The 71,859-nt window shown below is 34.8% G+C and overlaps 7 protein-coding genes, 1 non-coding gene and 1 pseudogene across 9 annotated transcripts; 3 read left to right on the plus strand and 6 right to left on the minus strand.

The window, feature by feature from the left end:
- Positions 1–3,466: 3,466 nt before the first annotated feature.
- LOC114755531 (G-type lectin S-receptor-like serine/threonine-protein kinase At4g27290) lies at positions 3,467–6,619 on the minus strand (annotated as a pseudogene).
- Positions 6,620–9,369: 2,750 nt separating this feature from the next.
- Positions 9,370–13,127, minus strand: LOC114755522 (G-type lectin S-receptor-like serine/threonine-protein kinase At4g27290). Of its 2 annotated transcripts, XM_028944415.1 has the most exons (8): positions 12,910–12,921; positions 11,477–12,760; positions 11,259–11,381; positions 10,946–11,103; positions 10,636–10,846; positions 10,302–10,542; positions 10,069–10,219; positions 9,370–9,990 (listed from the first exon to the last, which is right to left on the minus strand). In XM_028944415.1, the coding sequence occupies exons 2-8, from the start codon at positions 12,756–12,758 to the stop codon at positions 9,685–9,687; spliced, it is 2,472 nt and encodes an 823-aa protein (XP_028800248.1). In that variant the 5' UTR covers positions 12,759–12,760; positions 12,910–12,921; the 3' UTR covers positions 9,370–9,684. The 2 variants fall into 2 exon arrangements, with proteins under 2 accessions (XP_028800248.1, XP_028800244.1); XM_028944411.1 differs by having other exon boundaries at positions 11,477–13,127.
- Positions 13,128–14,208: 1,081 nt separating this feature from the next.
- LOC114755587 (calcium-binding protein KRP1-like) lies at positions 14,209–14,964 on the minus strand. The gene has a single exon (XM_028944474.1). It carries the CDS (start codon positions 14,780–14,782, stop codon positions 14,426–14,428), a length of 357 nt encoding a protein of 118 aa, XP_028800307.1. The 5' UTR covers positions 14,783–14,964; the 3' UTR covers positions 14,209–14,425.
- Positions 14,965–17,803: 2,839 nt separating this feature from the next.
- Positions 17,804–33,197, minus strand: LOC114755537 (uncharacterized). Its single transcript, XM_028944437.1, is given in 22 exon segments — positions 17,804–18,179; positions 18,625–18,775; positions 18,862–19,099; positions 19,178–19,388; positions 19,465–19,577; positions 19,670–19,810; positions 20,122–20,220; positions 20,223–21,417; positions 25,577–25,672; positions 25,757–25,864; positions 26,452–26,518; positions 26,611–26,778; positions 26,966–27,073; positions 29,668–29,972; positions 30,397–30,541; positions 30,628–30,865; positions 30,945–31,155; positions 31,233–31,345; positions 31,427–31,567; positions 31,888–32,217; positions 32,220–32,452; positions 32,454–33,197. Coding segments are annotated over 22 exon segments (5,442 nt in total). The 5' UTR covers positions 33,176–33,197; the 3' UTR covers positions 17,804–17,870.
- A 1,057-nt stretch (positions 33,198–34,254) lies between these two features.
- Positions 34,255–37,205, minus strand: LOC114755569 (50S ribosomal protein L19-2, chloroplastic-like). Its single transcript, XM_028944460.1, has 5 exons — positions 36,978–37,205; positions 35,260–35,511; positions 35,092–35,178; positions 34,860–34,993; positions 34,255–34,758 (listed from the first exon to the last, which is right to left on the minus strand). The coding sequence occupies exons 1-5, from the start codon at positions 37,104–37,106 to the stop codon at positions 34,653–34,655; spliced, it is 708 nt and encodes a 235-aa protein (XP_028800293.1). The 5' UTR covers positions 37,107–37,205; the 3' UTR covers positions 34,255–34,652.
- Positions 37,206–48,990: 11,785 nt separating this feature from the next.
- Positions 48,991–49,927, plus strand: LOC114755577 (calcium-binding protein KRP1-like). Its single transcript, XM_028944468.1, has 2 exons — positions 48,991–49,437; positions 49,711–49,927. Exons 1-2 carry the CDS (start codon positions 49,064–49,066, stop codon positions 49,712–49,714), a joined length of 378 nt encoding a protein of 125 aa, XP_028800301.1. The 5' UTR covers positions 48,991–49,063; the 3' UTR covers positions 49,715–49,927.
- Positions 49,928–59,035: 9,108 nt separating this feature from the next.
- LOC114755558 (zinc finger protein CONSTANS-LIKE 9-like) lies at positions 59,036–60,383 on the plus strand. Its single transcript, XM_028944453.1, has 2 exons — positions 59,036–59,653; positions 59,783–60,383. Exons 1-2 carry the CDS (start codon positions 59,051–59,053, stop codon positions 59,900–59,902), a joined length of 723 nt encoding a protein of 240 aa, XP_028800286.1. The 5' UTR covers positions 59,036–59,050; the 3' UTR covers positions 59,903–60,383.
- A 2,178-nt stretch (positions 60,384–62,561) lies between these two features.
- On the minus strand, positions 62,562–66,519 carry LOC114755548 (universal stress protein PHOS32-like). Its single transcript, XM_028944444.1, has 3 exons — positions 65,692–66,519; positions 62,755–62,797; positions 62,562–62,586 (listed from the first exon to the last, which is right to left on the minus strand). Exons 1-2 carry the CDS (start codon positions 66,455–66,457, stop codon positions 62,790–62,792), a joined length of 774 nt encoding a protein of 257 aa, XP_028800277.1. The 5' UTR covers positions 66,458–66,519; the 3' UTR covers positions 62,562–62,586; positions 62,755–62,789.
- Positions 66,520–70,318: 3,799 nt separating this feature from the next.
- On the plus strand, positions 70,319–70,400 carry TRNAS-AGA (transfer RNA serine (anticodon AGA)). Its single transcript has one exon. It is a non-coding gene; the product is annotated as a tRNA-Ser (tRNA).
- Positions 70,401–71,859: the final 1,459 nt, after the last annotated feature.

Genomic DNA, 71,859 nt, shown 5'->3' on the forward strand with positions numbered 1-71,859 from the left:
TTATTATAATTTTTGTTGATGATCGATTACTGATCGCAACCTCCAATTCAAATAATTCATTATTAATTTTAGCATTATCCAAACAGATCACAGTCGAAGATTTCAAATTAAAATTATTATGTGCCTAGCCATATAGCCTAGAATAAGACAGGCTTAAACAGAACCAATTAATGCTATATTATACTTTGTTGGTCCTATTTATAAGATACTTTCAGTATGTTTCACACAAACTAAGAAAAACTTTAAACTTCATTAGCTCTCATTTAAAATTTAATAATTTTTCAACTTTATCCCTATTTAATATTTTTATATCTCATGTAAATAAAGTCAACAAAATAAATAAGGGGTAAACTTATATATCCATACAAAAATTTCTCTCAGTACCTTATAATATGACCAAAAAATATCTTCTTTCTCTGCACTATAAATAAGACCAGAGAAGTACATACACAAAAAAAGGTGTATAATGGACAGGCTAGACCAGACCAAAGTCCAATCTAAAGTCTAGTCTAATTTTTGATTGGGCTAGATTTGGTAGCCCATGGTCTCGTCCAGTCCAGTAGTGACTTAAGGTTGGGCTGGACTGGACTTAATTCAACAGACTACGTAGACTAATCCAAGTAATCTAGAACCTCAATTTTTTTTTTAAAAAAAATTTTGTATATGAAATCAAGATTTCATATTAGTAAACACAATTAGAACAATTAAAAAAACTATAATGATATAATAATCATCCCAAACATTAATACTTAATCATATATTCATAAGAATTTCTAACAATATTAAATAACAATAAAAATAACATTCTAAATTACTAAATTTTTTTTAAAAAAACCACCTAGTCTAGACTGGACTAGTGTAGGTGGTCCAACTATTTAGTCTTGAATCTAGTTTAACCGACCAATTAGATTAGTCCTGGTCTGTTTTTATCATATTGTTTATTTGGATTAAACTGAACTAAGCCGAACCACCTCAGGTTAGACTGGACTAAGCCGGATCACCAGGTTTTTACACACCTTTTTATACACACCTAAGAAATGAGTACAAGTAATTTTGCAAGTGGCTATCACCATATGATCACAATTGGACACCTAATGCTCCCATTAGTGCTAGATAATAATGACGCTCGTGATTCTGAGAAACCAGGTATATATGCTTTTTCTTGCAGACAATGATGTGCACTTAGCTCAATAATTCAATCGCGAGTAGAGGCATACGCAAACAACAGTTCATCCACTGAGAATTTTTGGGTACCAGATTATTCCAACATAGAGATTTGTGCAACTGACTTCCCGGGCTGAAACCTGAAAGAAAGAACCCACTTCAAATGTTCCATATCTTTGGACACCAACGTGGTCTTGAAGGGGTTGGGAATGTGTGAAAAAATATTTTTTATGTTTAGTACTTCCAACCAGTGTAAAAAAAACGGACCAGACCGGCCGGTTCAACGGTGAACCGGTCAGTGGTCCGGTCCGGTTCATAAGCTAAAACCGGGGACCGGTTCAGACCGTATTGAAACGGTCAAACCGGTGTGAACCGGTCAAAACCGGTAATGAACCGGTTTAAATAAATATATTGATATTTATCCTATTTTTCTCATTTAACTTCTAATATCTCAATTATTATAGATTTAAATGAATTTTGATGATGAGTTTGGCATCAATAACTATTAATTTTAGTTATTGAAAAAATTATAAAGATCAAAATTCTCAATATTGTTGTACTTTATTATTATTACAATCAAATTCTTATTGTATTTCTTTATATTTGTTATTAGTAATTATTAGTATTGTTATATTTTGTCATTTTTAATTAAATTATATTATTTTAATATGACCGGTTTGATCCCGAGTTGACCCCGGTCTGACTCATTAACCCTTGAACCACTACCTCAACCGGTTTAGTGTCCGGTCCGGTTTTTTGTTCCTTGCTTCCAACCATTAAGGAAGCAGATTCATAGAGATTAGAAGTTTGTGGGTACGAATATAGCATGCATTGTATTACGTTCGCGAGTCATATGATTAAGATGTATAGTGTGATAATAACAATAACAAGTCTTATCTTATCAGTTAAAAATAATACTACCACAGCACTAGTAAGAGATGAAAATCATCTCCGCAACAACCATCAATTCATAAAAACAGAAAAATAGCACGCTTTTCCTCCTAATTATCTTTCCCAAGCAAAAATCTATAAAGACATAATGAACACCCCTATCTCCGGCCTTAAAAAATATCATAATTACTCTACCCGCTTAGCAAAAGCATCATAGTTAATTAGTTTTTTCTTTCCTTTCTTTCGACTCATTTTTTTTTCTCTCACTACAATATGGTAAGTACTGAATAAAACTAGGATCGCCGAATATGAGAGCTAGAAATGGAAGCCGCAACATCAGCAGTAGTTGCAGCTGCTTCATCTGTTGAAGAACATATGCAGGAACAATAAAACAATCAAAGCCTTGTAATTCATGAGAGGTACCTATAGTCTAATAGCAATGTGCTATCTCCTGTTCAAAATTTAAGATCTAGTTTGTAGTTTAAGAAATGATTTCTACTTTGCTACTTCATCTTTCTTTTCTTTTACTGACTTCTCAATAGTGGTTTTCTATAAGCAAACACAAAATATCCATCTTTGTGCTTTACAGTTTTTAACTATATTTATACTGGTGGATCAAAGAAAACTTTAACCTTTAAGGGTGAAGGTCGAGGAAGAAGAACAACCTAATGGAATTAATTGATGGTTGTTGGGGATATGCTTTCAATTTATGACTAGTACTGTTGTAGTATGTGTTGCTTTCTTTCTGACATTTGACTGCAACTAGATACCTTAAATGACAGGCCAAACATGGCCTTAATAATTGTGATGCTAAGCACCGAAAATTCTTTACTTGATCAGTCCCTTATGCAGGTCGAGTAATTCATTGTTCTTGCACATGTAGGTTAAGTAAATATATATAATGTCCTAAATGTATCGCTTTGCAAAGCAATATGCCGAAAAAGCTTACATAATTATAACTTATGCAGAACAATGTTTATTGGCCAATTTACTATTTCTCGTTATTTATCATGCCTATTAATGTGGTGAAGAATTACATACAATCTAATGTTCGTGTATATGTGATTGTAGAAGAGCAATGTCAAAGAAACAGGACATTTATATGAACTTGTTAAAATATGCATATATTATTCTGAATATAACGTACGGCTTCTAACTTAATAGCTAATGTCTGTTTCACCATTTGAGTTGAATTTCTGGGAAAGATTAGGAAACAAGAATCTCTCTCGTGCTTAACTATAAGCAAATGATTCTCAGACATTCTCAATTGTCACCTAATCTCAACATTGCAAAAACAAAGGCCTCCAAAAACTGCAATTTATGGCTTCCAGAGCTGAAATTTAAACCTGTTCGTCATTTCATACATAAACACTTGCGGCAACTGATATTAGTCAATCAAAAACAGTACAAGAACACTATATACAGCAGCACAAAGTTGCTTGCAAAATTTGAAGAGAGTTTAATTGATAATCATCTGCGCCATCTGGCTTTTGTATAAAGTATAAAATTCACCTGCAAGATAGAAACTGAGTAGAAAAAGAAGTCCTTTAATTTATCTGGCCTCTAACTCAGTAAGGGATGTTTCATTGATTGAAGAAGTCACAATAGTTGAACTTTCTCCCATAATTGAAGTCTTGTTTAAAAGGAATTCAGGTTCTTTAGGTTGAGGCAAGGTGACTTCACTACTCAACATCACAACCACAGAAGCCATATCTGGCCTATCTCCAGGATGATGTTGTACACAAAGAAGGCCAATATGGATGCATCGCAATACTTCTGATGCAATACAAAATTCCCTCAAATTTGCATCAATCAACTTTAGTGGGATGCCATCTTTCCACAACCACCATGCCTGCAACAACTCAAAATCTTTAAATTTCTAGTTTATTCAAGTTAAACATGAGGGTAGGTTATTAGTTACTCACATGTCCAATGAGATTAAGACTCTGGTTTGGGTGGGAGAGCCCTCTATTTTTCATTCCACTCACTATTTCCAATAGTAATATTCCAAAACTAAATACGTCAGATTTGGTAGAGAATAAACCATCAATAGCATATTCGGGTGCCATATAACCACTGAAAGAAATCACAAATTTGTGGTCATCAAGTTTAATAAAAGTAGGAATATCAAAAGTGATCACAGTATAAAGGAATACTCACTATGTTCCAATCATTCTATTTGTATTCTCTTCAACTTGATCTCCTCCAAAGATTTTGCTAAGCCAAAATCCGATATTTTTGGATTCAATTCATTGTCTAATAATATATTACTGCTTTAATATCCCATGAATAATCCTCAATCTGGAATCTTGATGAAGATACATAAACCCACGAGCAATTCCACATATAATATAAAAGCGCTTGGACCAATCTAATAGTTTACTTTGAGTAATAGAACCTGTAAAGTTAATTTGACAGTCAACTTTATGTAAGGCACATATAGTGAAACCATAAATATGATAACAAATGCTTTTACAGTGACACAAACCAAAAATTAACGAATCTAAGCTCTTATTGGGCATGTATTCATATATGAGCATTTTCTCTCCTTGTTGGATACAACAACCAAGAACCTTAACGAGATTTGGTGTTGAAGTTTGGCACACAATATAACTTCATTCTGAAATTCTTTAATTCCTTGATTAGAACTCCGTGAAAGTCGCTTGACAGCAATCTCTTGCCCATTAGGCAAGATACCCTGAAAATTTACATTGTTTGGATGATTGTCAAACTAGCTGGGATATCATTTTTCAGAACAATACTGCATGCTTTCTTGCAATTAACTAACTGGTTATTTCTTTCTCTTTTTTTCCTGAATTGTTATTATATTTTTGGTTGCATGTTTACCTTGTACACAGGTCCAAAACCACCTTGGCCAAGCTTGTTGTCAATGGAGAAGTTATTAGTAGCACTAACTATTACAGCAAAGTCAAAGAAAGGAAGCTCTATATCTCCTTCAGAGACATCAACATGATTTCCTGCTAACAAATGTCTTCTCCTTTTTTGGCTCCACAAAATAAGATAAGGGGAGAAAAAAGTAAAGGCAACAGAGTGAGAGTGTTTACCTTTAAACTTGGTTCTGCTGTTGTAAATATAGAAGGAAGCAAAAGAAAACACCACAGCCATTAAAATAGTACTTGTCATAACAATCACCATCATCTTGTTTCTGTGTACATCTTCCTGTTCAGCTTCAGAACGAAATGAACTTGCAATTAGTATAAACAAAAAATGAGGTTCCCTGAAATAGTTCAAATTATTATTGATAAAAGGTTATACCTGTTTCTGGAGCAGCAAGGCGAATATAAATAACTTGATCAGGATCTGAAATACGTTTCATGTCAATTAGATCTCCAAACCAGATGGCACACCCACTACCTCCTCCGCTGATATCTGAATTAGCATAAGCTGTACAAGAACAATTTTCCCAGCATTTGGCTTTGCACTCTTCAAGTGTCATACTTGCGTTAACCCAAGAATGTGTTGTATCTGGCAATTTCAGCCCACTAAATTTGAGAAAATTGTCTCTTTTTTTAACCTTACAACTCCATGATTCACTACGAATACATCCTTGGGTCCAATCCATTACTTCCCAATTTCTTGGTGATTTTGGCTTGAACCCTTTCAAGCACTGACAAACTGGCGTCTCATCAATGATGCAATTTCCATATGGACCGCAACCATTATATCTATCACAGCTATCCATTGGCAGATAAACGGAAGTGCTCCAACTTTTTTCATTTTCAATCCATATATAGGTCTCAACTGAGTATGTCGTCTGGTTCAAGACCCGCCTTAAAATCAGTGAATCATTTCTAGGAGCATATGTGAAATACACCTCATCCTTGTTAGAGACAAACTTCAAATCATCAATCCAATTTTTCTTCGTTCTAGGGGCACCACTAAATCCAAGACCATTCCAAGGGCCAATTCTAAAATACTCTTTTTGACCCCACCAATAAACTATTTCAGGATAACTGTGAACTACAAGCTCTGCCGTGAAATCTCCAAGTGAGGGGTCATCCCAACTCTTCCATGCAGTGAAACGTCGATTAAGACCAGTTTTCACATCCCAACCTAACTTCATTCCTGGTAAAAGAGTATCAGAAGGATAGTCAAAGCTTTGCCACAAGTAGTTTTGGGGACTCTGGTCTTTCTCATTTCTCATTACTAAGTTTCCTGAGTCTAAAAGCTGTACAATTGGACTCAAGGCCTTTCTTGTTGAATTTGCCAACCAAATAATATTTTCATTTTGGCTAAGAAGCACAAGGTTTCCCTCTGTGTTTAAGCTCAACATTCCTGAATTGTCTCTGATTGGTTTTTCTCGATTGGCTACCCAAACAATAGTTCTACGACGGATTCTTTTGAACCAAATTCCAACATAACGGTTTGTGGAACTACCTGGACTGAAGAAACCCAATTCAAAGATTCCGTCTTTAGACATCAAAGTGGTTGTTCCATCATCAGGAAGTGGCTGAGAACGTGTAATGATGTCAGTTGCAGAGACCAATACAGAGATTGATAGAAGCATATTGGCAAGAACAGGCATAGAAGGAAGGATGGCCATTGCTTTAATGAATGTGATGGCAAATTAAACATATATATTCAAATGATGCAGAAACAATAAGATCTAACAATGACAGAAGAAGCACGTTGGTTGCCCCGATCCCATGTGTCTCGCGCCATAATCTCTTAAATGTCATAGTAAGAAATGGTCTTTTCTTAGGATAATTTCAGGACCATCACATATACGTGCAGTTCGGGGACCACCTCAGCTGAACAAACCCAGTTCAAAGCAAAGCTTCCATCTTTATAAACCTAACTTGCTTTCGGTGCCAATTGCATTAGAGGGAGAGAGAGGGAAACATAATGGATAAGAACTGAGAGTGTTCAGTCACATATGGCCATTGCTTTAAGAATTGTATTTTACAACACATGCATCCACTATTAATTAATTTGACGCAGTTATGTGGGCACCGGCCAGAAGCCAAGGTTGACTTAGTAGGTATCCCATAGCCCTGTAACTATACATTTTAGAGCCTGTTTGGTTTGAGGGGAGGGAAGGGAAGGGAGGGGAGGGAGGGGTAAGGAAGGGGAGGGAAGGTTTTATCCTCACCTTGTTTGGTTTGATTAAAAAGGAGGGGAGGGGAGGGTATTTAATGATCCCTTGTTTGGTTCAAGGAGGGGAGGGGAGGGATAGTAATAATCAATTTACCATTTTACCCTTACATATTAGTTTATGTTTTTTATTGATATATTATATAAATTAATTTACATCTTAATTTAAATTATATAATTTAATAAAAATTCAGTCTTATCATGTTAATATGTGTATTAAAAAATTGTTATAGTAATTTTTTATTCTAATTAATATAATAATATATTTAAAATAATCAAATTAACAAATTTTATATGCTCTAAGAAAAATGAAATTTTATTTTCTTTAGGCTATCTTTTTTTCAGCTTTAAAATATATTTAATTAAATAATATATTTATAAAAAACAATTAATTTTATATATTATAATTTTTTATTTAAAATAATTTTTATAATATATTTTTAATTATAATAATGTATATTTTTTTTTTTTTTACTTAGGATAATATATTTTTTATTGAAATAAATATTATAATAATATATTTTATGGATAGAAGTGAAATATTAAAAAAACCATAAAGGCATAATGGTCCAAAATTTTGGCTCCCCTCCAAAAACCCCCAATTTGAAGAGGAGCCAAAATGGGAGGGAGAGGGGAGGGGAGGGAACATTTTAGCTCCTCTCCCCTCTAAAATTTTTAACCAAATGAGGGGAGGGGCTCATTTTCCCTCCCCTCCCCTGTCTTCCAACCGAACACACCCTTAAGGATCTTCCTTTGTTGTGACAGTGATTGACAGAAATGAACATTAATGCATTAAGGCAAGGCCTTCATTCTGACAATTATCGTTGATTCGTTATCATCATCATCTACCATCATTTTGTCTGATTCTCCTTACGCAAGAGAAATGGGCTTCATAGAGCTAAAAGGAACTAGTAAAGTTTATACCTGAAGTTCATAACCATATGGCCTTTAATTAACCATTCCTCTTCTTCACATTTTGTTCTTAATTTCAACGTAAGAACCAATAATTTTGGGCGCCAACAGGCACAAGATCAGAAGCAGAGATTCCTCAAGGCCGTCGATAGTGATGACTTACTTTATTGGTAAAGGTTGACGTGTCAACCCTTCCCCCCCCCCCCCGGCCCAAGTTAAATGTGGGCTTCAATCCAGCTTTATTCTTTCGGAAAGTACCACTTAATATTTACCACTTCAAGCAATAAATCTCAATCTTAGGATTTTGTTATATAAGTTCAAAGTCTTTTAACATGCTGACTAAGGATTGGCACCCTACCATTTAATTTGTATTTTCGCCAAGCGAAAACGAACACTTGCAACTGGCACAGCATTTTTTTCCCCTCTCCTTGTTAAACCATATTGAGCCAGGTTTGAGTATTATAAAACTTAAATAGGGACAGCTCTCCCAATTTAATTTCCTTCTAAAATTTTGGAGGTATCGTTCGGGACAACGAAGGAAAAAAAAAATGGATTATCAGTTTCATAGGCTTCATAGGGCATAAATTATCTTGTTCGTTAAACTTGCTGCTAGTAGACATGGCTGTGTAGTTGGAATCCCAGGCCACCCGATTCTAATTGGTTCGGAACGGGCCTTCTTCATATTTACATATGAATTAGCATTTACTTGAGTAAATTATGTACTTCTAGTTTTTAACTTATCAACTAATTTTGTCCAGCCACCTTGTTCTAATCAAGAAAGCTCTCAAATTTCACACCATATGAATTACTTTTCTGTGGGGATAGAACCTAAATGGATGAATAATCAGACAAACATAATTAACACATTTCCCCCTTCTTTGTTCGTCTTCCAACTAACATTCTTTTCTGCAGTATGGTTGACAAACCAATCGCAATTAACTAAAATAATTTGGTAAAGACCACATACCAAATTCTGTAATGCAAGAGATGATAAATTATACAATATGTTTAATTTTTCTTTTATATTCCTATGCATTCTCTCTAATTGAACAAATATCAAAAATTTAAATCCCAGCTGACTAAGAGCTACGCAGATTGGCTTACTCTTAAATATTGTGAAAGCAGAAGATAACCCGAGAGGCCTAACGTTTTTATATCTTTGGAGGTGTTGTGTTTGGGGTGGGGGTGGGGACCAACCTCCTTCCAACTAACTTTCCTCCCATGTGGATGGTCGAAAAAAATAGTAATAACTAATAGCTGATGGAACTTGGAAGAAAAAGAATCAAATTTTGGGAAAGCAAGATAAAAGGCTTCAAATACAGCAAGAACATTACTACATGCCAAAACAAAAAAATTTCAGACTCCTGGCCAAGAACACTTTCCTCATTTTGTCATGTAAAAGCAAAAACAAAATGTCATGCACAGGTCACATTTCTTTTGTTCAGGTGTGGAAAAGATCACTGGAATAGCACATAGCAGCATAAAAATGGTAAGCAAGCAACAAGCTAAGTTGAAATCAAACATCCGATTTAAGAGAGTTCTAGTCTATAAAGTAACTGATCCGTTTTCAATAGAAGAAAAAAGGAAAGTTAAAATCTTTCTCTATCTGGCCTCCGGCAGGGTAATAGATAATTCGTTGGTGGAACAAGTGATAAGATCGCCAGATGAGGAAGTTGCTTTGACTGAGATGTTCTTCATTAGGAAACCTGGCTCCTTTGGCCAAGGTAAAGCAATCTCACTGCTCAACATCAATACAATAGATGCCATGTCTGGTCTATCATCAGGATGGTGTTGCACACAAAGAAGACCAATATTGATGCAGCGCAATGCTTCTGACTCAACAACAGAATGCCGCAAGTTTATATCAATCAATTCCAGTGGAATTTCTTCCTTCCACAACCTCCATGCCTTCAAAAATTCAGAACATCCGTCAAATGCCAGTTCATCTTAAAGGTAAAAAATAAAGTTAGACTATTTGCAACTCACATGCCCGATAAGATTAATATTCTCGTTTGGCAAAGACAGCCTTCTGTTTTTTATTCCGCTTACTATCTCCAATACCAATATGCCAAAGCTAAATACATCGGATTTGACGGAAAATAGCCCATCAAAGGCATATTCAGGTGCCATATAACCACTAAAAAGAGTCACAAATGAGTTAATTACATCTTTAATAATGTGTAGATATGCAAGCCAAAATAAAATTAAAAGACACTCACAATGTGCCAGCCACTCTCCTTGTATTTCCTTCGACTTGATCTCCTCCAAATATTCTTGCCATGCCGAAATCAGAAATTTTTGGAGTTAACTCATTGTCCAATAATACATTACTTGCTTTGAGATCCCTGTGGATAATTCTTAATCTAGAATCCTGATGAAGATAAAGAATCCCCCGAGCTATTCCACATATAATGTTATAGCGCTTGGGCCAATCTAGCAATTCACTTTGAGCAGTAGAACCTGAGTTTCAAAGTTATAAAACTCATTGTTATCCAAGATGAAGTTAGGGAAATAGACAAATATGCGGACTAAGAGTTTGGCAAGGACACTAACGAAAAATGAATGAATCTAAGCTCTTATTGGGCATGTATTCATATATGAGCATCTTCTCTTCCCCTTGAATGCAACAACCAAGAACTTTAACAAGATTTCGATGCTGAAGTTTTGCACACAAAACAACTTCGTTCTTAAATTCTTTCAATCCTTGTCCGGATCTTTGTGAAAGCCGCTTGACAGCAATCTCTTGTCCATTTGCCAGTATACCCTAGGAGTTTATATTTTTAATATATCATCAATCGTGATAAACAAGAAGCATAGCACGAAATGTTTTTGCTTTTGTTTAACATGAATATTGCATGTCTACCTTATATACAGGTCCAAAACCACCTTCTCCAAGCTTATTGTCAGTTGAGAAGTCATTAGTAGCACTGGCTACTACAGACAGGTCATAGAAAGGAAGTTCCATGTCGTCTTCTGCGCCTTCATCATTATCTTCTGTTGGCAAAGTTTTTTGTATTTCCACTGGAGTAAACTTGATGAAATTAGGAGCATAAATAAGAAATTTGTTAAATCTTTTGACCAAATAGTCATATGCTAATTAATCATGTCCGGTTCAAACTTACCTTCATTATGAAAAGGAAAAGGAGAAGGCATTTGCACTGAAAAAAAATGCTTACCTTCAGACTTTCTTTGGTTCTTACAAATGAAAAATAAAGTGAAAAACATCACAAGAGCCAAGAAAATGGCAACTGGTATCACAATCACCCTTATCTTCTTTCCATCTGCATCTTCACGGTCAGCTTCACAAATGATTGAACTAATAGTCAGTACACAGAAAAAAGAGGTAGTTATGCTGTCAAAAGATAATGATCATGTGATCTACAAAAGGTTATACCTGTTTCAGGAACAGCAGACCGAATATATAGATCTTGCCCAGCACCTGAAACCTGTCTTATATCATTTAGATCACCAAACCAGATGATGCAACCGCTACCCCCTCTGCTGATATCTGAGTTACCATAAGCAGTACAGGAACAATTTTCCAAGCATTTGGCTTTGCACTCCTCAAGTGTCATAGTTCCATCAACCCAAGAATTTGTGGCATCTGGCAATTTAATCCCACCGAATTTAAGGAAATTATCTCTGTTTTTTACCTTGCAGATCCATGGTTCACTGTGGATACATCCCTGAGTCCAATCCATTGCATCCCAGTTCCGGGATGATTTTGGCTTGAATCCTTTCAGGCATTGGCATACTGGTGACTCACCCATGACGCAATTTCCAAATGGACCACAAAGATTATACTGATCACAATCATCTCTTGGCACAGAAGAAAAGGGCCTCCAACTTTTAGCTTCTTCAATCCATGTGAGACGCTCACGAACATATATTGTTTGATTCATAACAATTCTTGAAATTACTGACTCATGCCTTAGATTGTACATGTAATATACCTCATCCTTGGTGGATACAAATCTGAAATCGAAAACCATATTGTTTCTCAGCTCAGGAGCCCCACTAAAGCGAAGACCATTCCAAGGACCACTCCGGTAATACTTTGTTTGGCCCTTCCATATAATTCCCTCAGGGTTATTATGATTTACAAGCTCCCATATGAAGTCTCCTGGAGATGGGTCATCTGAGCTCTTCCATGCTATTATTCGTCGATTAAGACCAGTTCTCAAGTCCCATCCAAACTTCATTCCTGGCAAAAGGGTGTCAGAAGGATAGTCAAAGCTCTGCCACAAATAGTTCTGAGGATTCTGGTCTTCCTCATCTCTTAGTACCAGGTTTCCGGAGCCTAAAAGTTGTACAATTGGACTTGAGGCCTTTGTTCTTGAATTTGCCAACCAAACGACAGTATGATTCTGGCTGAGAATGGCAAGATGTCCCTCTATGTTTATGCTCAACATGCTAGAGTTGTCTTTGATTGGTTTGTCACGGTTGGCAACCCAGACAACAGTTCTAACTGGGATCTTCTTGTACCAAATTCCAAGATAATGATTTCTCGAGCTACCTGGGCTAAAGAAACCTAGTTCAAAGCTTCCATCTCTGGAAACCAAGGTCCTACCATAAGGAAGCGACTGAAATTGGGCAAGAGTGTCAGTTGCATAAGAAAATCGGGTACAGAATATAAAGAGATTTGTAAGAGCAAGCACATAATGAAGAATGGCCATTGCTCAAATGAAATGGGTTTCACAAGTTAAAGATATACATCCTTGAAGTTGCCGCAGTAATAAGGGAACCAGAAGCATACAGATTACGCAATCAGCTCTTCCAAACCACAAAGGTCAAGTGACGGAGAAACGTTTGTTTGCATCCATTGACTTCATTATCTGCGTCAAGGATAGCTCTGCTAATTCAGGGATGGCACAAGATAGTTGGAATTCATTGTTCAAAATGTAAATATGAATTATCCTCGTTATTGTCATCTATAATAAAATAGGTTCGACTTCCTATTTCTACAGAAATAAATGAAAACAATCATATGATTAATGAAAATCCAGGAATTTTTTCTGACACTCAATTGAATCGTCTGCCATCACGTGGTTCTCTGCTTCCCTATGCAGACGAAAACTAAGTTTTCAACCATAAATGAAAGATAATTTTGTTCCTTAAGATATAATTGTATGAAATTGACTCATTTCCACCCAAAACCTAAATTATATTTCAACTGAAGCCAGATCATATATGAAGGGAAAATTTTTCAGCAGTAAATAGTCATGCTGCAAGTCAAAAGATTTCACGGAAAGTGCCTGTTTCCTACTACAACCCCTAGAGTAATTTTAAGGGTAAAAATTTTAGTCCACAAACAGAGGGGCAACAAGGTAGAGATCCGCATGCCACTAAGTTTTCCTTTGATCTTTTGTTCAATCTGACTGAGCTTTTCTTGGCGAATCATTGTGAACCAAAATTGCAGTCGAAGTAGTCCGGATTAGATCCTGGCCAGTTCACTTAGGACTTCCTCTAACCACAATTTAGACCACTCCGTAAGTTTTAAAATAATAATAATAATAATCTGAGTTCTCGTTGAAGGATTCCCTCTGACCATAATTTCGACCACTCTATAAGCTCAGGTCTCAATCTGAATGTTCAGGCCTTCTTTCTGACATTCGACAATATGATTATCATTATATGTCACCAACTAGTTCTCTGCTTTCCCCTATGCAAAGGAAACTAACTCTTCAATGATAAAGAAAAGTGATAATTTTATTATTTAAGACATAATATTATGACATTCAGACATATGTACTAGACACTTCGATTTTATTCCAATTGAAACCAGATCATATATGAACAGAAAAATTTTGAGAAGCGAATTAGTCATGCTCTAAGTCAGTAGTTTTCCCAGGAAATGCCTGTTTCCTACGCCTTTTCTTAGGACTGATATTTAGAGTAAAATTCTTAGTCCAGAAACAGGAGGGTTACCAGATAGATACATATCTCAATCGTAATTTTTCCTTTGCTGTTCCTTTCAACCTGATTGAGTTTTTCTTTGCCATTAATTTCTGAACCAGTTGCAGTTGGGATATTCAAGACTGAATATTTACCAGATCAGATTAAAAGGGTTCGAGCCTTAAGGCTTAAACCAGAAGCACAACTCAATCATCGAACTAAAATTCAGAATTGATCGAATAAAGAAAATTCATAAAGAATTTAGAACCCCAAATTTACACTTGAAGGTTGACCAACACAACAGTATTAGGCACAAAAGAATAATTCAATTGATCTGATGATATACATGACAGTGTCATTCGAGTTACTTTCCTTTCGTTTTCGTCACAAGCATATGAAAAATCTGCCAAACATGACAAATTCATAAATCAACATCAAAAAAAAAAAATCAGAAGAAATCCTTGAGTTCTTGTTGAAGGACTTCCTCTAACCACAATTTAGAACCCTCCATAAGCTCAGGGCTCAATCTGAACATCAGGACGCAAAATTCCAGCTGACTCAGCGCGCCATCACCATCAAAATCGCCTTCCTGTAACATAGAATGAAGATCCTCATCGCTCAAACCATGTAGCCCCAGCAAAGCGGAATTCCTCTTAAGGCTCTCGAAAGTGATCACCCCTTTATCAGCATCCTTCAACAGATTAAACCCATTGCAAAGCTCGTCAATTAAGCCATCCCCACCAAGCTTTCCGGCCATGATAGGCAGAGAATCTTGGAAATGAGTCTGAGGGTTTTGCGAAGCCATTGAAGAAGAATCAAAGAGATAGAGAGATTAAGTCAAATAGAATACTCAGAGAGATAAGCGATGATAGAACTGAAGGAGAAGATGCATATAAAGAGGAAGAAGGAGGGGGATTGGGTTTTCCAAGAAGGAGGGGGAGACAAAGAAGACAGCTAAGCTACAGGTCACGAAGAAGGAAGGTCGGTCGCGCCATGGACTTCGCGGAAGGTCGCCCAAGGGTAAAATGGTCCCCTCAAGGAAATGAGGGGCTTGCTTTGTCCTTGTCTTCTTTTTTATAAGGAAGTTTCTAGTAATACTCCTCCTGTTCTAATTATAAAACCCAATTGACTTATTTGAGGAGATTAAGGAAGTAAGTTAAATTGGTTATTTATAATAAATAAGTGTTATCATTCCTAAAATATCTTTGCTAATTAAATATATTAGTTAAAACTATCATTATTAGAAGGATTATCTTGGAAAAAAATGCATAAATATAAAAGACAAAATGGATTGGGTCTTATAATTAGGATCAAATAAAAAGTCAAATTGAGTCTTATAATAAGGACAGGAGGAGTACAAACTTTTACGGGTTTCCTTCTTCACGTTTCTCAGTGGGGACCGCTATGGACTCAGTCAGTGTTGACTGATTCTCATGCGTGTTTCTACTGGAGCAATGGCGAACCTAAGATGGGCTTTGGATTTCATTCACCAACCAAAATTCAGAACCGGATTTGATTGCTAATGATGTTTCTGGATTTAATTCCCTTCTAATTCGTTATCATTAAGGTTCAGGGAGGTTAGCTGGTTGCCGAGGGGCATTTTTTAGGCCCCACAAAGAAAATTATCGAGAAGGACCACTGACATTTTGAAATCATGAAATCTGGGTTAAGGTTTTGGTGGGGAATAACAATTTTGGAGCTTAAATTGTTCCCCCCCCCCCTTTTTTTTTAATTTCACTTCACAAAAAGAAAGTGAGTACATGATCAATTAGGCTTCTAGAATGACAGTATTCAATACTTTCATATTTTAGGAAACTAAATATGAAAACTAAAATTAAACGAGTCTAACCGACTTCCAGTTTTTTTTTTTTGGAATCTTTTTATCCAGTATCTGAATAATTGATTAATTCAGATTGATCTTTGCAATCATGATCCCTCGCTTCACAAGTCTAGGGAAAATTCAAACTTAGCTTGTCTGTTTTGTTATATAACTAGTACCTTAAATATTATACCTATTTACTTTACAAAATGAGTTTTACATTTAAAATGACATTGCATGGTTATATTACAAAGTCGAGGTAGCATGCCTTGACCCCAAACAAGCATAATTTCTACTTTTCCTAAAGTGCTTTGGTATCCATCACAAATTCTTCCACGTCTTAAAGGATATGGTTGAGGAAATTTCATTGCGTATGCGTTGTGGAGAGGAAGAATTTGCACAAAGAACATCACTTTCAACGCAGTAGCTATAGATGAACCTTGACTTCTCATGCAATGCATCCATCCATCTACCCCAGACTAATCCATCAGTTCCAATGGCATTCATTCTTCATCAACATTTGAACCCTGAACATAGTGGTCCAATTGTCAATGTCCCAGCATGGAGACTATAAATTCTGCTAACTAATGGAATGCATAATTCTCACTATTTAAATCATTTGATATGTTATTACCCAAAAAAAAAAAAAAGTCATAGGCCTGCTTTGACTTTGGTAACCTTAAAATTACTTTAGTTGTTAATATATATACAGCTCAAAGAAATGTCTACAAATTATGTGCCCATAAGATTCTCATAACATCACTTACAAGTACTTTAACCAAATCGTTACCCATTGAATTAATTGATAATGTCCTTAACTCTTTACGTATTATTAAAAAGTTACAACAAGAATATTATCCATATAAACACAAACACATACTACCTTCGATCTTAATTATAAGAGTCAATTGATTAATTTGAGAAGATTAAGAAAGTAAGTTGAATTAATTATTTGGCTTAAATAGGTGTTGTCTTTCCTAAAATATCCTTGCTAATTAAATTTATTGACTCGAATTATCATTATTAGAAGGATTATTTTGGAAAAAAAATATATAAATATGAGAGACAAAGTAAATTTGGATCTTATATTTAGGACTAAAATAAAAGTTAAACAGAGTCTTATATTAAAGACCGGAGGTAGCACTTTTTTTTTGGGTCAAAATCACATATGCATACTCTACACATGCTCCTTGTTTTTCTTTTTTCTTTTTTTGTGAAATTGTAAGGAAATTCTTTTTTATAGAGACAGAATTCCTCACAATAATTTGCTTGTGCACAGAACCAAAATCCTTCACCCGTTACTTCTTAAATTTATTGAGATTCTTTATATTTAAAAGATAACCACACACCCCGCACATGAAATAGTACATACTAAATACTATGCAATAACAATAACAAGCTTATCTCATTCAGCATTCTTCTCAATCTTTCTCTGTCTTTTTTTTAAAAATGACTACTAATGTTTTTAAATTTAGATTTTTTTTAAATTTTAGATTAAATTCAAATTATAGTTTCCAACATAAAACAAATTAGATTGAGACGAAAGTAAGAAGTTTAAAAAATAAATTTTACTAGGTTATATTTTAAGTAGCAGTGAATATAGCTTCTAAAGTATTTTGCTCATATTTAACCTTTTTTTTTTGGGACCTGGTTCGTCATATTTAACTTGAAGAATAGTTATGTATGTCTTTACAATAAAAGCAGAAAAATATGCGGATTAGATATTCCTGGAGAAAAATAAGACTGATTTAATTTTTTTATAGCTTTCATTAAAATCCGTATTAACAAAAACACATCAAAATTTCCAAATTGCATGTCTCTCCGCATTCTTTGAGGCTAATGAAAGGGACCCAGACATTTCTGCCAACTTTTTACCATATGAATACAAAAATCCTATATGAATGTATAACCCCAAAAAAAAAAACACTAATTATCCTTGTCACTGAAATAATCCAATTTTAAAAATCATCTTGTATCTCTAATACTTAAAAAAAATAAAAATCCATATAACAGGTATTCCAACAAGCGGTAAGAACATTGAAGCTGGATGGAATTTCTTGTGCCATTCTCTGAATCATCTTCCCCCCAGCATGCTTTGAGAAATTTCGTTTTGTGAGAATTGCGTACATCTTTGGTCAAAAGAAGTTGGATCAGGAGAAACATCACTCGTAGTGTAAAAACCAGGGGCTTTTGGCTGTGGCAACAATTTCTCACCATTTAACATTAGAACTACAACTGACATATCAGGCCTATCTTCAGCTCTTTGTTGCACACATAATAGTCCTACTTGTATACATCTTATGACTTCACATTCAATGCAATTTTCCTTTAGACATTCATCCAATAGCTCCAATGTTCTTCCTTGGATCCACAGTCTCCATGCCTAATATCATAGTAAGACCAAAAAAGGAAAAGGTTATTTCCACTTCTATGTTGGGAGAAATTCTTCATGTGGGTAATATGTAATGTTTTTGTGCAGCGAACCAGTGATCCTTCACCAACATCAGTGTTTTAGGTTATGGGGCCTATTCACAAATATTTGTGAGTACTTACTAAATCCTTATAAAACTAGCTAATGCAAAAACTCATAAGGCAGTCAGAATGATGAGTGGGAAACTTTATGCTTTGCCTGTTAAGCTACTGAGAAGTTCTTAAAACACTTGTGAGATATCGGCCAGCTATGCAGAAAGTAGATAAATGCTTATCAACAAGGGTGATTTAGGTGGTGAGATCCATTCAAACTCATTTTCATGGCTTCCTCAGTTCCTCTTGACTCCTGACTTTGCCAACTATCTAAAGTGGTACTTTGAATTAGGTAGTATACTTACATGTCCAAGAAGATTAAGGTAGTATTCTGGGTTTGAAAAGCCTCTGTTCTTCTTCCCACTAACAATTTCTAAAATTATCACACCAAAGCTAAAGACATCGGATTTCGTTGAAAATTGCCCATGCATGGCATATTCAGGAGGTATATATCCACTGAAAGTATAATTTGTGAAGTAAAATAAGTGAGAAAATGAGATTCTACAAAAAGTGATGAATAAACTAAAGATAAGACAACTTACTATGTTCCAACAATTTTGTTAGTGTTGGCCTCAACCTGATCATCCCAAAATGTGCGAGCTAGGCCAAAGTCAGATATTTTTGGATTCATAGAAGTATCTAGCAAAATATTGCTAGTTTTAAGGTCTCTATGAATAATTCTTAATCTGGAATCTATATGAAGATAGACAAGTCCTCGAGCAATTCCATGAATAATATGCCAACGCTTAAGCCAATCCAGCAACTTGCTACGAACTTCATCTGGACATCCAAAACATGTTAGGATGCTATTGGCAATCTCAACAACTATGAAATTTGGCAAAAGTCAAAGTTTCAAACCAAAAATAAAGTGGTCTAAGCTCTTGTTTGGCATATATTCATAAATCAACAATTTCTCTTTCCCCTCAATGCAACAACCAAGAAGCTTCACAAGATTACGGTGCTGAAGTTTTGCTATTAACACGACTTCATTTTTCAACTCTTCTAGCCCTTGACCAGATTTTGTTGATAGCCTTTTTACAGCTAGCTCTTGCCCATCTTGTAGAATACCCTGAAATTCATATTTAGGAGTTCTTGAAATTGTTACAGAGATTATTAAAATGATTGTTTGGATATGGTTATTGTACCTTGTATACTGGTCCAAAGCCACCTTCACCCAGTTTGTTAATGTCAGAAAAATTATCAGTAGCTTTAGCTATGACTGACACATCAAATGTTGGAAGATCCAAGACTTCTTTCGCTAGATTATTGTTGTTGATCATGACAATATCCAGAGTTTCAGAATTGTGAAAAAATATATCCATTTCAAAAGACAAGCATGATAAAACTTACCTGAATCACAAAGTTCTCTTTTCCTTGCAAATAAAGTCAATCCAAGTATCATGAAACCCGTTACAAATATTGCACAGCCAACAGCAATTCCTACTAGCCCCTTCTTGCCAATGCTCCCATGGCCTTCGTCCTTAAAATGATCTGACATTAATAGACGGTGTGAGAATCGTAGTTTCTCCAATTTATTTAAGCACTCCCTTATAGAGAGAAATGGACATCAATTAAAGAAACCCAACATCATAACAATTAGAAGCACCACTATCCACGACCAGTTCAACTTAGAACCTTGTGTTGTTAACATGGACGATTGATTTTCTTGATGTCTTTAACACATTCCCCCCTTCTCCCTCACCATTCTCACCCTCCTTTCATTTTAAGTGAAAATTTGTAGTAAACCGATCAGATACCAGAAAGGGAAAAAATAAAGGATCTGCTGTAAACAATGAAATTACCTAGCTCTGAAGCAGGAACTCGTACATAGAGGTCTTGTCCGCCCTCAAGAAATTGTCTCATGTCAAATAGTTCATCGAACCACATCAAGCAGCCACTTCACCTCGAATATCCAAATTTGAATATGCTGTACAAGAACAGTTTTGCAGACATGTTCTCTTACATTGCTCAAGGGCCATGGTCTTGTTATACCACGAAGAAGAGGTGTCTGGCAACTTGATGCCTTTATACTGCTTAAATCCATCACTGGCATCACAATCCAAAGAAACCCTTCTAGTGCAGCCACCGCTCCAATAAGACACATCCCATTCCTTAAAATTCTTGGGTTCATACCCTCTAAGGCATTCACAAAGAGGATTGTTATTGATGTCGCAGATAGTATTTGCACCACATAAGGCATAGTTGTCACACAGGTCAGGGGCACCAGTGATCATCACCCGCCAGCTGCTCGTTTGAATTACCCACTCAAAACTCTGCCCGATACCTAAAGGGGTCACTATATATCTACAGAAAACTGAATTATTCACAAGATCAAATTTGTAATATGCCTCTTTTTCATTCAACACAAACTCAGGATTTATTACTGGACTAAGAAAATGACTTGAAAATCCCGTGAAAGTGAAGCCATTCCATGGTCCTGCTCTGACCATCGCCTTAGAACCATTCATTAGAAAGCTTTGTGGGTACCCTCTCCGCTTTATTCTGATCACATAATCTCCCCGACCCGGATCATCTGAGCTTTTCCAAGATGACAGAAATTTATCCAAACCCGTTTCTTCATCCCACCCAAGCTTCATTCCTGGCATTAAGGTGTCACAAGGGTGGTCAAAACTCTGCCACAAGATTTGGTCCAACTTACCACTGCCATATCCATTTTTCACCACAAGATTTCCCGAATCCAAGAGTTGAGCAAAAGGGTAATATGGTCTGGCTGAAGAATGATTGGAGGACCACACTGTGTTGTTGTTCGTGGCATCAAGGAGGAGAAGAACTCCTCGATCATTTAACCGTAAAACACCCTTACCCCTATCGTTGCTGAGAGGATTGTCTCGGTTGGCCACCCAGAAGATTGTAGAAGGAGACTTCTTATACCATATCCCTACGTATCGAGCATTTGAAGACCCAGGGGTGAAGAATCCTAGTTCAAAATCCCGGTTTGAGGAAACTAAAGTCTCACCCTCTCTAATCAAGTTTCCTGGGGGGATGCTGTCCCGTGAAGTGAGCGGTTTTATAAACCATAGCAGCAAGGAGAACAGATACATTACTCTGAAACTCTCCATTATTTTGCACATCATGCCCTTGCATCACACACCCAGACCTTAAGAGTCCGCGATATTAATAACTAATATCTCGGAAGCTTTTGTAAGTCAAATGCAACGGTATGAATTTTCCCCAGTTGCGTGTTTTGACCACGTGTGGAAGTTTGACGCTATGTTTGGTGAGGACTAAGAAATGCCCATCTTAGGAGACGAAAGAATTAGAACGGGATCGTTGCATGGGTTCCCACAAAAACAAATAATCGTAATGTTTTATATGTATATATACAAATTTATTGACATATAAAATAAAATATGAAAGGTCCTAACTTTATAATGCATCCCCACCCACAAGGGAGCTTACAATTTAGGCATTCATATTCTTTCTATTAATTGAATCCCTCATCCACTGAAATGCTTTCATCATTGTTCTTCCGCCTCTGTTTAACATATAATAAAATTAAAACTAAAGATGACCAACTAATTCATACGTCGCATCACATCTGTGACATATTCAGTCCATATTACATGAGAAACCTTGATTAAAAACAGAATAGTGTCAGGAAGTTCAAAAGCGCCATGATCCGAAGTGCATTGTATGTGTTCCAAGTGTGACTAAACATTCCACTAGTTAAGACCAAAACAGGATGGAAGAATAACACAAAGTATTTTTAAGACATAGAGAGTTCTATCAAACAAAACATGTGGCGGGCGAGGGATTTTATTCACCCCCAATAGCCTCAATGTCTTCGGTAGCAATTTGCAGTTAACCAGCAATTACAATCAAGCCTAGGCAGATGCATTTTTATCACAGGATTAGCAGAAGATCAAGATAAAATCCTTATTCCTTACAGTAGAGGGGAAGTTCTCTACACTTGTTGAGAAAACTTTTAAAATAAGATACTCCTACATGAATGCATCCTAGTACAACTTCTGACGTGTGGTCTCCCCAAAGCATCTGCCAGCTCAAAGGATATGCATTAAACTAGGCATTGTGAAATATTACCTCTTATGCTTAATATAAGATCTACTTGATTAATTTAGATAAATTAAAAAAATAGTTAAATTAGTTATTTGCTATAAATATGTGTTGTCTTTGTTAAAATTCCTTTACTAACCATGTATATTAATTAGAATTACCATTTAATGAAACATTTAACATGTGTAACTATTACAAGAACTATTTTAGAAAAAATGAATAAATATAAAAAAAAATAGATTAAGATTTTATATTTAGAACCAAATTAAAAATCAAATAAGCTTTTATAATAATAAATAAAGATAGTACGTCAATAATGAAACTGCTACAGGCACTTACATCCCCTCTAATTTGTTAACATAAGGTTTAGGGAGGTGAGCTGCTGGGAAAGGTAAATTTTGTACTTTCTCCTTCAATGCTAAATATAAAAAATATTTTGTAGTACAATTTACATTACAAACTAAATCTTATATTTAGGATTAGAGATAGTAGCTTGAATCACTACTACAAAAAATACATTTAATAGCGGTTAAAATAAGCTTTTTACGGTAGTTTTGAGACTGACGTATATGCCATCGACGTAAAATATAGAGGATTTCACAGCAGTTTAAGAACCGTCGTGATATGTTACTTTTCACGGCGATTATATAAATAACCACCATGAAAATTTTTTTGTTTTTTTAGACTGCGTTTTACCCTACTGATCAAGACGGAACGAGAGAACAAAGCCTCAAAGGAAGTATCTCACCAGCCAGTTAAAAGCATTCTGATGGAGTAATAGCGTCACTTAGCTTTACCTTCAGCCACCAGATCGAAGCAACTAAGATTTAATAAAGATAAAATCAAAGACTCACATCTGCTAAAAATCATATCTCTTTAAACTCAAATTAAATATCATATTTTTTAACTAAAGAAAATAATCATATCAAACCACAAAACTATGAAATTCACAGAAAGAATGGAGGTGAAAACTCACAAATAAGAATGAAGAGGATGAGGCGACGACGACAGCGATAGCGACGACAGTGACAGCGACGGCGACGGCAATGGCAACAGCAACAGCGACAGTGATGGAAGAACATGGCGGAAATGATAAAAGCAATGGATAAACGTGGACAAAAGTAGGAGGAGGGAGAAAACAGAGTGAGGATGATATGGGGAACTATGAGCTTTGATTCTGAAAAGTAAAAACTATTGCGCCGTTGATTTTAAAATTTTTATAGACTTTTTACGGCAGTTATTTAACAAAAAATGCCGTTAAAATACTTTTTACGGCGGTTTTTTAAATAACCGCCTTTAAAAGTCCGCCTATAATTACAGAAATGCCACCGTCATATTTTTTACAATGTTTTTTCTAATAACCACCGTAATTAGCGTCGTGAAAACTCTTTTTTGTAGTAGTGAATTGTTAGTTTTTAAAAAAAATACAATACCCCCAAACATTCTTTTATTATGTCTTAATTACACGGACATCCCTTCTAATTTGATAACATACATTTTAGTATTTTACTCCAAACTATTAATATCATTAAAGAATATTCTAAAAACTTTCTTTTAAGTATATTTTCTAATTAAAAATCATATTAGAATAAATATTTTTTACTACTTTACCTCTCATTATACTAAATCTCTAGTTTATCTTTTAATATAATATTCATTAATGATCTATTAATATTTTTATTAAATTTACTAAATTAACGCATAACTTTATAATTTAATTGAAAACACATATATACAATTACAAAACATTTTTAGCTAATATATATTTAAAAAATTACATCATAAATCATTTTTAATCAATAAAAAAAATTAAGCTTTTAAATCTATTATAAAATAAAAATTTGTATTTATAAAATTAATTAAATTTATAATATGGTAATCGATTTAATAGTATAACAAAAATATTCAAATATCTATTAAAATTGTTTTTTAATTTTAAATAAAGATATATCATATGTGGTTAAATAATAATTATTAAGTAATACTTGCATTAAGGTGGGCATTTTGGTTAAAATTATGGGTTAACCATATTATTTAACGGTCAACTGATGATTTTTTTTACCAGTAGTCAACTAACGATTAGATAAATAGAAGTTGAATCTCAAAAATAGTCTATACAACATATATTTTGATTTTAAGGGAGCTTCGTATATGTATTCAGAGTAAAAGAGATGTCTCTATAATTTAGATTAAATAAAAAGAAGGTTAATGTATTTTACTCTCTCTTTTTTTTCTGACTTCAATCTTCACTCATTCTCTCTCATCTCTTTTTTTCATTTTCTTTCTCGCTGCAACTCACACTTTCTATAAATAAGGATGTTTTGAACTGCTTTTCTCAATTTCTTACATATTTATTGTTTTTAATCAATTTTTTATTTGCATAATTTAATTGTTTGAATCTTATAAAAAGCACAGAAGCACATATTTTAGAGGAGTAAATATGAAAACTAAAATTAATGAATCTAACAATTCAATGACCAAATTACTGGCTTATATACTGCATAATTAGTTATGGAGCAGAGCTAGCATTCCCAGAATGTTCTGGTGTTCATAACAAAATCTTCCACGTCTTGAAAATAATGAGTGGGGAAATTTCATTGTGTATGAGCGTTTTAGAGAGGAAGAACGTCCCTTTCAACTAGTAGCTTTAGCTGACCTTGACTTGTCATGGAATGTATCCATCCATCTACCCCGAACTAATCCACTGAAAGTATAATTTGTGAAGTAGAATGAGTGAAAAAATGAGTTCCTACGAAAAAGTGATAAATAAGTTGGAGATCAAACAACTTACTATGTTCCGGCAATTTTGTTCGTGTTGGCCTCAACTTGATCATCCCAAAATATGCGAGCTAGGCCAAAGTCAAATATTTTTGGATCTATAGAAGTATCTAGTAAAATATTGCTGGTTTTAAGGTCTCTATGAATAATTCTTAATTTGAAATCTATATGAAGATAGACAAGTCTTCAAGCAATTCCATGAATAATATGCCAATGCTTGACCCAACCAACAAGTTGCTACGAGTTTCATCTGGACATAAAAACATGTTAGAATACTACTTGCAAACTCAACAACTTGAAGATTTGACAAAGGCTTAGAGTTTTCAAACCAAAAATAAAGTAGTCCAAGCTCTTGTTTGGCATATATTCATAAATCAATAACTTCTTGTCTCCTTCAATACAGCAACCAAGAAGTTTCACAAGATTACGGTGCTGAACTTTTACTATCAACACAACTTCATTTTTCAACTCTTCCGGCCTTTGACCAGATTTTGTTGATAACCTTTTCACAGATAACTCTTGCCCGTCTTCTAGAGTACCCTAAAAATTATATTTGAGAGTTCTTAATTTTTAGAATACTTCTCGAGATGATATAGCATCATTGTTTGAATATGGTTATAGTACCTTGTATATTGGCCCAAAGCCACCTTCACCCCATTTGTTAGTGGCAGAAAAATTATCAGTAGCCTTAGCTATGATTGACAGATCAAATGTTGGAATATCCACGTCTTCCTTGCCCAGATTATTGTTATTGAACGTGACAATATTTAGAATTTTAGAATTGTGACAAAGTACATCCTTGTTAAAAGACAAGCATGCCAAAATTTACCTGAATTTCGAGGTTTCCTTTTCCTTGCAATTAAAGTCAATCCAAGAATCATGATGCTCGCTACAAATATCGCACAGCCAACTACGTTTCCTACTAGCTTCTTCTTGCCTTCATCCCTAAAATGATCTGACACCAATAGACAGTGAAAGAAACAATCAACTTCAAGGAAAACATCTCTATTAAAGGCATCGGCGAATATTCAATTGTGACTAGTGGTGCTTCAAGGTTGGTTACAAAAAAATAATAATAGTAGTAGTAGACCAATCAGATGCTAGAAAGGGGAAAAATAAAGGAAATGCAGTAATCAAAAGAATAAAACTGAGCACCTAGCTCTAAAGCAGAAACTCGTACATAGAGGTCTCGTCCCCCTGCAGGAAATTGTCTCATGTCCAATAGTTGATAAACCATAGGAGGCAGCCACTTCCTTCACCTCGCATATCCAAATTTGAATATGCTAGACAAGAGCAGTTTTGTAGACATGTCCTCTTACATTCCCCAAGAACCATGGTCTTGTTATACCATGAAGAAGAGGCGTCTGGCAACTTGACTCCCGCATACTGCTTAAATCCATCACTTCAAAGAAACGCTTCTAGTGCAGCCATTGCTCCAATCCAACAGATTCCATTCCTTAAAATTCTTGGGTTCATACCCTCTCAGGCATTCACAAAGGACTGTTGCTGATGTTGCATATAGAATTTGCTCCACACAAGGCATAATTTGCACATTGACCAGGGGGGCAGGGTTCATTAACTGCCAGCTGCTTGTTTTAATTAACCAATCAAAACGCTGCCCAATCCCTGATGGGGTCACTGTAAATCTAGAGAAAATCGAATGATTTATCAGCTCAAACTTAAAATACACCACTTTTTCATTCAACACAAACACATTAATTACTACTCGATCCGGATTTTGATTTGGAAGCCCCGTAAAAGAGAAGCCATTCATTCCATGAACCAGCTCTAACCCTCACTTCGGAACCTCTCAGTTCAACGAATTATGGATACCCTTTAAGGTCTATTTTGATTTTGTAATCTCCTTGACCTGGATCATCTGAGCTTTTCCAAGACAGAGTTATATCCAGACCTGTTTCTTGATCCATCCAAGCTTCATTCCTGCTATCCAAGATTCCAAGTGTCACAAGGATAGTCAAACCCTGCCATAATTGGTCCGAGTTACTACAACTACCACCATCATATCCATTTTTTACCACAAGATTTCCCGAATCCAGGAGTTGAGCAAAAGGGTTATACGCTCTGATGGATGAATTGTTGGATGACCACACTGTGTTGTTTTTGGCATCAAGAAGAAGAAGAATCCCATGATCATTTAATTATAAAATGCCTTTTCCACTATCGTTTTTTATGGGTGTGTTTCGGTTGGCTACCCAGAAGACTGTCGAAGGAGATTTCTTGTACCATTTCCCTAAGTATCTAATAGATGAAGACCCAGGCCTGAAGGATCCTGGTTCAGAAAACCCATCTGTGGAAACTAAAGTCTCGCCACCTCTAATCAAGTTTCCTGGAGTGATACTGTCTTGTGCAGTGAGTGTTCTTATGGAGCATAGCAGAAAGGAGTAAAGATACAGAACTCCGAAACTCTCCATTATTCTTTTTACCGAGAGACCTTGTATGATCCGCAAAAAGAATTGAAGAGTCCGGGATATTAACTGGGAAGACTTGATCGAAGTCAAAACTAACGGCTTGACCTGTTTTGATCAAATATGGAAGTTCAGCGTCATGTTTAGTCCCAAGTTACAACTACGAAATCTCTTTTGACCAGCACAACCAAGTAATGTATCAAGGCAAATCTGCTGGTGTTACGAAAGAATTAGAGGAATAGGATAGTTGGTCCATACCCTTTTTAAAACAAAAAAAACAAAAAAAAGGCTAAACTAATCGTAATTTTAAATACATCGGATATCCCCAAAGGGACATTTGTTTAAATGCATAAATATAGAAAATGAGAAGAATGACGGCGTAAAAAAGGAGAACAATCCTAAGTTGAGAGATATGACTAAATGACCCAAATGAAGTCTGGGAAACACAAGTTAACGCTTGAATCATGCATTTGGATTAGCAGTTAAAAAAAAAACTTATTTTTAATCTGACTTTTAAAAAAGTCATATTAAATAAAAATTAGATTGGGTAATATAATTTATGTTTGAATTGACTTTTGTAAAAAGTTAATTTATAAAGTTGAAAAGTTGTTTAGATTATGATTAAATAAGTAAATTTAGTTTATAGAATGACCAAAATAGATATGAATTTTATTAAATAATAAAAAAGATTAAAAATATGAATCTATAAAATATAATAATTTTAAATTATTATAATATGAAAAAGTTATATTTAATGAATAAAATATATTTAAATTAGAAATCATAATAATGTGAAAAAATTTTAACCGAATAATATTATATAATTAATTAGATGATATACTCTGCATAATTTATGTAAATAAAAAATAAAGAAAGATTAAAAATTAAAATATTATAAAAACTGTTAAAATTATTTTTAGTTAAGAGAATATTAAAAATAAATAACTAAAAACTAATTGAAAAGCAAATATATATATATAGAGAAAAGCATAAGAATAAGATAAACATAAGGGCAAAAATATCTTTTAATTTTAAAAAGCTACTTTTGTATAGGTCATAAATAAGTTTTAGGTCATAAATAAGTTTTAGGTGATTTTACAATTGTACTTCAAAAAACAGTTTTTGACCTCTAAGTCAGATTGATCAAAAACTGTGACAGACAGCTCTCAAATTTACAAATTGACTTATCATACTTATAAATTACTTTTTTCTCTCCCAAACGTCTTACCAAACAAGCTGATAATCAAACACAAATTGCAGAGACCACGGGAGGACAAGATTGATGTATTAACTTAATTGATGTTTAATTAGAAAAGTCGGATCTTAGAATGATCCGGACAATATAAATCAAGTGCCTAGACCACACGGAATACAAAATTGGAAAAACTGCCCCAAAAAATAAAAAGGAATTTGTTGTACGATTTATTGGCTAAAAACATCTAAGAGCCAATGTCCTTGAATGGATACAATTTTTCTTTAACTATTTGTAAAATATGTTCAACTATACATAAATGTATTTTATTTTTCCACTTTCAATTTAATCATATAAATCCTGTTGCTTGTATATCGTTTGACTCTGAATAGTTTATTTTGCAATGAATATTATCCATTTCATTCAAAAAATATATTTTATTTTGCACATAATTAAATATAAGTAATACATAACTTTAAAATAGCCTACTTATTGAAGACAAATTGCACAGAAGTACTTAATTAAATAAATTTCAAGTATTTTTGGGTAATAAATTTTGTAATGAGAAATTTTTCAATAAATTTTCTAAAAAAATTTGCTGCAAGCCTCATGAAGTTTAAGCGACAAAAACATTGTGTGAAACATAAATTACTGCCCGTACAATTCATCCCCACATATAACGGAGTTTTCCATTTACCTATTCATTGGAATATATTGTTCTTATGCCTCTGTTTGAAATACAGTAATTTTCTTTTTTGCCAACAAGATATAATAAGGTTAAAACTAAAGAATCCTAACTAATTTAACGTCACATTACAACTGGGACACACAATCCATATGAAATAACAAACCTAAGATTAAAAAGTGGTAAGAACACTGAAGTTGGGTGGTATTTTCTTCTCTGGAATCTGAATCACCTTCCGTCTAGCATGGTTTGAGAAATTTCATTTTGTGAGAACTGTGTGAATATTTGGTGTAATGAACTTGAACCAACGAGGACATCACTTGCAGTGTAAAAACCAGGAACTTTTGGTTGTGGCAACAATTTCTCACCATTTAACATAAGAATTACAGTTGACATATCTGGCCTATCTTCAGCTCTTTGTTGCACACATAATAGTCCTACCTGTACACATCTTACGACTTCAAATTGACTACAACTTTCCTTTAAACATTCATCCAGTAGCTCCAATGGTCTTCCTTGGATCCACAGTCTCCATGCCTAACATCATAGTAATACCAAAAAAAAGTAAATTTCTATCTCAAATTTTATGCTGGGAGAAATTCATAATACTTTTAATATGCCATGTTTCGTGCAATGAGCCAATGATCCTTCACCAAGATAAGTGTTTTAGGTGATGGGCCTATTCACAGATATTTGGGTGAGTTCTTATTAAATCTACAAAGACTTCTAGTGAAATGAGAATAATGAGTAGGAAACTGTACTTTGCTTATAAAAGCTATTGAGAAATTCTCAAAACATTAGTCAAATACAAATCAGATAGAGAGAAGGTAGATAAATGCTGGCCAACATGGGTGACTCATGTGGGGAGATTCATCCACACAGTCGGTTTTCATGAGTTCCTACTGGCTCCTTACTTTGCCAACTAGTTAAAGAAGTGCGTTGAATTAAGAAGTATACTTACATGTCCAAGAAGATTGAGATAAGGGTGAGAAAACTCTCTGTTCTTCTTTCCACTAATAATTTCTAGTACTATTACACCAAAGCTAAAGACATCTGATTTCATTGAAAATTGTCCACGCACAGCATATTCAAGAGGCATATATCCACTGGAAGTATGATTTGTGAAGTAAAATAAGTGAGAAAATGAGATCCTACGGAAAGGGATAAATAAGTTGAAGGTAAAACAACTTACTATGTTCCAACAACTTTGTTAGTATTGGCGACCACTTGATCATCCCAAAATATGCGAGCAAGGCCAAAGTCAGATATTTTTGGATTCATGTAAGCATCTAGAAGAATATTGCTGGTTTTAAGATCTCTATGAATAATTCTTAATCTGGAATCTATATGAAGATATACAAGTCCTCGAGCAATGCCATGAATGATATGCCAACGCTTAAGCCAGTCCAACAAGTTGCTACAACTTTCATCTGGAGATCAAAGACATGTTAGAATACTACTTACAGTCTCCACAACTTGGAAATTTGACAAAGGCTTAGAGTTTCCAACCAAAAATAAAGTGATCCAAGCTCTTGTTTGGCATATACTCGTAAATCAGCAACTTTTCTTCTCCTTCAATGCAGCAACCAAGAAGCTTCACAAGATTACGGTGTTGAAGTTTTGCTATCAATAGAACTTCATTTTTCAACTCTTCCAACCCCTGATCAGATTTTGTGGACAACCTTTTCACAGCTAATTCTTGGCCATCTTCTAGAATACCCTAAAAATCATATTTCATAGCCTTTGAAATTCTTATAAATATAATATAAAATCTTTGTTTGGATATGATTATAGTACCTTGTATACAGGCCCAAAGCCACCTTCACCCAATTTGTTAACGGTAGAAAAATTATCAGTGGCCTTCATTATGACTGACAAATCAAATGTTGGAAGATCCATGCCCTCCTCCACTAGATTGTTGTTGATCATAACAATATTCAGAGTTTTAGAACAGTGACAAAACATATTCATTTGAAAAGTTAAGCATTTACCCGAATCTTGAAGTCTCCTTTTCCTTGCAATTAAAGTCAATCCAAAAATCATAAAACTTGATACGAATATTGCACAGCCAACCACAATTGCCACTATCTCCTTCTTGCCAATGCTTCCATGGCCTTCATCCCGAAAATGATCTGATACTAACGGACTGTGAGAAATCATCAACTTCAAGTAAAACGTCTCAATCAAAGGCATCAACTAATATAGAATTGTGACAAGAGATGCTCCCAATTGGTTAAAAAAAGGAATATATATTTACAGAATAGTACATTTTCTCATTTATTTAAGCACTCTTTCATAGAGAGAACTGGATATCAATTCAGGAAACACAATAGCATAACAATTAGAAGCACCACAATCCAACCACAATTTACGTATAAACTCATAGTAAACTGATCAGAAACCAGAGACGGGAAAAGTAAAGGATATGCTGTAAACAAGACAACAAAAGTACCTAGCTCTGAAGCAGGAACTCGTACATAGAGGTCTTGTCCACCGTCAAGAAATTGTCTCATGTCAACTAGTTGATCAAGCCATATCAAGCAGCCACTTCCTTCACCTCGAACATCCAAACTTGCATATGCTGTACAAGAACAGTTTTGCAGACATGTTCTCTTGCATTCCTCAAGGGCCATGGTCATGTTATACCATGAAGATGACGTGTCTGGCAGCTTAACGCCTGTATACTGCTTAAATCCATCGCTAGCATCACAATTCAAAGAAACCCTTCTAGTGCAGCCACTGTTCCAATCAGACACATTCCATTCCTTAAAATTCTTGGGTTCCCTCTTAGGCATTCGCAAACAGGATTGCTACTGATGTCGCAGATAGAATTTGCACCACATAATGCATAATTGTCACACGAGTCAGGAAGAGCAGTGTTCATCACCCGCCAGCTGCTTGTTTGAATTACCCAATCAAAACGCTGCCCTATGCCTGAAGGGGTCATTATATATCTAGAGAAAATTGAATTATTTATAAGACTACTCTTGTAATATGCCTCTTTTTCATTCAACACAGTCCAGTTTTTCAACTGGATCCGGACTATGTTTTGAATATCCCGTGAAAGAGACGCCATTCCATGACCCTGCTCTAACTATCACCTTGGAACCACTCAGTTGAAAGATTTGTGGGTACCCTCTACGGTCTAGTTTCATTACGTAGTCTCCCTGACCTGGATCATCTGAACTTTTCCAAGATGACAGAAATTTATCCAAACCCGTTTCTTCATCCCACCCAAGCTTCATTCCCGGCATTAAGGTGTCACAAGGGTGGTCAAAACTCTGCCATAAGAGTTGGTCAAAGTCACCACTGTCACCACCACCATATCCATTTTTCACCACGAGATTTCCCGAATCCAAGAGTTGAGCAAAAGTATTATATGCTCTGATTGATGAATGATTGGAGTACCACACGGTGTTGTTGTTTGTGGCATCAAGAAGGAGGAGAACTCCTCGATCATTTAACCGTAAGACACCCTTACCCCTATCGTTGTTGAGAGGTTTGTCTCGGTTGGCCACCCAGAAGATTGTAGACGGAGACTTCTTATACCATATCCCTAAATACCGGGCGTTTGCAGACCCAGGGCGGAAGAATCCAAATTCAAAATCCCCATTTGAGGAAACTAAAGTCTCGCCCTCTCTAATCAAGTTTCCGGGAGTGATGCTGTCTTGTGAAGTGAGCGGTTTTATAAAGCATAGCAGCAAGAAGTACAGATACATCACTCTGAAACTCTCCATCATTTTGCATATCGAGACCTTGCATCACCCACCCAGATGCCAGGCCACAAGAGTCAGGGGTATTTAATATCTCGGAAGCTTTTGTGAAGTCAGATGTAACGGTATGAATTTTCAATTTTCCCTTGTCCCGTGTTTTTGACCACTTCGACCAAGTGTGCAAGTTTGACATTATGATTATGCTTGGGGAGAACCACGAAACGAACATCTTAGGCGATTTCTTTTAGTCTACGCCATAACCACTGGTAAATTAGGACAGGATAGTTGCAGAGGTCCGCACAAAAAATAAAATAATCGTATTGTTTTATATGCATGTATAGACCAGAAACTCATACAACAAATATAAAATAGTGACAAGTAGATAAAATAAAATATAAAAGGTTCTGACTTTACAATTCATCCCCACACACAGAAGAGCTTACAATTTAGTCATTCATATTCTTTCTATTAATTTAACCCCCCATTCGTTGAAATGTTTTCATCATTCGGTCTTCCGCCTCTATCTAATACTTTTTCCAATGCAAATTATAAACTAAATTTTATTCATATATGTTTATCAAAAAATTAGTTAAAATCAGCTTAAAATAATAAATATGTAAAGCATTTTTTTTTCAAATATGCTCTTACTAATAAAGAAAATAAATAAAAGATACACCAAGTGAATCAAAGAGGAAAGAGAATATATAGAATAAAATTGACACACACAAAAAACTCATTAAATACTTAAACAAAAGTAAATATCATCTTATAAAAAAAATCAAACCCCCTTAATAAAATTTAATTCATATTTTGTACTGGAAGGAGCATATGATAAAATTAAAGGTGTGTTTAATACATAATTCACACCGACTCCCACCTCAAATCACATCTGCGACCCATTCAATCCCCCATCAGAGGAGAAGAATAGTGTCGGGAAGTTCAAAAGCGCCATAATCAATAGATTGTATGAGTGCCAAGTGTGACTAAACATTCCACTAGGTTTCCCTTGATTTACAGACCAAAATAGGATGGAAAAACAACCCAAAGTATTCTAACAAATGCTAGTAGCGGGTGAGATCGAGGGAATGCTCCTACCTACAAAGCTCTTGAAACAAGGAAAAACCGGAGAGCTTTTTATTCGCCCCAATATCCTCAATGTCTTCAGTAGCAATTTGCAGTTAATCAGCAATTACAATCAAGCCTCGGCAGATGCATTTTTATCATAATATTAGCAAAAGATCGAGATAATCCTCACAATAGGGGGAAGTTCTTTACACTCGTTGAGAAAACTTTTAAAATAAGATATTCTCACATGATTGCATCTCGACACTACTTCTGACGTGTGGCCTCCCCAAAACATCCGCCAGCTCAAAGGATGTGTATTAAAATCATATATTGTGAAATACGTCGATAATGAAACAGCCCCAGGCGCTTGCATCCGCAGGCAGATACAGAGTAAAACTGAATCTAGAATTATCAAAAATTTCTACCAGGAAGAACTCTGTCATTGTCTTTTAAGTGCATCCATCTTCTCCCTAAGGTAGTAGAGTTTGGCCCTCCTCACTCTCTTCTTCTCAAGAACCTTTATCTCCTTTATGTTTGGTGAATACCTACCAAACATTGCAGAGGTTAATGAAAACCAAATACCACTTTATCCGCACATCATAGCTTATCTACGGGCACATCCATCAAAAAGATGAGTAGTACTCACAGTGGGAAGAGAGATTCAATACCAACCCCAGCCACTAGCCTCCTGATTCTAAATGTAGTATTAAGACCGGCATTTCGCCTTGCGATCACGATGCCTTTTATGATTGAAACACGGCGCTTGTTCTCAGGAACTTCCTGTTGTCTCAGTTTATAAGGAAAATATCCAGTTAATATGTTGAACAGGACCCAGACATAGCAATAGTACTATATATCGTCAGGACAAAATCCCATACCACTTTGAGTTGCACTATGTAACCTGGTTGTATATCTGGTATCTCCCTCTGTGTTCTGACTTCCTCTACTGCTTCCTTATCTATAATCTACATGGCAAGATACCAACAATCTTTACAATGATAAAAAATAAAATACACTAATTTAAAAGGAAAAGAGTAGTCATATGCCTGCATAATGTGCTTAGCAGTTTTATCCAATCTTTTAAATTTAATGCGAGGAGGCACGTCAGAGACAGGAGCAGAACTGTCTTGAGAAGACTCAACGGAGTTTATCTGGGTTGACATAAATCTGGAAGAAAAATGAGGTGCAAACGCAGCAGCTTGGTGAAACAAACTCGATCTAGAATCTCCGAGTATTGTTGCTAAGCCATATCTGGACTCAATTCTTGAGAGGGTCACAGTCTGGGCGAATATCCTTGTCTGATGAAAATTTGAAGGCAGCAGATATCCATTAATCAGAGTTTAAAATCTGAGGTCCCACTATTTCAAAATAACTGGCCATTAATGTTAATAACATAGCACTCAAAATGACTCTAATTGCTTATTTCCTATTTAATTTGGTCATTCAATCAAGCACATATAACATGAACTAAACAACAGTTCATGCATATATAATATTAAGAAACTTTGTGGGAAACCGAAAGCGGTGCAAAATTGTTGGATGACGAGAAACCTTTAGGCCAAAAGCAAAGAAAGAACTTGAAACAGAATAAAGCAAGCAAAGGCTCTGTAAAACTAACTGTACATGAGGTCCAATCGCTTTGACTATCAAAATTGTGGTATCACTCACCAAGACCATAAAAGAAGACAAAATACAATATCGACATTAAAACCAATCAATTAAGAAGCTTATAGTCACAAAACAACAATGTAATTCAGGACCAGATTTTCTGCTGCTCTTCAAGAGCAGTTCAATGTGATACTATTATCTTTATAGCCGCTAGGTGCATCCAGTAGAACCATTTAAGCCATGTCCTTTCATGCATAAAAATGCTCAGTTTAATACCCACTCACCATTCACAGAATCCAGAACATCATCAAGTTAAGCTGAAGTACTTGATATCAGCTTCAATACCGACACAAAGTTCACATAATGCGAACAATAAAGTGTAACTATTACGTAACTGTCCATGACTTCGTTCAAAAACAAAGCTTCTTGGTTCAAATTTATTGGTATATCAGGTTATTATGATCATACAAAGTAACATATATCCCTTCGGAAAGCCCAGCAAAAATAGAACTCCTACATGCCTTCATTGTTGTAGTTACGTCCTCCTTATGCTTTCGCAAAGTGATAATCATTTCAGCCAGTTACACAAAACCCACCAAAAATGCGAGAAAAGCAAGGTAAAGAGGAGATAAAAGGGAATGCAATGCAACCCTCGCGTTGATTGTATCCAAGACCCATCATCTGGGGGGGGGGGGGAATAAGCTTTCAAATAATGCCGCAAAAAATCGATAGTGATTAATGGAAAACCACGGCATATACAGTATCCTCATCGCTGGAGACTGATGATGGCAATGATCAAGACGAGTACGAAGAATGTAAAACAGGGACAGTTTTCGACGACTGAGGAGAGCAAAATTTGGCTGAACAGGATGGATTAGATGCATATCATGACCATAAACTACAGAAACCAATAGCACTTACAGATTGCATCAAAGAAGAAAGAGCGAAGCAACAAGTCTAACTATGCATATCTGAGACAATAAAATACTTAATTATTCTTTTTTAACCAGTAAATATTTAATTATTCAGTAAACCAGAAATTCCAAATCATCATAGAAATGAAAATATCGCTGCTTTCCCCACATTTTACACAGCAGTAGCACCATCAGATCGCAATGAACACTGAACTTTCTTTGAGAATGAAATGGAGGCTTACACTGATAGAGAAACTACGAGAGTAAGCATCTGAGGAAAAGAATCGGATGTCCGAGCTCGTAACTTGAGACCCCAAAGGAGATCGACCAATGGATGATCGGAGCGATGACAGGAGCCTGCGTGAAGCCATTGCGAAGTCGAGATTATTTCGTCGCCCAGTGAGGATGAGAAAGAGAGGGGTTAGGGTTTAGAAGGCGCTCACGTGCACCGCACGAGTCCACGGCTTCCATTAAGGCTTTGTTTGGTTGGGGTTTTTTTGAGGGGAGAGGAAGGGAGGGGAGGGGAAGGGGATGGGAGGATGTGTTTGGTTGGGAGGAGGGGAGGGGAGGGGAGCTAAAAAAATTTGTCCTTTTGTGCTCCCCTCCCCTCCCTCTCCTCCCCTCCCAAATTGGGGTTTTTGGAGGGGAGAGAAATATTATGAGAATCTTGACAAATATGTCCATGTCATTTTTTGAATATTCCAGTGGTGTCCTCTTGATATTTTTTTGGCGCATTTCTTTTCGCGGTCGCTCAGTTATATACACGCACAAATATAATATGCATATATATTAATATATTAATTAATTATATATATATATATATATATATTAATTATAAAATGACACTATTAATATCATATATATTTTTTATTTTCTAATATGTGGAGGGTATTATTATATAGTTAAGGTCTTGTCTTTTTTTTTTTCTCCCATTCACTTTTTTCATATATATTATACTTTTATTTCATATTTTTTTATCACATATAAGTGAGGTAATTGGTTTTTTTGAAATTGATAAATTAGGAAATCATAATTTTGATATAAATATTATAATAAAAGAATAAATCAGTCTAAATATAAAAATAGGGGCATATTTGTCAATTTATAATCTCCTCCCCTCCCCTCCCCTTGTGAACCAAACAAGAAATCTCCCCTCCCCTCCCCTCCCCTCCAACCAAACAAAACCCATTATCTCCCCTCCCCTCCCCTCCTCTCCCCTCAATTAACCTCCCCTCCCCTCCCTCCATTGAACCAAACAAAGCCTAAGGCACTAACGAACCATTAACCACGAACCAGTTTAAAAAATTTCCCTATTCTTTACTGCAAATGAACTATTGAAGTATTGGCGTGTTCCTCTCTTATGTTTAAATTGCAAATTTTTTTACCTCAAAAAATAATACATACCTTTTTAATTCTAAATATAACAACTAAATAATTTGCAGTTCAAAAAAAACTAAATAATTAATTTGTATATATTAAAAATTAGTTAAATACATTATTTGTAAAAATATATACTCCTCCGATCCTTAATATAAAACCCATTTAACTAATTTGATTATATTAAAGAAATTAGGTAAGTTAGTTAATTATAAGAAATATGACACGTTTTTCCTAAAATACCATAATTATATTTCTTAATACCCCATCTTTCTCTTCTACTTGATTATGGTTGAAAGAGTATCCATAGGGGTAATTTAGAGATAATTGATAAATATGAAAAATGGGTCTTATATTTAAGACCAAAACCAACTCACCAATTGGGTCCTATATTAAGGACCGGAGGAGTATTTGTTTTCTTAAAACATATCATTTAATTATTTGCATGGAAAATCATACTTTTAATTGAGCCATGTCAAATGAATAAAAATATTTTAAGAAATTACAAATCTAAAAAAAATCATTTTGTAATTTTTTTTATTTTTTTTAATTTGCTTAACAAAACCAGTTAATCCAGCCTGTTTGGATGAGCAGTTGTTGGCCCAAAAGTGACTTAAACTGACGACAGGCCCGTTTGGATAAGCTGATGGCAGTGTGGGAGAGCCTTTGGGTCATTTCACTTTAGGACCAAAAGTGAGATTGCATCGTGCGTTTTGATGGGCTGATGGCATGAGCTTTTTGAAATCGAAATCATGCTGTGGGTGCGAGCGCCGAGAAGCAGCCTCTGGAAGAGTGCGGGGGTGACATCCGCGTGTCAGGCTGTCTTCAAAAATATTATCTTCACTAGTGAGTAATTATTCTAGAAACCAACCAACATAATTCTAGTTAAAAAAAAAAAAAAGAAACCAACAAATACAATAGATTAAAAAATTTAACTTAATTATTTATAATAAATAAATACTGTTTTTTTAAAAAATTTTACTAATTAAATGTATTGGTTAAAATTATAATTATTACAATGACTAATTTAAAAAATAAATAAATTTAATCATGTTTTATTATTTATTAAAACTCATATCTATTTTAGTAATTTTATAAATAAACTTACTTTTACTCAATCATAATCCAAACAACATTTACCAATCTCACTTTTATAAACTAACTTTTTAAATTCCAATCCAAACACAATTCACTTTATCCAATTAATTTTTATCTAATCTTATTTTTTTTAAAATCAGATTAGAAATAAACTTTTTTTTCACTATTAGTCCAAACGGCCCAACATCGTGTACGGAACTCTAAAATAAAAGTAATCAGATCCATACCTCGATAAAGATGGTCAATACCTTCATAAAAATAGTCACCCAGTCCCTGACAACATGCTCTCGGAGCTTCAGTGACTGGCCCCCGAAGAGGTCGCGGTCCTGAAGCTTCAGCCGCTGATTTCCAATCAGGGGTGCTTATGCGGCATTATTAAGAAAAAATTTAAAAAGAAAAGTGTAAGGGGTAGTTTTTGTCATTTATCTACTGAAACGTCAATTCTATCGTCCATTTGTCATTTGTCATTTACTTAGTAAAGGCCAATCTGACGCTGGTCCAAAAAACAAAAAAGGAAAAGCTAATCTCATGGTTTCTTTGTCACCAAATTTGGAATCACGTCCCTCTGCGGGTTTTTTTTTTTTATTTCTCCATCCGGTATTTCAGGGCAATAGACATCTTTCAGTCGTGACAGCGACCCCAGACTAATCCGGATCGAAGGCTTGCAAGGAACCTTTCGGTCGGCGCCCTCTGGCCTCTCAAGGTGTTGCGTTCCCACGGCTCGAACTCGAGACCCGTGATTAAGTTAGAACAGTCCCAACTAGCTAACCTAAACCTAACCTAACCGCTCGGGGTTAGTTTTTCTTTTTATTGAATCCTCATGGTTTACTCAGTTGAAAAGTTTCAGTCCCTTTCTATTAATGCTGGTACAATTTGCGTTAGAATCATATTGAAGAGGCTGCACATGGGGTCGTGGATAAGTCATCTGACTAACTTTCTCTCTCCCGGAATACAAGCTAATCTCTCTCTCTCTCTCTCTTTCCCTGCAGAGTAAAAGCTCATGTCCGCGATATTTCTTCATCATCTTCTCCGTCTTGCAATTCCTAATAGCATCTCTGTGCAGTAAACTAAAAGCATGAGAACAAGCAAGAATGTTATATGGTATGGTAGTGCCTTATTCCCTGGCTTTTTGATTAGGGGTAACCTTTGTGTGCTCACAGACTTCAAGTTGCGGGTTTTCAAATCAAATGATGTATTCCTAATATGTTATGTTACAGGCAATCATATATTAATAACAAAGTCGTTTATATCAGAGGGAGCAAAAGAGAGAGTAAAATGGAGAACATGGCAAAGAGAAATCAAAGAGGAGTTTTAGTGGCTGGTGAGAAGCATGCGAGAGGGTAGGAATTGCAAATGGAGGAGTCTCAGGAAAAGCAAACCAACACCAACGCGGAAACAATCCAGAGGCGATTGACGCGAAAGAAAGGAGCGAAACATGGAGAAAAGATTGAAAGAGAAGAGCATGGAGAGAGAGAAAGTGAGTCCAATCCACGGGTACAGCCTCTTCAATATGATCCTAACGGAAGTTTGGAGCATTTAGCAGAAGGCACTGAAACTTTCAACTGAATAAACCATGAGGATGTAATAAGGAAAAAAATAACTAGAAGAAGCTGATTCAAAATTTAATAATAAGCACTGCCAGATTAGTTTTCACTTGTACTTAACAGTATCGTCTTTTTGATATTGTGAAATTCAAATGGTATTTTAATGTTATTTTCACTAATTAATTTGTAGATATTAAACAATAATCAAATTAGTTATTTTAAATAAATGTGTGTGTTGACTGAAACAACTATCCTCATTTATATTGAAAACTATCCTCGTTAATAATGAAAACTTCTTATTAGCATGAACAATAGAATAATTTGAAGAAAGAGTTTTAATTCTTTAAAACAAAATAAATTGATGTGTCATCTTTAAAATTAAAACAAACTTTTTATTTAACCTTTATTTTGACACAAATTTATTAAAACAAGGGTTAAGGTGCGTCCAACATCCCAAACTATTTTCTAGGTGTATTAAGTGTCTTAAAGTAATTTTTGGTGCATCCATTGTCCCAAACTAATTAAAACGGTGCATCCAGTGTCCCAAACTAATTGAAATGGTACATCCATATCCCGGGCTAACAGAAAAGTTAAGTTTGACCATTAGTTGACTAAAAAATCTGACGTAGCAGACATGTATAGGCGTCTAATGTGTATTATCTTAACAAGTTAAGGTGCACCCAGCACCTTGAACTATTTTTCCAAGTGCGTCCAGTGTCATAACGTAATTTTTTGTGTATCCAATGTCCCAAACTAATTAAAACGGTGCATCCACATCCCAAGCTAACAGAAAAGTCTCGTTTGACCGTTACCCTGTTAATTCAGCTGAAGGTTGATTGAAAAATCCTACATGACGGATATGCAGGCGTCTGATGTGTATTATTTTAACTGAAAATTCAATTTATTTCCTCATCTTCTAACATTTATCTTCTGTCAATTTTTAAACTTAAAAAAAAGAAAGACCATCGATCCACCCTCTTAAATCCTGGTACATGTACCACCCATTCAATCACATCCTTGTCTTTAACATTTTATCCCATTTCTTCCATTTGAAACCACAACCGCTGTCACAGCACACTTCCATCTTCATCTCTGTCGACTCCTCATCCAACTCGCATTTGTTTTTCTCCTCGTAGAACACAGTAGACTTCCCCTTAGTTACTCCATCGACATTGTCGTCGCCTTCTGAGAAAACACCCGCCGCCATCGGGTCGTCTCGAGAGCTTTAGTCAAAATAATACACATCAGACGCTTGCGTGTTCGTCATGTAGGATTTTTCAGGCAGCCTTCAGCTGAATCAGCAAGGTAATGGTCAAACAAGATTTTTCTGTTAGTCTAGGATGTGGACGCACCGTTTTAATTAGTTTGGGACACTGGATGCACCAAAAATTACTTTAGGATATTAGGCGCACCTAGAAAAATAGTTCAGGATGCTGGGCGCACCTTAACTCGTCAAAATAATACACATTAGACGCCTACGTGTCCGCCACGTCAGATTTTTCGGTCAATTAACGGTCAAACTTAACCCCGGGATATGGATGCACCATTTTAATTAGTTTGGAACACTATATATACCAAAAATTACTTTATAACACTGAGTGTACCTGGAAAAATAGTTCGGGGTGTTGAGTGCACTTTAACCCTTAAAACAATCAATTAATTAGCCAGTACCCATATATAAATCATAATAAGTGGCCAGAATTACTATTAAAAAGCTAGTACGTAGGTAAACGAAATCAGATGTGCACGTGATTTGTCATTATTCCCAAGCACTGCTATCATTATTGGAACTTTGATTCATAACTCGTGTTAGGAGCAAATTTAATTAAAAAGAGAGTTTTTTTTTTTTAACCGAAATTAAGAGAGAGGTTCACTCTTTACTTTTCATACGTAGCTTGGTCCCAAAAAAAAAAATGACAAAACAATACCATCGGGTACAAAATTTATATTTATTTACCTAACTACGGTTTCATAATATCTCTTTTTATTTCTCTCTTTAAAAACATATTCCTCCGATCCTTAATATAAAACTTATTTAACTAATTTGATTAGATTAAAAAAATTAGGTAAGTTAGTTAATTATAATAAAAGTGACACATTTTTTCTAAAACACCATAATCATCTTTATTAATACCTCATCTCCCTCTTCTACTTGATTATGGTTGAGGGAATATCCATAAGAGTAATTTAGAGAAAATTGATAAATATGAGAAATAGGTCCTATATTTAAAATCAAAACCAATTCAAGAATTAGGTCTTATATTAAAAACCGGAGGAGTATTACATGATGAAGTTCTCATTAATTAGGTACTTTGTTATAAGTTTTATATTGGGAAATCTTATCAATGTTGTGGGATTTATAAGCTTAAAGGACTCTCTCTCCTAATAAATTAGTCTTTTAGGATTGAGTTCTTTCTCTAGGCTTATGCTCATTACATTTCTAACTAATAAGCTTGCGGAAGGTTCTGACTAATAAAAAGATCGAGTGAAGTACTGTAAAGCAGAGTGAAGTTGGTTCTTGATAGGGGTACTATATTAGAAGTCTCACGTTGAGAAATTTCACGCGCATTATGAAATCCCTTAAGTTCATCCTCATCACACACTGTACTATGAAGTTCTTGTCAAAAAGAAAAAGGATTTAAGGAATGAAATGGGAAAATCAACTCCGTACATGATTTCACTTTTCAGTGGCAGCGCCAAAAGATTTTTGTATACACAGATTTATTCCTGTAAATATAAATGATCCGAATTATCGTACATTATTGTACATTTTTTATGTGAATGTAAAGAAATTTACCCAGGGTAAAATTCCCTGGTCCCTTCGAGGCTTGAACTCGGGGAGAAGTCACGATCATCAATAATATTAGACCCCCGTCTATTGTAGCTGACACAGGAAACAAGTCGTACATACTCTTGCCTAACTACAGCAGCTTATGGAGAAAGAAAAATAGCAAATAAAAGACTCTATAATATATAAAATTATAATTTGAGACTCTTAATTTGACAAATAACAAATAAAGACCTAGTCTTATATTATAAATATGAAATCTTGGTGAAATATCTGAAATGCCTCTCAATCAAGTTGTGATTTGGTCTATTAAAGTTGTCATTCGCTAAAATAAACTTATCATTTTTCATAGTCAACTTGTCATTTTACATATCATCAGCTAAGTTAAGATTTAGTCTACTGAAGTTATCATTCACTAAAATAAATTTGTCATTTCTCATAGTCAACTTGTCACTTGGTCAAGGGGCATTTCAAACATTTAACCAAAATTTCATATTTGCAATATGAGACAGGGTCTTTATATGTTATTTTTTAAATTGAGAGTCTCAAATCACAATGTCACATATTGGGAGTCTTTATTTGCCAGTTTCCCTGTAAAGAATTGCATCCATGATTTGTAGATCCTGTATAACCTCTTTTTAAAAAAATTCCAAAAAAAAGTTAATTTATCAATGATACTTAATTAGGTTTCAACAAAATTTAATATTGAAATAGAATTTGTAAATATTAATTTAAATACTTGTAAAGTTAGGATTATTAATTAGAAATCACTGTGAGTAAACTATGCGAACTAGAACTGTCTTAAGCAGAAGGTTAATCTACAATTTCCTATGCCTTTGCCTAATTCTTAATTTCTTATGGCTTTTCCTTTTTATAACATGTCCATGCAATTTCATATGATTTCAATTAGGTCCCTATATTTTCCCCTTTTTATCATGTCACTATAGTTCCCCTTTTTTAATTAGATATTATAATTTCAAATAATTAATAAGTAAAAAAAAATACAAAGGCCTAATTAAAATTCAGGTAAGATTATTATAACATTAATTTTTAAATAATTATTTAAATTGTTCTTTGTAACTTTTTTATAACATTTAGGGGCTGTGTCACTGTGTGGCATGAAGGAAATGGAAGGAAAAAAAATTTTAATTAGTTTGTTTTAAAAAATTAAAGTAGCGGGGTACATTTTCTTTTTATCAAAATTTTAACCCCACTTCTTCAATTTTTTAAAATGAGTTGATTAAAATTTTCTCTTCCCTCCCATTCTCTCCATGTTTTTCATACCAGTAGAGCTGCCGATTCTTTTTTCAAATTTGGATGCTCTCTTCAGTGGTCCTTAGATACTATTTATTGATTTTTGTCACTTGTATTCCAACAAAATTATCATTAAATTTAACTTTTGTATGCATTTGTCCCTTCCTTTTTATTTTCTTGGGGAAAAAAAAATGGAAAACCATGAAGTGAAATTATGAAACTCATAAAAAGTTATGCGTAGTATAGACGTTGGCTTTTGAAGAACTGAGAAGGCAAAGAAAAAGGAAGTTTCATGGAAGTTTACAATTGTCTCAGACCCACACAACGATAATACAATGTGATAGTAATAGTAAAGAGTCAATGAAACGTACTTCCCTTGTTAATTATTAAGGCGAGCGTGCGACTAAAATTAGGTGTCACATGCACTCATATAGTCATATTTGTCACAGTATTAATTATTTAATTTTGACCTTCACGTAATGGATATCATTTGGGGTCGTCCGTACTTACTAACCCTCCGATACTAAATATAAAACCTACTTTATAGGATCGGAAAGAGTATTAGTTTGTGGGGACATAAGGGGAACCAAAGGAATATCACACATTATTATGAACTCGGATTCTCCCCACACACATAATCTCTAATCTCTTTTTTTCAATGGTTGGCCCTCTTTGATTGCGTAATGCACGCACACCCCTGGATGCTTAGGAAAAGACATCAATCAAAGATATATTCTGCTGGTCTTACTGATAAGTCATTTCTATCATATTTCATAAATTTTAAATTTTATTATTTTTATTTAAAATTTAATAATATTCTGACTTTTTAACTTTGGTCTTTTCAAAATTATTGTGAATATTATTGAAGCTTCCCTCAGGATTTTTAATTAATAATGTTTATTTGTTTAGAATCCTTTACTTTATTGTGAAAGCATCGTTGTAATTTTTGAAGGGGAAAAAAAATGAAACGAGACGGGAATTCCAGTCTATGTCTTGTTAACTTTTGATAATAAATTGTTAATTACTACTACCTCTAATCCTTAATATAAAAGCAAGTTAACTAATTTGAGTAGATTGAGAAAATTAGTTATATTAGTTATTTGTAATAAATAGATGTTGTTTTTTCAAAATATCCTTGTATTTAAATGTGTCGGTTATAACTATATATCATTATTACAAGAACTAGTTTGGAAAAAAATTATGAGAGAGAAAGAAAATTAGAATCTTATATTTAGAATCAAAATAAAAATCAACCAAACTCTTATATTAAAACTAGAAGTAATATTTCAAAAGCGAAGCCAAGCCAGCATCAAAACAAGAATGTGTGGTTTTATTAAAATTTAATTCTCGTGTGTTCTCAATCACGTGTTACACGAACAAGCGGACATGCGCGTGGGCGTGGTACCATCTAGGTAGATCACTTTGGTTTAATTTGACCTCTTGGTTCATAAGAAATAAGAAATGTCGACGTGGATTATTTACTGTGGAATCAAAAGCGGTGGGTTGCTAATTTATCCGGAAGACTAGGCAAAGAACCCGTCACATGCCTAAAATTGCTTCCCCGTGTTTAATATTGCCTCCTGTTCTAAATTTGAGAAACTAAAAACTAGTATGTATTGTAATTTATATTAAAAAATTAGATTTTACATTCAGAAGAAGTTAGTATAATATAATAATTAGTTAATTAATTTAAATAGATTAAATAATTTAAATAAATTATTTAATTATAACAAATGCAATATGATTTTCTTTAAGGCACTCCCATATGAAACTTTATTATTATACTACTTCTGATCCTATTTATAAGAGTTAGTTGACTAATTTGAGGAAATTAAAGAAAGAAGTTAAGTTAGTTATTTATAATAAATATGTGTTGTCTTTCCTAAACTATCCTTGCTAATCAAGTGTATTGGCTAGAACTATCATTATTATTATTAGAAGGACTATCTTGAAAAAAATACATAAATATGAGAGATAAAGTGGATTGAGTCTTATATTTAAAATCAAAATAAAAATTAAACAAAATCTTATAACAAGGATGGGTAATAAGTTGAATGAATTAGTTTAGAAAAAGTTGCAAGTGTGAAAGATGCTATGAACTACAGTCTTACCTTTATTACTAAAATCAAGTCACTAACAAACGCTTACGTTTGGAATAGTAGTACTCATGATGTATCCATTGAAGTTCCGTCCATGTACGTATAGGTACATTGCCCGATCGTTTAAGGAGATTACATTTCCACGTACGTACACGTTAAAAACAACATCAGAATCCATACAATTGTTCAGCAACCTGCAACTTCCACGAAGGAGAAGCTTCACCAGAATCCCTCTCTCTCTCTCTATAGAGTGAAAGAGAAAGGAGCAAGAGGGCAACAGGGACAAAACTATATATCGATAACGTATTGAAGAGTAAATTCCCTTTTATTGGCCTCTAACAATGATAGTGACTGCCTAGTACGAACATGTGACGCCCTCACAGCGGAAGCTTCCAAGACAAGAGCAAGACGAGGCTGCTGAAACGAAGGACGAAAGATGCTCCCAAACAGGAACAAATAGATTCCCTCGGCCTAGCAATATCGACAAAACTTTGAACATAAGTTATCTCTTTCTCTCTCCCTCTCTACTATCAATATAATTTTTTTCTAAAGATTTTTTAAATCATTTTATTGCTGAAAAGGTTATGTGTTGCCATAATATTATGTGCAGCTTGGAGTTTTATTAAAAATCTTCGAAGGTGATGTGATGTTAGGAGAAGATACTAATCACTCGCAAGTCACGACTCACAACAATGCAATGATTAAAAGATATGTTTATTTTTAGTGTATAATAATATCTTGAACAGGGATTCATCAATAAGAGGATATGGATGCCCTTCATTTTTTAAAAAGTTAACCAATTTTTTATTTTTCTTAATTAATAAGATATTTATACCACTATTAATTATTTTTCCTACTCATTCTCTCTCTTTTGTCATAAATAAAGGTTTTTTAATACTTTTATTACCTTAAATAAATTTTAGCTAATAATTTTTTATCTATATAATTTAGTTGTTTATATCATATATATATACACACACAAGATTAGAGGGAGTATTTTATAAATTGAAAAAATATTGAACTTGATACATGTTTTTCCAAAAACAGGGTTATGTTTTATTAATTAAAAGGAAAATTGAATAGATTTGTGTCTATCCAAAGCTTTTTACTCACCAATTTCAATACACCTGTTGAGAAATTATTGCACAACGAACATTGGCAATTAATGCGATGTGCCATTTTCACCGAACATCTCTACCCTACATGTATATACCACATGGCTCACGGGACATTGTATTCTCTATTATGAATATTAACAAGGTTATTTCCTGTTTTACCCCCAGCCGTTAGCTACATCAAAAGAAGTCGCAATCAAATTCACGTTTTTATGAGGTATTGAACAGGGACATAACAGGTAAAAAAAAAACAAGGACATAAATGTTCATGCTAAAAAAACATGGACCTAAATACCGCCAAAAAAGGAAAAGGCCAAAACAATTTATATTTTTCCTTTTGAGTCTAAATTTTTAAATTAATTTAAAAAGAGATAACACTGATGAGTACATGTTTAGACGTTAATTAGTTACGAAAAATGGCACTGAAGAAACTCAATTTACAAAATCTAATTTGCATAAGTAACATTCTACTTGTATTGATGAAAAGGTTTATCGGTCATTCAATTTTGGATTTAAAAAAACATCGAACAGTTGTTTTAATTAAATGTTTGATCATTTATTTATATGAACCGTCTGTATATAACTTTAGAAACTAAAATAGTTCTTCTTTTAATAATTATCTGATTGGGATAGATTTTACCATTATCGAGCTCTTAAAAGTGTTTTATATATTCACACGGATTCAAACTCGAGATTTCATATTTAAGCATTCAAAATTCTTTTTCACTGGGACAAACAGTACAATCAGTGAAAAATAATTCATTTTTATTGCTGATTAAATTTTAAATCTTGAAAATTGATTCCAGGACAAAAATTCACTTGAAATTCGAATTCATCTGCCTCTCTTTTCAAAAAAATGGGAAAAAAAATAGTTAGATTCAAAATCACTTCTCCCCCTCGTTTAATCATTTTTCTCTCTATATATATATAACCCTCTTTCCACCTCACTCACCAACCCTACCTTTCAAATTCTTCAACCTCAAGCTACCGACACACTCCCACACAGTCTTCTCTTCTTCTTCTCATCACAAGCAACGAACAAACAGTTGAAGCATGATGCAGCAATTTGCAGGTTCTTCTTCAGCAACGGAAATAGATTACGGTTGGGAATTCGACTTCGAGGACTTCTTCCCCTCCATGGTGGCGACCTTGGGAGCAGAAGGCTTCCTCGGCGAGCTCTGCAACGGATTCTGCCTTCTCATGGACTCGAACAAAGGAGTGATCACCTTCGAGAGCTTGAAGACGACGGCAACGCTGCTAGGGTTAGATGTGAGGGACGAGGAGCTCGTGATGATGATTATGGAAGGTGACCTGGATGGCGATGGTGTCTTGAGCCAAATGGAGTTTTGCATTCTCATGTTCAGGTTGAGTCCCGGGTTGATGATGGACCAGAGGCCTAGGTCAATGTGTGTGGATGATAATACGTACTCCTCCGGTCCTTAATATAGGACCCAATTCTTGAGTTAGTTTTGGTCCTAAATATAAGACTCATTTCTCATATTTATCATTTTTCTCTAAATTACCCCTATGTATACTCCCTCAACCATAATCAAGTAGAAGAGGGAGAGAGGGTATTAAGAAAGATGATTATGGTGTTTTAGGAAAAATGTGTTACTTTTCTTATAATTAACTAACTTACCTAACTTCTTTAATCTAATCAAATTAGTTAAATGGGTCTTATATTAAGGACCAGAGGAGTATTAATTAGTAAGGTGCATCTTCACGAAATCTATCTATCTCTTGTCCAAGCTAATTCCTGAGGAAGAAAAATAATTATAAAAAAAGTCTCAAAAATTATCATATCCTATTCTAAAGTTACTTATATTGTTATTGAAACTTTTTAGTAATTATTTTCTTCCTTAGGATCTAATTGTAATTCTCTCTTAATTAAATCAATTATGTGCAATATTTAGTCTTTGCCAATTATTCGTAATTAAGTTCTTGATTAATTATTTCTCTTACATCCTGAGCAACTCTTCAATCCTTGCAAACCAAGTTTTTCTTCATTGTAGCAGAGAGCAAGTGGTGTTAGGGTTAGGATTTCTGAAAAAAAAAATCAAGTGAAATAAGTTAACACCATTAGTAAAATGTTAAAGACTAGATGATGATGTGTTAAAATAAACTTTGCGTGTATGTAAAGCATGCAAAGAACTGTGTGTAAGTTTTCGAGGAAATAAAGTGGAAAAATTATCTTTAAGTCATGCAAAAAAAATAAATAAATATCATAATATTATGAAAAAAAATCATATTTACAACTTAAGTTGTATAGTTTATGTTTGCAAATTAAACTTTTATATTGACAAGTCGAGTTATGTCATTTTTAAACCAAACTCGTAAAAATATAGAATTTCTTGAGATATTTTTTATTTAATTTTCTAACTATGGGCAGTTTTTCAAATAAAATATGTAAATATATGAAATTTTTATGGCGAAGTACTGTGCAAGTGAAAAATGAAGTTCCATTTATTTTTTTTCCTTCTTATGAACGCCTGTTAACAGCATAAGTAAATTAAGAAAGTTGAACAAAATTAGTTAATTTTTGTAAAAGTCCAAAATTACCTTGAATAAAATTTATATATTAAGCATAGTAGAGAAGGTCGGTGTCTGATTAGTTACGCAATACTCCTTCCGTTTCTTATTATAAGAGACGAATAACCGAATTACGTTGATCAAAAAAACAGTTAAAATTAGTTAAGAACAATGAATGTGTAAAAAGTATAATTTTTTTCCCAAAAATACCCTCATTAATAAGGAGAGAGAGCATGAGAGAGAACAATAGTAAATTCTTAAAAGAAAGAGGAGTGGGAAGGAGAGAGAGTGTGAGTTGGAGACAATAAATATGGGTAAAATAAGAAATCAACACAAAAAAGTAGAGACAACTTTTAAGTGTCTCTTATATTTAGGAACATGCTATAAGCATCAAATGTCTCTTATAATAAGGAACGGAGGGAGTATCAAATTGACGATATTTAAGAAAAAATTAATGTTTTAGATAAAGTATTTTACATTGAGAACCGTGGGAGGAGTTTATACAATAATGATGGGAGAAAGAAGTGACCTTGTATAATTTTCCAACAAGAATGTTTTGGTTGTAATGAAAAAGCATTTAATACCTCTTAAGTAATATCAGTCGATTGTATCGCATGGGTAGGGGAAGAGAAATTATGAATTGCAATTTGTTATTTGTTGTTATTATCAAGGAATAAAAAACTGGATTGGATATTAAACTGGTTGAGGTAGTAGTTCAAGGGTTAGTTGCTCAGATTAGGGTCAACTCAGGATCTAACCGGTCATATTAAAATAATATAAGTTAATTAAAAATAACGAAATATAACAACATTAATAATCACTAATAACAAAAGATAAGAAAATATAACAATAGTTTGATTGTAACAATAACAAAATATAACAATATTGAGAACTTGATCTTTATGGTTAATCATTAACTAAAATTAATAATCATTAATACCACAATTATCATTAAAATTCATTTAAATTTATAGCGGCTGAGATATTAAGAGTTAAATGAGAAAAAATAGGACCAATAACAACTTAATTATCCAAACTGGTTTATTACCGGTTCACACAAGTTTGACCTATTCTCTACCAATTCAACTCCCTCCCGGTTTAATATCCAGACCGAACTGAACCATTAACCGGTTCACTGGTTGAAGCAGCTGATTCGATTCGATTTTTTGTTCACTGGTTATTACTCCTTCCGTTCCTTATTATAAGAGACATTTGATGCTTATGGCATGTTCCTATATATAAGAGACACTTAAAAGTTGTCTCTACTTTTTTGTGTTGATTTCCTATTTTACCCATATTTATTATCTCCAACTCACACTCTCTCTCCCTCCCACTTCTCTTTCTTTTAATAATTTAATTGTTTTCTCTCATGCTCTCTCTCCTTATTAATGAGGGTATTTTTGGAAAAAAAGGATACTTTTTACATATTAACTGTTCTTAACCAATTTTAACTGTTTTTTTTTATCAACGTACTTCGGTTATTTGTCTCTTATAATAAGGAACGGAGGGAGTATTATATATTGTGCTTAAAGTTTTTCTCATGAATTTAGCATACGGGAAATCTTTGTTTCTCTACACTAAATGTCTAATACTATATACTGTCTTAATATAAGAGCTAATTGACTAATTTTTATTCCTATATTGTTGTTGTTACTATTATATATTTTGCTTAAAATTTTTCTCAGGAATTTAGCATACGGGAAATCTTGGTTCCTCTACAGTGAATGCCAATATTATCTACCGTCTTTAATATAAGAATTAGTTAATTAACTTAAGTAGATTAAGAAAACTAGTTAAGTTAGTTATTTGTAATAAATATATGTTATTTTTTTGAACATATCCTTGCTAATTAAGTGTATTAGCTAAAACTATCATTATTATAAGAATTATCTTAAGAAAAATAGATAAATATGAGAGATAAAGTGGATTAGAGTTTTATATTTAGTACCAAAATAAAAATCAAACAAATTTTTATACTACTCCGATCTTAAATATAAGACTCATTTTATAGTGTAAAATTACACTCCAAAATAAATCTTATATTTAAGACCGGAGGAGTACCAAGCATGAGAGGCGGTAATCTTTTTAAACGGGAGTGTTTAACAAATGAAGAAAGGGGATTGAAAACTTAGGGGTTACGATTAATTTTGAAATTTTTTAGAGATTCAATTTTTGCCCTAAAAAAAAAAGGAAGTTGGAAGCATGGGAGACCTCCTTGCTTGTCTCGTTTAAATCCGTTAATGGAAAGAGGACTGCGTCTAAAGAGAGAAAGCGACATCGATGTGCTTTTGGTTGAGCCACTTTAATTCATACTCTCAAATCATGTCTCTTTTCCAGGGCATACCCTCTCCAAAATTGTTATAGATAAAATAACAGTAACTAGTAGTAGTTCGGGATTACATATTTAAAATAAAGGTAAATCATGCCTTCTTATATATATAAATATAAATAAGATAGCAAAGAGGTTCAAGCCTACATTACACTACTCCACACCAGTTGTGGGCTTTATACTCCAAAGAACCAAAATAAAGGTGCATGTGAGATGGATGTGTGGGTTTCCTAACCTATTTTAATACTTACCAAGTGATATTAATTTAATAAAAATTTCTGGATATTCACAGTTTCTACGTACTTATTCGGAGTATATTTGGTGTAGACATTATTTTTCATGCTTTGGTTTGAATTCTTTATTTCTACCCATACTCCATATCCTGCGCCACCCTTGTTGCCAGAGCTGGGATCAGATGGCTGGTAGGTTTAATTAATGTGTTCATAATTTGTCTTGAGGACTTGATAAAAATTAGCAATCTAATCAAACAACTGTGACTATTGGGAGATTCAAGTTCAGATATTGAAAGAAATTAAATTATTTACCAAAATAATCTTGAATTAACACAAATCCATATGAACATCAAGATGACTTGACATGCATAGTGACAATCATCAATTTGCTCTTGATAGGACTTAATTCAAAATTTAAATATACCAGAGTTAGATTATGGGGGTGTTTGGCTTTTTTGCCAAACCATGGTTGTTTGGCAAAAAATTTGCCAAACACCCCCATTTTTTTTAAAACCAAGGTTTTGCCCAACAAAACCTTGGTTTCAGATAAGCAGGCGGAGGGACAATTATTGGCTACGGAGGGAACAAGCACGCGGGGGGGGGGACTCATTCAGCACGCTGGGGGGTGTACTCATTCAGCTCAGGGGTACAATTATTTGGCAAAATAAATCATTTTTTTAAAAACATATTTATTTATTTTATTAATATATATACACACTAATTTCTTATTATTTATATTATTTATGCCATATTTATTATGTTGTCAAAATATATATTATTAATAAATTTATTACTTCAAATAAACATATATTATGAAATATATATTATATGTAATTATCATTTAAACTTATGTCCTTTTTAGTAATTTCTACATATCAAAAAGCACTTCTGACAATAATTATCCAAACACTCTCACTTTATCAGAATCACTTTTCCAGAAAATCTATTCTTTCAAAATCTATTCTCTCCAGAATCTATTCTCCAGAAGCTATTCTACAAACCATGGTTTTGCCTCATCCAAACACCCCCTATGACTCGTTTGGTTTATGGAATCAGTGGGGATGTAATGAAATGGAATGGTCGGTGGAATGATTGGGAATGTAATGTAATGCAATTATGATTACAATAAAGTTGTTTGGTACAATATTAAAAATGATAAAATTAAATTTATTATTTATATTTAATTAAATACAATAAAATTAAAATTACAAAAGAGCCCCTGCACAAATAAAATTTCTCTTTGATTTACTGTTTTCATCCTCTTCCTCATCCACCGACACAATATTCACCATCATTATTGGCCTTCATTCATCTCCATCCTTCCTCCTCCGGAATGATCATTCCTCACCCCTACGTTCTGTCCACTCTAGGTGCGTCACATGAGTAGAATCACCACTCCCACAAGTTGGAAACAAAACACATCCCACTTCCAAAAAATCCTCACCCCTACCTTCTTTCATGTCCAAGTGCATCATCCCTCCTTCTCCCATTAGCTTCATTGTTAGATGATCAAAGTCTCCCCAACCTTCCTCACTGCCAACATTCCTTGCACAAGATTAGATCTAAGTTCGCCATCGAACGTCTGGATTCTCATCACTGACCTTCATCGCAACTACATCAATGCTCTGCCGTGCCATCACCTTTTGTTCCAACCCTACCTCCATCCCTCTCTTCTACTTCAGCCATAGCCCATGATTCTTGGCAACGAGGATTTCCTCCTCTGTCACATCTCCATCATCTCTGGTGAAGAGTATTCCAGTCTCATTTTCATTGTCTAGATCTTTGTTTTCGTATTTTTGTTTTTCACTTTTTGCTAACACTGGTTGATTTTTCATTTTCATCCTCATGACGTGATGAAGTGAACAAGAAAGATAAACTTGTTTAGTTCATCAATAAAGCGAGAAGAAGGAATGATGGAGGGGCGTCGTCAATGTATGGAAGGGCACAGATGGAGGAGGGTTGGCAGTGGTCAACAAAGATGATGAAGAAGGCAAGGGCAAATATTGTCTTTTTTTGAATTCATACATGTTATAATCCCTATTCTTTACTATAATATGTAATCCCTATTACCTTCTATGAAGCAATCATGATGCATCTTGTAATCCCTTTTACCACCTAAATGTGCCAACCAAATGCTTGAAAGAGGCTATTGCATCAGGATTATAGGAAATACTAATGCAATACATCGAACCAACCAGACACTTGAGTATATAAAACAATATAAGAGTACATGACCTATGTTATTGGATTGCCCAAAAGGATTTGCCTTATTAAACGAAAGCACAAATCCATATAGAGTTCCAAAATTAAAAAAAAAAAGAAGGGACGAAAAAATAAGTCCAAGCCCAAACACTACGACCCTAAAACCCAAAAAATTCTACCAAAACAAACCTTTAACTCTAGATCAAAGATGGAGTGCCGTAAGTGTTGCCGCCATCGCTAGAAAAGAGTTAAAAAAACACCAACAACAATGATGAGCACGAGGGATGTGGGCTCAAAGAACCTCTCCGTCGGTCCCATCCCTTTTAACTTCCTATCTGTTAACAAAAGAATAGAGACCCAATCTCTACGCAGCGCCACCGTATAGAAAGATCACTAATGACAACAGCAAAACAACAACTCCATAAAGTTTTGACCAACACCACCAAAACCATCCCGACCCCAAGCCACCATATCTATGAGGAACAACCAAAAGCCAAACCCATCCGACCTATACCAAAGAAGATACAAGATTCCACAGTAGATCTATAACAAGAATGAGAGGACCCTTCAGTGTCGACATACTCGCAGTCCCCTATCTCTCTTGCTTGGTTTCATCAGGAAAATGCATAAGAAAACTCAAATCTTTGGCAAGACTTCAACTTTCCTTCTGCATCCTCACTGTTTTTTTTTATGTCCCCCTCCAATCTAGCCTCTCTTCTCTCAGACCACGTCCCATAAAAATAGCAGCATAGACAGATACTCAAAAAAAAAAAAGCAAAATATACACCCTCGAGCCGGATAACCTTTCCTTCGACATGTGTCGGAAAGACAGGCGCCAACGCCAAGACCCCAAGCGCAAAGGGACAAGACTCTCACGAACGGAAAAAGAAAACTCCAGGATGAAAAGCGGGAGCCATAGTCAAACCAATTTTTTCGTCAAAGAAATGGACACGTTGTTTTTAATTAATTTGATTAGATTAAAAAATTAGATAAATTAGTTCATTATAAAAAATATGACATGTTTTTTCTAAAATACTATAATCATCTTTTTTAATATCTTTCTTTATTTTTCTACTTGATTATGGTTAGAGAATATCAATAGGAGTAATTTAGAAAAAACTGATAAATATAATAAAAATAAGATTAAGATTTATTCAATAATTAAGTCTTATATTAAGAATCAGAGGAGTAAATGTTATCAATAACAGCATATTATTGGAAATACTAGGTGCTAAATTGTAGTCTATGTAAACGCAAAAAAACGCTTCAATGAGAACCATCTCTGTTTAAGTTTGACAATATTTAAATATAGGGTAATGCTTTATTTTTTGTGGTCATCTTTCCTTTGGTAGAAAGAACTCGTACCTATGAAGGTTCCAATATACAACATCATGTTTAAGCAATACTTAAGGAGATGCTAAATGTTAGTTGAGCTAAAAATCTCTAAGGATAACAATATACTCTTCCAGTCTTAAATATAAGACATATTATTTTCGGTCCTAATTATAAGAGCCAGTTGACTAATTTGAGAAGATTAAGGAAGTAAGTTGAGTTAGTTATTTGTCCTAAATAGGTGTTGTCTTTCCTAAAATATCCTTGCTAATCAAGTGTATTAACTAGAACTACAATTATTAGAAGGACTATTTTAAAAAAGCTGAGTAAACATGAGAGACAAAGTATATTAAAGTCTTATATTTAAGATTAAAATAAAAATCAAATAAAATGTTATATTAAGAATCGGAAATAGTATTTTATAGTGTAAATTACACTATAGAATGAGTTTTAGAGGTAGAACCGGAGATTCGGAGAAGCAATTTATAAGTTTTTAAAATTAAAATATAATAATCCAAATACATGGCCAAAGGAAGAGGTACAAGTGACACAGGTCATGGCCACACAATGGCCATTGACTTCTCCGCCTCCATTATTGGGCATTGGTCATGACTCCAAGTCTCCAACACTCCAAATTAGAAGAACCCGATGCAACCCCCCCTCCTCTTTTTCCTGCCCACAGTCTTCATTCACCGAACCTCTCTCATCTCACCCCTCTTCTTCCATCCACAGGTTCATTCCCCTCTCTCTCTCTCTCGTCCACGTGAATCTCGCCCTCCTTTGCTCTCAGCCCATAAAAAGATTCTATCAAATCCCAATTCTCCTCAATTTACTATAAATATAATATCTCCTCGAGTTGGTTGGATATCTTGTCTATCCATCCGGGTTGCGTTAGTTCCGAAGCGAGGCAGCCCCCACCCGCCTTCACGTGAAACCGGCCCCACATCCTGCCACGTGGGTATTAGCGTGACGTGTCATGCATCGAAGGAGAAGGGAAATGAAGCAAGGCAAAAAAATCTGAAAATATCTGGGAGGATCCCCCGGCGGAGACGCTAAGCTGTTTGTGTCCACAAGTCGGGGTACACGTGGCGACGATTTACGCCGTGTGGCATTTCGGACCGAGCTTAAATCGTATCCGCTCGTAGTTTAGCCGCCTAATTAGAGTCCGCGTCTCAAAGCTCCTCATAAATCAAATCTGGCCACCACCTTCTGTTTTTTTTTAAAAAATAAATTAAAAGAGATATTACAGCTCCAAGTTGCATGATTTATTTCAGACCAAGGGATTCAACTTGCATGTTCATGTTGTCCCATCACGACTGTTTGATCTTTTTTGCACAAACAAAAGAAAGCTGTTTGACTTGAAAATTAATTATGCTTATCAATTTCTTGCTTTTAATTTTAATTGAAATTAAGCACAGACACAAATTTTGCTCTTTTTTTTTTGGTTTTTTTTTACGTTCAATCACCTCTATTTAGCACAGACACAGTTTTCACAAGATTTTGTGTACTTTTATCATATATAAATTATAATTCGTTCAATCTTAAATGAATCAGGTAATTGAAAGATTTGTTTTGATTTTTAACATAAAACATCCGTTCCCTTTATTAACTGTAGAAATGTTTTCACACGTGGTAATTTTTATTGCCAATTATTATAGGATATCTTGGCAAACTTTTATTTTATTTATTTATAACTAACTCAGGTAATTCACTTAACCTTCGTTAATTAATTATTTAATTTTTATATATAGGATTAGAGACGCGTTTTCGGAGGATAAGAAGGTTGACAAAAAAGGTGGAACCAATTAAATATTATAAAAATCCCGCGTGTTGGAATGTGATTGTTGGACAGGGGAAGGAAGGAAGCCCTCTAATCTAAACTCCCAAAAAGTAGCTTTAGCGATCAGATAAACTGTTTTTTTTTTTTTTTTTCAATGTAACAACAGTAGTTAGATTGATGATTATATTCTAGACCCTTTGAAATATACTTGGAGTGTCTTATTAGGTTCACACCTAATAACGACTTTTTAGTACCATACTGTTTTTTAATCTCCTCACATTAAAAATTGATTAAGTCGGTTGTTGATAAGATTCAGACCAACTTTTAAAAAAAAATTTTTAAAAAGACACTAAGGGTTAAATCATTATCATATGAGTAATGAACTAATGCTATATAACGTGCTGTTTCTGTTCACGAGACATTGAAATTAAGGTGATACTTTTTTTTTTTTTTTTGAAAAAAACTACACTTGGAATTTTTGTAATTTCTCATCTAACAACGCGCTGTCAATTGAAATGACGATACTGCCCACGAGCGTGTACAGAAGAATCTAGTAAATGGATGGCAGGGAAGCAATGTAATTACGCGGTGAAGACGAGGGTCAAAGTCAGGATTCGGGGTATTTATTATACGGTATGGAAGAGAGGGAGGAAAAGAGGAAGACGAAGGCGAAGAAGGAAGGAAGGAAGGAAGACGGAATGGCGGATTGCGCGCTGTGCGGGAAGAGAGCGAGGATGTACTGTGAGTCGGACCAGGCTAAGCTATGCTGGCGCTGCGACGACAAGGTTCACGGCGCCAACTTTCTGGTGGCGAAGCACACCAGAGTTCTTCTCTGCCGTACCTGTCAGTCTTTCACTCCCTGGAAAGCCTGTGGTCCTAAGCTCACTCCGACTCACTCCATCTGTAACCACTGTGCCTCCGATTCCCACAAGCATCACCAGGAAGAAGATGATCGTGATGATCATCATCATGATCTCCGTGACAGTCCTGATCGTGAGGAGGAGGAGGAGCAGTATGATGCTGGAGATTCCAGTTCCGATGCTGACTCTGGTTATGAAGATGATGACGATGAAGACGAGGGAGAGGACGAGGAGGAGGAGGAGGAAGGAGAGAACCAGGTGGTTCCATGGTCTTGCGCTTCTGCTTCGGAGTCATCGCCGCCTCTTGCAAGTTCCGCTTCAGCTGGTTCTTCTTTGTCCTGGAAGCGGCGGCGATCGAGTGCGTTTGTCGATTCCGATGTAGGTTTTCATCTCTTCAAGGAATTGATCCAAATAGTTACTGTTAATGAAATCGATTTAGAACCTATCACAATTCTGGGTGGCCAAACAGGAACCGTTGTTAATTTCTTTTCTTCTTCGTTAATGCAGGATGAGATCGGCTGTTCTTCATCTGAAATGCCCTCTGCCGCGCAACTACCAGACGATGATTCATCTTCTTGGAGCATCCTCAGGCCATGGAAGCATCCTAGAACTACTCCGCAGAGCTAATAGCCTTTGTTTGAAGATGATGCACGATGAGGACAGAGCTGAACCGTTGATTTAGAGTCTCGACCCTACTAACTCCAATGTTTTTTCTTCCGACTCTATAGCTTCAACACTAGAAAGGTCTATATTCCCATTTGATTCTTTTAACAATGGATGAGCGATTCACCCTTTAAGAGATTCTGTCATTTGTTTAGGCATTTCATGAAACTGGCCTCAATGTATGGAATTATATTGTATTATGCTTGTAACTACGAGTTTTTTTTTTTTTTTCACAATGGATTGAATAACTTTGACTGCAATTTGACTTGTAATCATAGAAATTAAAATCTAAGACCTTGTCACTTTCGGATTCCACGGATGGATGGTTCATATACTGGCCAAGATCGGAGAGGAAGTTGCGGGGTTCATATTGGGACTTAGGCCTAAATAAAGTGCATATTAACGAGTTACAATGGAATTCAATGTAAACTTTGTTCAGATTAAAGTTGGCCCGGTTTTGTTGACTCTGTTTTGCCCTTAGCGTTTTCTTTCTTATCTCGGACTTATCTCTTTTGGAGGTTTGATTGGGGAGGGACAGAGTAGGAAATAGGTTACGGTGGTTCATAGTTGTTGAGACAAGTTGCATTTTTGTCAGGCAGCTCAATTCAGTGGGCATACTAATAGTTGGTGCAGAAACTAGAAGCAGCAAGGCGTTTTTTGGCAACTTGTTTTAAAATAAAATATAAAAAGATGTTGAAATTTCGGTATATTGTAATTTACTAATTTTTGTTATTTATAAATATAATTTTATTAGAGATGATATTATTTGAGGTATTAGGAACTAAATGTGTACATACCTTCAAACTTAGGTTTGCACGGTAGATTTTGAGAAGTTTTGAGGAACAACTTGATAACAAATGCTTGAGCAATTAATCGGATTAACCCTTTGCATTGAGGATAACAAGCTTGATGAATATTAGAGGGGTTAAGTTGGGCAAATAAGAAAATTGCTGCTTCTTTTTTTTTTTTTCTGTTTTTAAAATTTTAAGAATAGGTATTAGTGACCTGAAATTACAAACGAGTTGAGAAATGCCTTCGCTTTCCATAGATTTATATCACATGACAGCGAGGACCAATATTGAAGTGCAGGGTTGGAGAAAGGGAGGAGAGAATGAAACAAGGTTACAAATACAACGGTGCTGTTTAATAATAGGTGTGTTTGGCTGAGTGTTTTGAAGCCTAAAAATAACTTCTTGATGTGATAAGCATGATTGTAAATTTTATGGGTGTTTAATGGGGCTTTTGGGCTATACTACTTATGACTCAAAAGTAAGATTGAATCTCACGAATTAATACACAGTTGAAACAATTATTACACAGTATCACATTTTCTCACTCTTTTCCTAACTTTATTCTCTCTCATTCTCTCATTATTCGAAAACCTTTCATGCTCTTTCTCATCATTAAAAATAATGTTTTAAAATATATTTCGATGAAATTTTGCTTCTTCACATTAAAATAATTTAAATTTGGAAAAAATAGCAAAAAGACTGTCAAACTAGAAAAATTATAAATATAAAGACACATGACAATATTAGTATGGATTTTGATAACAATTTTTATAAACTAACCCCTGGGTGCAATTTTTCTATTTCAATAATCTTTTTTTGTGTGGCTATTTTCCCTTAAATTTATTATGTGTAAATTTATTTTCTTAATCATTTATCATTATTTAATAAAATTTATATTTTTTATTATCTAATAAAACTCATACCTATTATAGTAATTATACAAACAAAACTTACTTTTATTCAATCATAATCCAAATAACATTTTACTCAATCTAACTTTATAAACTAACTTTTATAAAATTCAATTCAAACACAATTCACATTACCAATTTAACTTTTATCTATCCTTTTAAAAGTCAAATTGGCAACAAACTATTTTTGTAATCATTAATCCAAACAGACCCAATATTTCCCATTGTCCCCCATAAGCACGATTTATGCAGCTTAAGAAGTTACCACCTCCCATCGTTTCAAATTTAAGAAAAAAATATAATTCATTTTACAAGCTTCAATTTAAATTTTCTAATATTACCTTTAATTATTTCTTCCTAATCACATTTTCTCAAACATTTTTTCATCTTTTTTGTATATTTGAAAAAAAAATATATTTTTAACGTATTTATTGTTTTAACTAATTTTAATTAAATGTTTAAGATTAGTTATTTGGAGCTTATAATAAAAATGAGGAGTATAACTTTACACCCTCTTTTTGGTCTTTTTTTTTTTACCAGAATCTTTTTGGTCATTGAAAAGCTAAAATTAGCGAGGCAAAAACAGAAAAATCAACTTAGACTTGAGTTGAAACTCCAACCTTTTGTCATTTTCTTTATGCCCATTTAGATGTTTAAACGAGAGGCGTAGCTTTATACTTACAGATCGGAAATAAGAACCAGAAAACCGAAGGCAGGCAAGCTTGCCCAGCTACATGAAAGAGTATAAACCACATCAGAAAAGAAGCTACAACACTCTTTGGATGGCCTGAAGAACCGAGATCACATCAAGCCATAGAAGAACATCTCTAAAATCTTTCCAGTGTTCATAAGCAAGAAATGCTCCCAGTACAAAGAAACGTGGGCACCCGAGAACATAAATATCCCCATATCATTTTTTTGGCCAATCCCAGTTGGGATATGCATTCTGCAATTTAGTATACACAAAAGAAGAAAGTCAAGATACATGAAACCTATGAACCGATTTGATAGCAAGGCCCGTCAATAACCTGGGAGGGACCGCACGAAAGAAGAAGAAAGGGTTTTAAACATCTAAATGGGCATAAAACAACAGACAGAAAAGGGAAACGCACACCTGTCCATGCAAAATAAAGCTCAACGTGGCCTCAGCTAATCTTCTGCATGAGTTAACAATTTACCAGTCAATTCCATGACCAGCTATTTCGCCATCATGTCCAGTTATAAAATACATGAACTAAATCATATAAATAATTCAACTCTGAGAACTCACGTCAGAAGGAAAAATAAAGCATTCTTACAAATAAAATCAAACACCACCTATAAAAATTTCTTCTTCATAGATGAACATCAAGGCTACATTTATCATCTTGAGTTTGCTTAAACATTCATAAGACAGCATCGACTTGTACAAAAGAAAACCACTGGAACACGATTAGCCATGCCTCAAAACAGTTATAAAGAGCTGGGGGCAGCTAAGACTTGTGAAACTCAACTTCCTCATCTTAAACAACGGTTAATTCACAAACTTATGACGCTACATGAGTTCAACTGGCCTAAGGTATACTGTTCCATGTCAAACTCAGATGCAACCATAAGTTTAACCAATCACTGGACTAGAGAGGCAAGAGATTCACATGTTAAACTGTGTTGAAAGAGATATATCGCATATTACAATAAAATACCCCCAAAATAAGATAGAGGTTTAGCAAGAATGTACAAAAAATGACAAACTCCAAGCATTAACAATTTTCATAAATTATAATGTCCATCATAAAAAAGAACAAAGAAAGAAAGAAATTTCAAATTTTAATCCAGTCAAGGGTACTATGAACCCTCAGCGTTTCCTCTTGTCAGTTTAGGGAGGGACCCTCCCACAGGCCTTTCAGGCGGATGAAAGATGGTGCCAGTAACTCAAAAGTCAAAAGTAATATGGCCATCTATTCAAAGAAAGTTTTTGGACTTTTATGCACTTTAGTTATTTTAGCACTTCAGTTATTTTATCAACGCATGGCTGCCAGCAAGTCAGCAACATCTACTTTGGAAGTGAATTTTTTTTCCCCTGACTAACGAATTGATAACTTTAATGCACTGTTTTATATAATTATTATGATTTAGTTTGATTTATATGTCAAACATAATCACAAGACTTCATCTTTAGTTCTTTACACCACATCTTTTAGCTTTTTTCCTCTTATTCCAGCACCTTGCTTCACTAAGGCAATTTTCAAGCTAGTCCTTCCTCGAGGAAGTGGGAGCATCTAACTCTTCAGGAGCGCCTTTCACATTTGACTAACTAGAATATAACTTACCATGATCATTTCAGTATCATACTCACTCCGGCCCTTAATACAAGACCTACTTTGTAAAGTATTAAACAAAATTTTCAATTAATAATTTTACTATTTAGTCTCCATGTGAAACAGCAAGTTGGAACAATTCATAAATAAGTTTTAACCAGCTTTCAGCAGCTCAACATTTTCCAGTTGAAAAGATGAATGAACAGATAAGCAAATCAGTTAGTCCCACTTGTAATGCAATATTATGGTATAGACTCTTCAAATTTTCTGAACAATGATTTTGCTACTATGATATCCCAAAGAAATTGAAAAGTTCAATTTTAACTATAAATGATTTGTTGTCATTTTCACAAACTCCAACTTAACCAAGGAAAACTTCTTCCCTTAACGATTATGCTTAAAAATACAATGTAATCAATATCTGATGTCTCAATCAGGTAATCATAACATCAAATTCAGCTTCCAATGTCCAGGACAACAAACCATCATGCCATACGTCCATGCTAAGGCAACTCCACAATCTAGTTTTCCGGGTATGGAGATGAACTCTAAGCTCAGGGGCCCCATACCACTATAAACAAGCGTTGAATGGTCAATATGAATACCTAAATCTAAATCTAGTAATTGCTCAGTATGTAAAATCATTTTCTTAATTTTTAGCATTTACCAACCGTTGCAAAGAGAGATCCATATCACATGGAGCAGGGGTCCTATTTATAGAAAAGACCGATCATTTTCTCAAATTTATAGGGAATGGCAAGTCAGACATATGATCTATGAGGGGCAAGCGCTCAGCTTATATTATAAGGAACCTAGTTACGACAAAAATAAACCTGACCAATTCATGAATGTTAAAGATGCATTAAAAAGCTGTGATCACAATAAGGGAACATGGCCTCTCAGATTCTCAATGGAAGATATTCATACTATTGCAGTTTTACTCATCTGACATGCAGCTTCCAAACTAACATCTCACCCAATATAGCATCCAGGCTGGTCCTCTATGCACGATGGCTTGGTTATGGTCACAACTACTACGTAGGAATGTATTCTTAGAATGATACAAACTCCATTCCTTGCGATGTTCGCTTCTAATAGGATGATGATCATAAATCAGGATCAAATGAAAGAAAACCTCATAGCAGGTATATATTACCACAATTCAATCGCTAAATCAGTACTAAATTTACTCAAAATTTTATCCCTACCAAAGTGCCACCATCTATCAAGCGGGCAGAATCACCAACAAATCCGCATCAATAGCAAGCAAAACCCTACCTAGACTTTTAAACCCACAAGTGTCACCATCCACCAAGTTGATAAAATCAAAAGCAAATCTACATCGACAATAAGAAAAACCCTTGACAAGTTTTTCTCTGACAGCATAGCATGCCCTCTGCGTTCACACAACATAAGAATTTTAGCCATCCACCTATTTGTTTATTATACAGCACACTCCGTCTGGTTCATTCTACCTTGTAGCAATGTAAAATTCATCTATAAGCAAACTCAAGAATACCCACGAAAAGCACGTTGATTACGCCAGTCTATAAGTATAGATCTTAAGCTTCAAAAAATTTATATTCCTAATCACTAAAATTGTTCACTCCAAAAAAAGATAAAACAAAGACAAAAACGACACTTGAAGAAGGAAAACAAAATATCATCCAAAAAACGCAATCAAAATAAAATGATAACATCACGAAAGGGCATTTGTGCATAAACACACGCATACCCAAGGTAAAATCCCGAACCTTTTTTATGTTCTTGTTGGACTGGCACCGTCTTGATTACTGCCTCATCCTCTTCCTCCACTTTCATTGCCACCACGGCAGTACCATCGCTCCCGGCACCATTTCCACCATCTTTATCATCAGGATACCGGACCACCACGACCGGACAAACGCAATGATGCACGCAGTAATCGCTAACGCTTCCAAGCCTTCCATCGCTGCCACGACGTAGCGCGCCGAACCCTCGACTACCCATGATCACGGCACTCAGCCCCAGCCTCTCCACCTCTAAGCATAAACGCTCCCTCATGTCATGATCCTTCACAATATGGATCTTATACGGAATCTGAGCATCCTTAAGCGGCCTGGCAAGATCAGCAGCCTTAGACGCTGTGAAAGCATCGAAATCATCCTCAAGCTTTCTCTTGGAGTGCTCATTGTTAGTGAGGTTACTGACGGCATTTTCCTCCGAGCTGGGATCGGTATTGATGGTAAGGTCGATGGCCCCCCAATCAGCACCGAACAGGACAGACGTAGGACTAACATGGAGGAGGATCACCGCATCCCCGGGGCGGATGTAGTTCTGGACGGCCCAGCGAACGGCGAAGGCACTCTCATCGGAGAGGTCAACAGCGACGCCAATTTTGCGGCGGGCACCGGCGGTTGGGGTGGGAGTGGCGGCGGAGAGAGCGGGGCTGTGGACACGAGGAGAGGAGGGGTGGTGGATTTTGATTTGTGGGAGTTGAGGTTCGGAATCGAGTGAAGGATTGTGCTGCTGGTGCTGCATTTTTCCCGTTTGCGTCTTACAAAAATGGTGAGAGAGAGAGAGAGAGAGATAGAGATTTCTAGACAAGCTCTGCCTCTGGTGCGCGAATAAGGGAAGGGGTGTGCTCGTTAAAGGATGTGGGCTTTGAAGAAACATTTTGGGCTATTATAATCGGGCCGGCGGAATTTAAATGGATAAGTTTCTTTTAAAAAAAAAAAAGTTCTGACGTGGCATATGTTGAGCACTTGTAAAATAAAACGAGTAGTTTGCTAAATTGGCAGATCACTCTATCTCATTTTTTAAATTATCTTGGTTGGTTAGCGGATGAGAAATAATACTACAATTTCAGACCTTGCGAATTAATAATTATTTTATGTTCCTGATGCTTATAGAGGAAACGGTGGCCAAATTTTGAAAGGGGGCCAACAAGGGTTACTAGGTTTAAACTAACAACAACAACAAAACCTTATCCCATTAAGTGGGGTTGCCTACATAGATCGCACAATACCATTGAGCTTTATTCAAAGCCAAATCTTTTGATACATTGTTAATTGAAAGATTTGGCTTAATAACTTTATTAAGTGTTATCTTCGGCCTTCCTCTACTCTTTTTTAGAGGACTCAATATTGTTTGATCCGCTCTTCTCATTGGCACGTACCAAGGCCTTCTTTGTACGTGACTAAACCATCTCAGTCGGTTTTCTACCATTTTCTCATCAATCACAACCACTCCAATTTTTCCTCGTATATGTTCGTTATGGATATTTTTTTTTCTTGTATGACCACACACCTATTTCAGCATTCTCATCTCGACAATTGCTACTTTATGTTCATGTTGTCCCTTTAAAGCCCAACACTCATTGCCATATAGCATTGTTGGTCTTATAGCAGTGCGGTAAAACTTTCCTTTAACCTTATTGAGTACTTTCTGATCACAGATAACTCCTATCGCTTTTCTCCATTTAAACCACCCAGCTTGAATTCTATGACTAACATTTCCATCAATTTCACCATCTTTTTGTATAATTGATCCCAAATATTTAAACTTTTCTACTTGTGGAATGACTTGATCTCCCAATTTGACCTCCAAATCTATTCTAACTTGTCTCTTATAAAAAATGCAATACATATATTCTGTCTTGTTTCTATTTAAATGAAAACCCTTCAATTCCAAGGTTCTTCTCTATGTCTCAAGTTCAGCAGTAATTTCTTCTTTTGACTTGGTCAATAGATCTATATTATTAGCAAAAAGTATGCACTTATAGATTTCTTCTTTGATATGCTCAGTTAGAACATCGAGAACTAAGTTAAACAAATAAGGGCTCAACGATGATCCTTAATGTAGGCCAATCCTTATAAGAAAGTTCTTTGTCTCACCACCCAGCATTCTAACACAAGCTGTGACCCCCTCATACATGTCTTGTATGATTTTGAAAAAAGCGACATGCACACCTTTCTTCTCTAAGGCTCTTCAAAGCATTTCTTTAGGCACACGATCATAAGCTTTTTCTAAATCAATAAAAATCATATTCAAGTCTCTTCTGTGGCTTCGGTACTTTTCCATTAACCCCTTTAGTAAATAAGTCACTTCTGTTGTCAATCTTCCTGGCATGAACCCAAATTGGTTTTCAGAAATACAAGTCTCCTATCTCAACCTATGTTCTATCACCTTCTCCCACAATTTCATGGTATGGCTCATGAGCTTATTCCCTCTATAAGTAGCACAATTCTGGATATCCCTTTTATTCTTATAAATAGGTACATAGTACTTTTTCTCCAATCATTAGGCATTTTCTTAGAGTGTAATATCTCATTGAATAACTTAGTAAGCCACAACACACTACCTTTACCCAAACATTTTCAAACTTCAATAGGAATACCATCAAGTCTAATTGCTTTATTATTTTTTATTTTCTTGAGAGCTTCCTTAACTTCACCAACTCAAATTCTTTGATAAAAAACTAAATTATGTTCCTCTTCTCCAATTGTCAAATCTTCAAACTAATAAGTCAATCCTTCGCCCTCATTGTTAAGTAGCTTATAAAAGTAGGCTTCCCATCGATTATTAATATCACCATCAATAATTTTTGTACATCTTACTTAGACTAAATCTCTTGTTTTTCTTTCTTCATTCTTTGTAATCTTGTAAATCTTGCATTTTCGAGCCTTAGTCCCTAAATCTTTTTAGAACTTCTCAAAAGCTTTAGAACGAGTTTCACCAACTGCTCTCCTAGTCTCTTTTTTACCTAAACGGTACATTTCCCAATTTTTAACATTATCACACAAATGTATGGCTTTAAAACAATCTCTCTTATGCCTGATTTTCTCTTGCACATGCTTATTTCACTGCCATGTCTCCTTATCTCGCCAACCATGACCTTTCAATTCACCCAAAATTGTTTTAGCAGCCTTTTGGACCTTATTAGTTATTTCCGTCCACATAAGATTAGCATTTCCTTGTAGCTCCCAAACCTCTTCTTTTAAAAGAGTCCTTTTGAAAGTCTTTCACTTCTCTCCCTTTAACTACCACCATTTGACCCTTGGAATTGACACTTGTTAGCGCTTTCATTTTATACACTTAATATGCACATCAAAGACGAGTACCCTATGTTGTGATGCCATGCCATCTCTAAGAATCACTTTACAATTTGTGTAGAGTTTTCTATTAAGATTTCTTATCAGAAAAAAATCAATTTGTGACCTAGAGGTTCCACTCTTATAAGTGATTAAATGCTCCTCTCGCTTCTTAAAGCAAGTGTTAACAATCTTGAAGTTGTACATGAGGGAGAAATCAATAATAGTTTGCCCTTCATTATTTCGCACTCCAAAACTCATACCACCGTCAGTCCTTGCATATTGTCCCACTTCTTTATCAACATGTCTATTAAGATCACTGCTAATAAAAATCTTTTCCATGAGTAGTATGCTTTGAATCAAACCCTCCATATTCGTCCAAAATTTTTCCTTAAGATAGTCTTCTGTCCCTACTTGAGGTGCATAAGCACTAACCACATTAATAATATCCCTTCCCACAATTATTCTTAAAGAAATAATTATACCTTCTATCCTTTTGACTTTCACCATATTCTTTTTCCATTCATTATTGACGATAATACCAGTGCCATTCCTTATGCCTACCTTTCCCGTGGACCAACGTTTATATCCATTAGTAAATTTAAAAGCCTTCTCTCCAACGTATTTAGTTTTTTTGGAGGCACAAAATATTAATCTAGGTTTATACCAGTTCCATAAAAATTTACATTTCAAAACTACCCCAACCACTTAATTATGGGAGCTCTTGTCCCTCATACTTATTACCTTAAAATGCTTTCCTTCTCAATCAAACATATCCCATGTATTACACAGAGTTTCACAGAAAAGTGATAAAATATTTTAAAAAGAATATTTTCTCTTGTCCAACTCAGCTCAAATTCGTGCTCTTCTTGATTTTAATGAAGGACTAATCCATTTATAAAAATTTAATTTATATAAATATTATTAGAAATCTATAAGAAATTTCTAAATTAAAATAGATTTATAAATCATTTAATTAAAATAAATTACTTATTAATAAACAACACTATTAATAAATTTAATTAGATATCATAAGATCTAATGGATTGAAATTTTTCATTTAAAATTAAAATTACTCTCAATTAGATACACATAACACGAGAGTATAGTCAAAATCTATATCTAATCATCTGAATGGCATTGAAAGTGAGTAAATTCACGAGAATGTATCATCTAAAAAGTTGAAGCTTGAAAGTTGAAGCACAGATTATACTCGCGAGACATACATAAAAGGCGGGCAACATGTTTTAATATTTAATGATTAGCCAGCAACATAGACTTATGTACTTTGAGAGATCACCAGCAGGCGGTGGACGTGCCGGAGTGGTTATCGGGCATGACTAGAAATCATGTGGGCTCTGCCCGCGCAGGTTCGAATCCTGCCGTCCACGCTTTTTTTTTTCACGTTCCATAGTCTCTTCACCAATAATGAGTTGTGTTGTAATTAGTTAACACTATTCGTTAAAACAATGCACTTCAAGTACTGTTTTAGTTTATGAGTTTCTTAGAGAAAGTAATGTTTATACTGTCTTAGACTCTTGCCATTTACCATACACATAGAGGGAGGGTTCATATATAAAACAGAGTCTTGAAGCTCAAACGTGAGATAGCATATCACTGAAATGGCTCTGCCAACTTCATGCATCAGAACATTCATAGCGAACATAATTTTTCAGGAGGGGAAAATTGAAGGCTTTACAGAAACTGATGGCTCACAGAATAATGAGGTAAAAATTCACGAGTAAAACACAATAACACATGTTCAAGTGAAATGCCACAAAGACCTACCCCAGCCCTAGCGCTCACTGATACCTTATGTGATAAGACGATGCGTAAAAGCTATATATATACATATATATTTTGGGGGGGGGGGGAGATTGCAGTAGTAAAGAGGAGGGTAGAGAGAGAGAGAGAGAGAAGGAAGAAGAATGAAAGGGATAGGTAGGGGAAGAGAGACAAAAAGTAAAGAAGATTGCCAAAAGTATAATGGCAGGGCAGAGAGTAAAAGAAAAGCAAAAGCTGGCCTCTTTCTAACACAGCACTAACGTCCCTCCCTGGCTCATATATCTCCCTTTCAGTAACGTGGCCCTGGACTAAAGTACCCCCCCCTTTCCTCCCTCTTCTTCCCTATCCAAATTACACCTAGCCAGCTAATTGCATCTCCTCTAATCTATGTACAAGCTGTTTAGAGAGTTTTAATTCCAAATACAAGACTTAATCCATTTGTTCTCTCATATTTATCAATTTTATCCAAACTTATTTGTGTAATTCATGGACTGATATATGCAAAGTTGTTTAACTTATATAAATTGATACTGACATACAACACTACCATAATGTTACATCTGGTCATCTAATAACTTTAGGGAGAGATTATATGTCCATTTTGTTAGAATTAAGCCATCTATTTAATTTTCCTAATATTCCCATATTAATTAAATACTTTAATAGAATGGGTGGAGTATCATTTACAAACATATATATTCCTTTCCTTCATCAATACTAATTAACAAAATAGAGCCATGAAATTTTAGCTTCACACCAAAAAAAAAAATTTCAAACATAAAATGAGTAATAGAAAACGGTTTAGGACTTGTTTGAATAAATTACACTGCTGATAGCTTAGATTAATGCAATCTAATAATACAATCTAAAGTTGACAATCATTATGAAACATGGAAAAACAGTATTTTTATGTTGAAGGTAATTGGAAACGGAGAGAGTGTGTGTGATGAAATAAATAAAGAGATAATTAATTAATAAATCACTTCTAAACGTAAATAAAACTAAAAATAATTCAGATGATAATGTCAATCCTTGTATTTATCAAAAATGCATACAATCAAGATT

Source organism: Neltuma alba, unplaced genomic scaffold (assembly GCF_004799145.2).
Source record: "Neltuma alba isolate B1F8T4 unplaced genomic scaffold, ASM479914v2 tig00001332_pilon, whole genome shotgun sequence".
Taxonomy (NCBI): Eukaryota; Viridiplantae; Streptophyta; class Magnoliopsida; order Fabales; family Fabaceae; genus Neltuma; species Neltuma alba.

Excerpts from the sequence above, each read along its gene's own strand:
- LOC114755522 (XM_028944411.1), bottom strand. The coding sequence starts at position 12,758 with ATGGCCATTCTTCATTATGTGCTTGCTCTTACAAATCTCTTTATATTC. Across the intron at positions 11,382-11,476 it reads GTCTGCTGTTCCTGAAACAG|CTGACCGTGAAGATGCAGAT; the intron begins GTATAACCTTTT and ends TCATTTGTGAAG. Across the intron at positions 10,220-10,301 it reads AGGAGAGTGGCTGGCACATT|TGGTTATATGGCACCTGAAT; the intron begins GTGAGTGTCTTT and ends GACTCTTTTTAG.
- LOC114755587 (XM_028944474.1), bottom strand. The coding sequence starts at position 14,782 with ATGGCTTCGCAAAACCCTCAGACTCATTTCCAAGATTCTCTGCCTATC.
- LOC114755569 (XM_028944460.1), bottom strand. The coding sequence starts at position 37,106 with ATGGCTTCACGCAGGCTCCTGTCATCGCTCCGATCATCCATTGGTCGA. Across the intron at positions 34,994-35,091 it reads ACATAGTGCAACTCAAAGTG|GAAGTTCCTGAGAACAAGCG; the intron begins GTATGGGATTTT and ends CTGAGACAACAG. Across the intron at positions 34,759-34,859 it reads ATTGAATCTCTCTTCCCACT|GTATTCACCAAACATAAAGG; the intron begins GTGAGTACTACT and ends AATGTTTGGTAG.
- LOC114755577 (XM_028944468.1), top strand. The coding sequence starts at position 49,064 with ATGATGCAGCAATTTGCAGGTTCTTCTTCAGCAACGGAAATAGATTAC.
- LOC114755558 (XM_028944453.1), top strand. The coding sequence starts at position 59,051 with ATGGAAGAGAGGGAGGAAAAGAGGAAGACGAAGGCGAAGAAGGAAGGA. Across the intron at positions 59,654-59,782 it reads GTGCGTTTGTCGATTCCGAT|GATGAGATCGGCTGTTCTTC; the intron begins GTAGGTTTTCAT and ends TCGTTAATGCAG.
- LOC114755548 (XM_028944444.1), bottom strand. The coding sequence starts at position 66,457 with ATGCAGCACCAGCAGCACAATCCTTCACTCGATTCCGAACCTCAACTC.